Source organism: Impatiens glandulifera, chromosome 5 (genome assembly GCF_907164915.1).
Source record: "Impatiens glandulifera chromosome 5, dImpGla2.1, whole genome shotgun sequence".
In the NCBI taxonomy this organism is placed as follows: Eukaryota; Viridiplantae; Streptophyta; class Magnoliopsida; order Ericales; family Balsaminaceae; genus Impatiens; species Impatiens glandulifera.
Window position 1 is genome coordinate 41,449,068 of NC_061866.1, and position 71,458 is coordinate 41,520,525.

Sequence of the window (71,458 nt, forward strand, 5' to 3'; positions counted from 1 at the left end):
ACATGAACTCAAATCTGAATGATAAAAAGAAAAACAAGACACTCTCCGATGTTAAAAATGTCATCGAAAGGCGAAAATTTAATTTCTCAACTTCGCTAAAATTTATCTTTTAGAAAAAGAATGAGAGAAATGGTTCAATAATCAATTTATTGGATATATATGAATTGTGATCTTTCGGTTAGTTACATTTTATTTATATGATCATATCTAAAAAAAAAATTAGTTATTAGATTTTTCTCATATACATATAGTTAAGTGTAAATATCATCCTATCTAATTAGATCAATAAATCAAATATACAGGTCGTATGGAGGAGTTGTCTAATCTATGAATCTATTTAATTAGTAATCTTAATAATATTTTCTAAACACTAAATGTTTCCTTCATGAAAAAGTTTAGATGATCATTTTAATTCTTATTAAAAACGTTTTTTTATCTAAGTAAGGTTAAATTTTCGTGCTAAACTTTCACAATATATTCGATAGTGACGATGCTTTATACATTTTTGAGTCTAGAAAACTTTTAAAGGATTTGGGATAACTTATACTTAATTATCTTTTCACACATTTTTATTATATTTTAAAAAAACTTCTTAAAATATGGATCTATCAAATAGTAATATGTTTTCTAAAGTATATAATTAAAATTTGTTTCCATGTTTTATTGCATAATTGTACAAACAATTGACAACTAATTAACTCACAATAAAAAAAAGGATTATATGAATCTATAAAACTTGGGCAATAAAATACACATATGTATCAATACACCAAAACTAATTTGAAATTGAAATCAAGGACAATAGAACCCTATGATCATGTAATTATATATTCGATTCGTCATAGTTGATAAAGTGTTTTTTTTGAAGACTCAATTGTCTTAAAAAAATCATTTCAACAACTATTACGAGTTGCACACTAAATCGATTATCAATATTGATGACCAATTGTAAAGTGTTAGTTTATTTCAAAGGTGAAACTCAGGTTACAAGCATTTTGCTCTTATTGTAATGGGTAAAAATATGTGTTCATTTAAGAAATTAGGTTACACCTAATCAAGTTTAGAATTTGGATGAAGAAGACTCCATTCCAATGAGAAAATTATTATTATTTTAATTTAAAAAGTTAACAAACTCAACGTTTATAACTTTAACTTGTGAAAATCGAACATGTTCTCTTAACTATTATTATTATTTAATCGCGATCTTAAAAATGAAGAAATGGCCAAACATTTTATTTATTTACATTTAATAAATTGATCTTTACATGTTCATGTTTGCCCCCCATCTTTTAGTTCTCCAAGACTCACTAATTTTATTATTTACAGTCTTGTAAATACTTATAAACTAATTGTCTTTTTAAAATATAAGATTAAATGTGTTTATGAAAAGAACCAGAAAACAAAACATAGAAATTAGGCTTCAATAAGTTTTCAAATACCATTATTATTGTTCACTAATTCTTCCCCTTATAGACAAATAGACACATAAAGTTTAGCCCAATCTAAACTGCAATGTGTTTTCCATACACCAAAAGAAAAAGATGGAAAAGAGGTACAACAATCCAAGGAACCTAGCTTGATCATGAAGATCAATTATTTTTTTACAAACAAAAAAGGAGAGGAAATTAGAGTAATGTGATAATATTTCTTCTCCAGTCTAGGCCTTCTTGACAGTGATGGATCTTGCTCTCAAATTAAGAAAGATTGCCCTGAAATCAACCATATAACAAGGGTGTGTTTGATAAAACCGACAATTAAGTGTTGTACTAAGTTGGATTAAGATTGAATCAAATGTTATGGTATAAAAGTTTTAGAGCGTATAGGCTATAGAAATGTCTTTTTTAAGGTTGTGGAATTTGTCAAAACGCAATGAGGAATGAAATTTGCATACCAGCATGAACCAACAACACTCTGAAACAGCACTCGCAACTGTAAAGGCATGTATTGATAATTGATCCACCCAACAATCGGCCAAAACTGCGTACAAAAAACATCACTTCATAAAAATCTCATGGTTTCTCTGCATTTTGAAGCCCCTTGTGCAAAAAGAACAACAAAAGTAAGTACCTTCCAGGCAGTCAATTGAATTGATGGATAGTCATTGCGAACCTTGTTCTTCACCAGTCCCCAAGACCGTCCTATAAGAACAACAACACGATCAAAAACTCGTAATTGTACTATTTTTCTGTTTATATAAATCAATATCTGATTCACAGTTAGTTAGTTAGTTACCTTCAACAATCAGGCCAAAGTATGTCATGAACAGTATATTGTTCCAAGGAGAAGAAGTTAATTGTTCTAACAAAACCTGCAAATTACTTCAAAATGAGAATCTCATTGTTTGGTAATTTGAAATCTCATCAATCTGGAATAGAGAAGACATCAAAGAAAAGATGATCCCATATGTAGAAAAGAAAACATTACATTTCAGATCAAATTCAAATGGGATCAATACAATATCTCTGTTAGAAAATGAAAAACATGAGGAATATAAGATTAAAATGAGACACCTTCTTTACAACAGTTGAGTTACCCTTCTTCCCTTTGAAAATCAAATCCATCAACTTGTGATAGAAATGGCCAAAAGGTCCTGAATAGACCAAACCATAGAGCTGTCCCACAAATGACCAAAAAGGGTTTATTAATTAAAGATTCATAAGATAAACAAAAACCAATTGATTTGATTTTGGGTTATGAATGAAATCAATGATGATGAAGTGTACCATAAGAAGAATGAGTCTTTTTAGTTGGAGTCTTTTGATTCCAGAAATCTTCTGAGCAATTATATCGCTACATCCGATTAAACACCCAGCCGTAATTGCCTGATGAATTAATATATATATATATATAGATCCCATTAAGGTTGAAGAAGATCCGAATGAAATGGAAATGAAGCATTATTATGATTACCTTGGTCCTGAGTGGGTTGATTTGGAGTTGGATTAGATATTTCCTCCATCCTTCTTTCACTATATCAGACATGGCGGCACACCCAGATTAGATCTCTTTCTCAGGAAGACCTCCAGCAGCAAGTTTATGGTCCAACAGACATGGAAGTTGACTAACTCTTCAGAGGTTTCTTTTGTGAGATCTAAATTATTATCAGTTTTGGGCATTTCTCTCCATACCCATCATGTGTTTTTGGGCGTGCTTCAATTATTCTTATAAAATATTCACATGTAGGTTTTGAAGTTTTATATAGTTTGTTTGCTAATTACACTTTGAGTAAAATATACTTGAGAAGAATAGAAAATATGTCATATATTGAATATAAGATTTTGGATATAATAAAATCAAATAACATAATTCTCCCATTACCCCTTACAGGTAAATAGGAATAACATTTATTCTTCGCCCATTCTCCCTTTAGCGGTGAAAGCCTCACTTTAATTTTTACGGCTAAGATTTGAGTTGGTGTTGTTTTTGTTTGATTCGACATCTTGTTTAGACGGATCTGATTTTTCATCCCTAGTTTTTATAATCCGAATAATATTCACAGCGGTTGGTGGATCGTATGCAATTTATACTTTTCCTGATTGTCTTGGTGATTATTTCTCGAGTCTGTGTTCTCGTTCATTTCTTAGCAGCAAAGGAGATTAAGTTATCGGATCTATAATTGTTTATTATTTTTCCAATAAAATAATCATTGAAACGGCTTTCAGGTCCTCTTGCAAATATCTTATTGTTTTATTGAGTTTCTTACTCTTTTTTTTCTTTTTTATAATATATGTAGATGTTCATTGTCACTTGACAAAACCTTTTTCGATGTTGCTTAATAACCCTCGGTCAATAACAATTTTCACTACTTTTGATATTATTTGATTAGTTTGCTCAGTTTGCTCTACTTCATTACTAATTTTTACGGATTTTTAGAGTTTACAACATTGTTATTCGTTAAAATTTTAATTATTGCAAATATGTCATAGTTAATTTTATTTATTTGTTTTGATTTTGTTGACATTATTTTGTAATTTAATTTTTTATATATATAATTACTTATTTGAATTAATAAAAGTAATTTATTTAAAAGAAAAAAATTAACATGAAATTTGTTTTTTATTTATATATATATATATATATATATATATATATATATATATATAATTTTTACCTCTTTATCTAGTGAAAAATAGTTTTAAATTGTTATTATATTTATGATTTTATATTTAGTTTAATTAATTATTTTAAAATTAGTTTAAAAAACATGTAAATATCCGGGCTTTAGGTATACAAATATATATGTCAAATTTAAATTTATTTAAAAATTTGATCAAATCTCGTTGACGAAAAATAGGATAACAACTTAATTTCATAATGTAAAATATCTCAAATTCATTTTGCATAAGTAATCTATTAGTTTTCTTCTAGAATAAAGAGTAAATTTCAAATATATATATATTATATTATTTCACATATATATACAACTAAAACTGAATTTTAGGTTAAATTGAAAAGATATAGATTGGATGAAGTTCTAAATTTTGCAAAAAGACATTTTAATTTCTTTTTTTAATGCGAAATTGGTCATTGTTTAAGAATATGATTTCCATTATCAAATCACGTGTACATTATACTAAGAATCAAAATCATGTGGAATTTAAATAAACTTTAAGAAAGAGGTTTCCCAAAACAATAACTCATTTGGATCTTGTGTAATCATATAAATTTGGTTATTGATAAAAAAAAAAAAAATTGCTGAATTAAATATTCAAATAGGCTCTTAAGTGTTTTATGATTTTCTTCCCTTTGTAATTGATTTTATTTTATTTTTTGTTACACTGTATGTTTTTCATTTTGAAATACAGCCAACAAAATAATTTTGAAAGAAAAAAACAAATGTTAAAAGGTAAAAATACAACACTAATATAATTGTCAACTTTTAAAATCGGATTGCTTCGTGTTTTGAAATAACTGTGATAAATAAAATAATTTGAAAGAATCTTGTTAGATGAACATTCTCAAAACATTTTAACTTGATAATAAAAAATTATTTGTTTAAGAGAGAATTTAATTTTATCTGAGTAATATTTACAAATAAAGAGGACATCAATCGTTATTTTCAATTACCAAATAAAAATAATTTCTAATACAACTATTACATTTTATTTGTTATCGAGAAGAGAAGAATCGAACGGACACAATTCGATCCACTAATTGTTGTCTTTATTATTCTAATGGAAAAAGTCACAAATCTATTGTGCACCAAATAAAACAAGAGAGCCTCCCACATGGCCACATTAAAGAATTCTCAAGAGTAAAGACAAATATGACTTCTAAATTAGAATTTGATATTAAGAAAGTTGTTGCAATGGGACCTATGTTTTATTATTGAATATAACCCACACATTTATTTTAAATATTTAGGTCACGACTCACAAAAGCACGCCTCGACTAATACATGAAAATTAATAACAAAATTATGACAGCTGACCAGAAAGACTTTTATGCCAAAATAAAATAACTAATTAGTCGTAGATAATCGAAAGACATGGATGGGATTGAGATGGTTAAAAGAACAAACTTAATATATGATCGAAAAGAAATCGAATAATATTTAAAAATAATCAATCAAGCTTCATTCACAATGTCAGTTAAATCGAAAAACTCATATTCATTTAAAGCTCTTTTCAAGAATTTTTGAACTAATTAATTTGTATGTTTTTATTTTTTATTTTAAATTTGCATTTTCTATGAATTTGCATAGATTATTTAAAAAAAAAAACTTTATTCTTCTCTAAGCTTAAATGGAAAGATGAATTAAGCACCCATATAAGGCTTTTGATCTTTTAAATGTTAATATGATAGGCTTATAAAAGAAAAGCCCATTAAAATCCAACACCAAATTCAATTACTTTATTTTTTAAATAATTTATATAGGCTTCTTTGAGGGTTAATGGGCCTGAAGGTGATTAAGTTTTAAAGAGGCCATTAAGTGAAAGAAATCAAAGGACTTTCAGAAATAACATATTAACCATTTTCAGAAAGACCCATTACTAGTTAAAAAAGAAGTTTATGCTGCCAATATATTTGGGATTCTTTGACTAAATATTTGTATGTGTTTTTTTAGTATGTATGTTTGATTTAAAAGTATATAAGAATTGGATTAAATTAAAAATATATATTGTTTATAAGTCATTTCTAAAATTAATTGTAATATTTTTATTTTTATTTTATTTTTCCTCATTTAATACACAAGTCACATTAATGGTAGAAAAAACAAAACATTACAAAATAGTTTATTAAACCTGTGAAATAACTTGCTTAAATAAGCATAAATATAGAAAAGAGCATGATAGGGCAACGGAGTTAGAAATAAAAGTAAGACCATAAATCTGATCACATGATCTGTCATTTGTGTACGAGAAATAAAAATAAGTATGAACATTACTACCTAACATGTTTTTTTTAATTTATTATTATTATTTTTTAGACATTATTATTTTTTATTTCTCTCTCATACACATATGTCAGACCACATTGTATTTATCACATTACTTTCGTTATATTTTCGTTACCTAAATCATTTCTTGAACAATGCAACAAATCAAAATAAAATAAACACCCATTAAATTAAATATAAAAAATACAATCATAAAGGTTATCACCCCCATCAACTTTCTGGCAATATCATAAAATTATTTTTAATAATCTTAAATATCCCAAATAAACTAATATATATCCCAAACAAGTTCAAATTTTTTTTTCGCTTTTTTTTTAATTTGCTTGACTAAAGAAGTGGTCATACTGTTTTGGTGTTTAATGGGCTTCTTTTAATTTGTTTCACAACACAAATGATTATTCATCTTAAGAGACAAAGACTTGCAATTGAATAAAAACTATTCAAAATAACCCACCATATGACGCCATGAATCCCTATTTACCATGGATTATTGTTTGAATGATTCATTCATAAGTAGTCACATATATTTGGGGTTATTCATGTCCTCAGAAATATTAATAATATTCTAAATTAATATATATATATATATAGACCCACTAAAAAGGAGTTCCATTTTCCATTAACAATTTATATATATAATTAGATCCACCATTTTCTTTCTTTGGCTAGCTTCACTTAGTGTTGTGTCCTTATCTAATGAAAGCTTCCACCACTTTAAGATCGAATATATTTAGTGGCCACTGTTAACCCTATTATTTTATGCATTCCAACATTCCCCACTAATAAATTTAATGACCCATTTCATTTCCCTTATTTGTTACCCTAATGGTTTTCTTTATTGCCTATTATAGTAAAAAATAATTTATCCATATCAGATCGCAATATATATAGTCTAGTCAAGTAGCCATGCAAACACGTAATCTTTTCGGTGTATTCTCAACTTTTGTTTGTTTGAGTTTTAATGCTTTGACGAATTTGGTTTTTAATCTTTGGTGAATTTGATAATGATGAATATAAATCATCGACCTCAGTAGGATAAGATAAGACGACAATAAAGATAAGACATGTCTCAACGTGACAGAGGATTTCCTTCTTCTTTCTTTATAAAATTATTTGACAATTTGGTTTTAACCGTAATTTTATAGGTGTTTTTCACTTTGAATTGAAAATGTATTGATTTTGTAACTAATGAACTTTTTTTTATCGTTGGGCTTATAAGACGTTTTTTTTAGAAAATATGCTAGCTTATATACAAATTTGAAATAATTTGTATCTTTAAAAAAGAAAAAGAAAAAAAAATTGATTGACAATAACATTTTGTTATGCCCACAATGCAAGTACTATTTATCTCAATATTCTTTGTACTTGTCCCCAATCAATTTGGAAACAAATGAAAAAAAACAAGTATTTGTCCTTTTTTTCCCTATAATATTATTTTTCTTGTTTATAATACTAGACAAAAAAAATTAGATGTAAAATTGTGTTTAACTATAATTTATATTGTATCCATCCCACTATTCTCTTTGAAGCATGCTTGAGAAATTAGATCAAGGAAATGACATAACTAGAATAACAATGAATACATATAAATAACACGACGTAATTTCTCATCGAGTACAATTGATAGATAGGAGGAATTAGGTTTGGAGTTAAAGACAGATAAAAAAAAATAGTTATATGAGTCGAGGTTGAATATAGTGTGCAACACCCAACCAAATACCCAACTTCAAAAGTTACATTTTATCTACAAATAGTCTTAATAGTTTTACACTATAAATTAAAGTGTTGTTGTATAGATAAAATTAGTATTATGATGAATATATATAATCAAAATTGAATGATATCTCATGTTTTTAGCTTGAAAAACTTACATAATAATGATTAAGTATTTAATTTGCTCACCTATAACTAAAATTGATTTTTTTTCATTCAGAAATATCTCACTTTAACTACATTTAACCTAATAAAGCATCGTTATTCATTACAATCCACTTGTCACAAATTCTTTAATCGAGAAAACCTTATTTATCTCGTGTAAGAGTCAAACTAGAGGTGCTCTCTTTCTCTGATATTTGAATTCGACCTTTTTACAACCACTAGTCGAATCTAATTCATGGTTGCGCCAAAACAATTAATTATCACCAATAAGTGCTTATATCAATTATTGCATTATCTTTGTAATCAATCCAAGCATTGTGTGTGCTTGCTTATAATTGTTCTTCATTTAGGTAATTGACATGTTCATTATGCAAGATTACAAAGATTCAATTAAAACAAATATTGCTTCATTTTCCACTTTGAAAGCAACATATTGGTTACTTTCAATCCTTGATCTAACTCTATTATTTGTTAATATTTAAAGATAAAAACAAACAGACATTATAAAGGTAAGAGCTTTCCAAATTGATAATGGTGGTGGCAAATAATTTAATAATTATTATTATTATTATCAGCACTTAAATATGAATTCCATTTGTTTAACTTCGTGATCGTGTTGTAAATCTATATAACAGAACTATTAATTAGAATATCATTATCTCCTTTGACTCTTCATGACCTTCACAAGACATTTGATTTCTTTTTTTAACCTAGATATATATTATAATCATTTTAAATTTTCTATTTGTTTTTAAATAAAATTAATTCATTAAAAAACAGGAATAAGTACATATATTATTCCTAATGTTCTTCTAAGTTATTTGTTGGTAATTTTTTAATTTTCACTATAATTTAGTTACCTTTGCAAAAGTATATATGAAATAGTGAATTGGTTTTATTTGAAAATACATAAAAGAAAATAACTAATATAACATAAGTTTTAATTTTTTTATTATTTATTTTAAATTTCTTGTATTTAATAATTAATTAAGTAGTACTAATGCCCCTTATTAAAGGACAGAAAGGAAGAGAGGACAGTCTCTTTTGAAGGGGTGGAAAGTAACCTACCTCTCAGATATATGGCAATATATTCTTCAATAGGTTGTTTGAAATTGGGTTATTTGAGATTTTCATTGGATTTTTTTGAAAAGTATTTGTTCAAGAAAATAAATAGATTATTTGGATTTTTAATTTGTTAAATAAAATATGAATTATGTATTTGGATTGATTAATTGGTTGAAAATAAATAAGATATAATAGATGACTTTTTGGTAAAAATAATAAGGAGTTCTTAGAGTTCATGATTTGATATTAGGTTAGTTAAGGTTTTTATTGAGTTTTATAGAAAAAATATATATTATTAGTTGAAAAAATAGGTTAATTGAATTTTAGTTAATTGAATTATTATAATATTTTTCAAAGAATCGATAGTATAAACACTTATTTCAATCAATTCAAATCTCAAATAATACATTTTCTTTTATCAAATAATAATTTTTCAAAACCCATTCTAAAATAACATAAATTCAATAAGAATTCGTTTAATTTGGGATGTTTAATTCTATCTATATCATATAGCTATCAATATAATCATCAAATTACTCATTTTATAAACTAAAATATTTATACTTTATTTTTATTAAATTTGAAATAAAAACAACATTTTAATAATTCAACCAAATTAAAAACTTAACTAACATATATTTTTACCCAACATGGTTCATTCTTAACATAATATCCAAACAAATAACCCAGATCAAACAAGTTGTTAAATAGATCCCCAAATAGTTGGGGATGACCAATAATGTCTTTAACAGTCCTTAAAAAGGGTTATCTTTTTGTAGTGGAACAACATGTGTGTATATGTGGTTCTTATGTCATGCACACTTAAAACAAAAAGGGTTGGATGAATAAATAAAATAAAATAAAATAAATAAGTTTATTTGTTCTTCTTCTTCTTAATTCTTCATCTTCTCCGATGAGATGAAATCCCACTGAGAAAAAAAATTGAAGCATCTCCAGATGTGCATAGCACTGTGTTAGGCAACCAATTAACAGTTCTTAATTGCTCATTTTCTCCATTTTTTTAATTATCAATCTCTACACCAAACCCAATATTGAACCAAAACCCTAGCTAGGATATTCTATCTTTATTTCACTTTTCTTTTTATTAGGACTTTTTTCTTTTAAGATTAACACAAGTTTTCATTTATTGTTTAGTCAATGCATACAAGATACAAAAATAAAAATGAATTGTTTGACATATGTAAAATATTAAAATAACTAATTACATAGTTCAAATGTTTAGTGTATCGACTAAAAGATCTTTCAAATTCGATATGCACCTAGAATGGTAATTTTTTAAAATATAAAATAAATAAAGATTGAATATGTGGTTTTTGCTATTAAAAATAAAGTTGCATCTTATAAAATGAAAAGTGGTGTGTAACTATATATTATCAAAGGTACCAAAATCAAAATTTATTGGCTTATCATATTCTTAATTTCTCAATTGATCCAACATTTGCTTTGTAGATCAATTACACTTTATTTGTAATTATATGTAAATCCAAATTGTGTAATCTATATTATATTAACAATGTTTCATTAGTCAATTTATCTAATACATTATAAGAAAAATAAAGTGTAAGAATGAGAAAATCAAGAATAAGAAGGAGATCAAACTTGTCTGTATTTTTTATTTGTATTTATTTTTTTAGTTTTCATGAAAGATGCATAATTTATAAATATGAGTTATTACTATTTTTTGCAATACATTATTAACATAAAAATCTAATTTAATCATTCATTTTTTTTTTTTAGAAAACGGTTAAAACCATTTTATTAAAATTCCAAAAGTGGGAGGGTCAAGAATCAAAGTTAGACAACTCTTAGCTATGATTAAAAGATAACAATCAAACGACCTTAAAGAACCTAATTAGTAACGATCAAACATACGAGAAACATTCACTTTTAGAACATGGGTAAAGTAATTAACACTAACAAACATTTGGGACTTTGCTTTAGTTTGTTTTACTTAATTAAATTGTGAGTCATCTAGTTAAGTACTGTTTAATTAAACAATCCTCTTTTGTATGTTATCTTGTTTAAGACCAACTATGTGTCTTATCTAATTCAATTAACATGCAGTATAAAGGTTAAACGCATTAAATGATCAGGAGAGATATCCTTGAGGATCTCAGCCACATCTTCTTCTTCTTTAACATGCTTCCATTTGTGACAATTTTTCATTTAGGGGAGACATAAACTTCAAGCCCAAAAGAGCTTAATTAGTCACCCTTACACTTTCAAGGAAAATTCACTACTTTACTATTGAAAGAGATGTGGATCAATTTGGGTTCTCCAAAGCTAACTTTTTTTCACATAACATTGATGATGTTATGGAATGAATTGATTTTTTTTCTACTAGAGTTGAGAATAGGGATGGCAAGTAGTGAAGTATCCATTCTCGAACCCAATTTTCATTTGACTACCCGACCTGAACCCGACGGGTATTTATACTTTTACCATCATCCCCAATTCATCGGGTACCCGATCCCCGACAGGTACCCCATCACTCGATTAAAAAATGTATAAGATTATAATTAAAGATTAAAAAACACAACTTTAATAAATAATTTTAAAATTAGTAATATCAAAATGTTAAAAATACAAATAAAAACATTACTTACATGCATACCTATTTTGTAGATTTTAGTGAAAATAAACTAGAGTGGAGAAAAAAACTTGAAAAAAAAATAGAGATTAAATATGAAGAATGATGAGAAAAAAGTAATATTTTGTTATTAAAATAAAAGTTAAAGTTAAGATTTATGTAGAGAAGTATTGTTTTGTTTGAAATATAAAAAAATTTAAAGTTTCATTGTTGTGTATTTATGATAATATTTAGAGGGGTGTGTGAATAAAATTAAATTAATTGATGTATTTATGATATACTGTAATTATGAAGCATTTGAAAAGTCACACATTAAACTTTAATAAAAAAAAGTTAATATTAATATAGTTGGGTATCGGGTTTGGGTTTCGCACACTTCCCATCTCCGACCCCGTACCGACCAGAAACCTTCTCCCCCGACACCAACCCCGATTTAAAATATCCGAACCCGACTATTGTTGAGTTATGGAGCCTACACTTATAATAAACTCTACATTGTTAATTAAAGTTTATTGGATTTTCTTTTTTTGGTTTTGAGCTTGGGCCTGACCAAAGTTATTTAGGTTTATTACCTAAATGTTTACCCTATAAATATGTGATTATTAAGGGTTTACATGGTGAAGAAGACAGAATTCTAGAGAGATAAAGTGTGAGACAAAAACTCTGTATTTCTTCTTCTTCTTCTTCATAGTGAAATATGGTGGTGGCTGAAGTGGATGTAGCTCAATTTGAGTGAACTACTATAAATCTGTGTGTTCTTGTGTTCTTCTTTCTTGTGTTTTTTACATATTGTTTCAAGCTGGTCGGATTTGGGAGATACAAATCCTAACAACTGGTATCAGAGCAACTAGGCTAGATCTGAGCATTGGAAATGATGGAAAGTGAGAACAGTATAGGATATTGGATTGGAAGATTTGATGGGACAGATTATGCCTTCTGGAGAATGCAGATTGAAGATTATCTTTATGGAAAGAAGCTTCATGTTCCTTTGAGTGAGAAACCAGAGAAGATGGATGAAGCTGAATGGAAACTCCTTGATAGACAGGTTTTGGGAGTTGTCCGATTGACGCTAGCCAAGACAGTTGCTCACAATGTAGCAAAGGAGAAGACCACCATGGGTCTGATGAAAGCTCTTTCTGATATGTATGAGAAACCATCTGCTAACAACAAGGTACACTTAATGAAAAGACTCTTTTACTTAAGAATGGTTGATGGTACTTCTGTCACTACTCATTTGAATGAATTCAATACAATTGTGAATCAATTGCTATCTGTTGAGATTGATTTTGGGGATGAAGTTAGTGCCCTGATTTTGTTAGCATCTCTACCAAATAGCTGGGAACCTATGAGGGCAGCAATTAGTAATTCAGTTGGAAATGCTAAACTGAAATTTGTTGAAGTTAGAGATCGTATTCTTGCTGAAGAGGTTCGTAAAATTGATTCTGGTGAAACATTCAAAGGTTCTGCTCTGAATGTGGAAAATAGGGGAAGAGGTAATGATAGAAATTTCAACTAAGGTAAGAGCAGATCTATGTCAAGGAGCAGGAGGAGTCAGTCCAAGTCTGGGCAAACATTTGAGTGTTGGAATTGCGGTAAACAAGGTCATTTAAAGAGGAACTGCAAAGCACCGAAGAAAAATGGTGATGATAAAAATGATGCAGTCAACGTTGTTACAAAATCTGTCACTGATGCGTTACTTATGTCTGTTGATAGCCCGATAGATTCATGGATTTTGGACTCGGGAGCGTCTTTCCACACCACTGCCCACAAAGAATTAATGGAGAATTATGTGGCTGGAAACTGTGAGAAAGTTTATCTCGCAGATGGTGAGGCACTGGATATTGTTGCATGGGGGACATCAAATTAAAGATGGCAAATGGTTCTGTTTGGAAGATTAATAAGGTGAGACACATTCCATGTTTAATGCGCAATTTGATCTCTGTTACACAACTTGATGAAGAAGGTCACAATTTTAGTTGTGGAAATGGTGCATGGAAAGTGACTAAAGGAGCAATTGTTGTTGCTCGAGGTCACAAAACTGAAACGTTATACACGACTTCAACTTGCAGAGAATCAGTTGCTGCTGTAGTTGATGAGTCGAAGAATAGTGAGCTGTGGCATTGCAGGTTAGGCCATATGAGCGAAAAAGGGATGAAAATTCTTTTGAAGAATGGACAGATTCCAGAATTGAAGTCTGTTGAACATCAGTTATGTGAAAACTGCATTCTTGGAAAACAGAAACGGGTGAGTTTCTTAAAAACTGGGAAGGAGCTCAAGAAAGAAAGACTAGAGTTGGTATACACTGATGTGTGGGGACCTGCACATGTTTCTTCTATTGACGGATCATACTACTATGTGACTTTTATAGATGATTCAACAAGAAAAGTATGGGTTTACTTTATAAAACACAAGTCTGAAGTATTTTCTATTTTCAAGAAGTGGAAGGCTTTGGTTGAAAATGAAATAAATCAGAAAGTTAAGTGCTTGAGATCCGACAACGGAGGTGAATATATCAATTCAGATTTCAAAGAGTATTGTGCTGAGAATGGGATCAGTATGGTGAAGACTGTTCCCCGAACGCCTTAAAAGAATGGAGTAGCTGAACGAATGAATCAAACACTGAACGAGCGTGCTAGAAGCATGAGATTGCATGCAGGGATCAAACAGTATGGTGAAGACTGCATGAATGAATGAATCAAACAGTATGGTGAAGACTGTTCCCCGAACGCCTTAAAAGAATGGAGCAAGCTTGTATGAGATTAACAAGCTTAAGAAAGAGTTGTCTGAAAAGTTTGCAATGAAAGATTTGGGTGCTGCAAAACAAATCCTTGGGATGAGAATTTTCAGGGATGAAGAAGTTCTCAAGCTTTCACAAGAAGAATATGTGAAGAAAGTTCTTAGTAGGTTCAACTTGTATGATGCAAACCAGTTACTACCCCCTTAGCTAGTCACTTCAGGCTATCTAAAGATCAGTCGCCTTCAATAAAGGAGGAGAAAAATTACATGGCAACTGTTCTGTATGCCTCTGTCATTGGTTGTATTATGTATGCGATGGTTTGCACAAGACCAGACATAGCACATGCAGTGGGAGTTGTTAGCAGATTCATGAGCAATCCGGGTAGACAACATTGGGAAGCAGTAAAGTGGATACTTCGATACTTAAGAGGAAGTACATGTCTTGCTTTGTGTTTTCGAAAGTCTAATATGGGTTTGGAAGGATATGTTGATGCTGACAATGGTGGTGATGTTGATAATAGGAAGAGCACAACAGGGTACATTTATACTCTGGGAGGTACTGCAATCAGTTGGGTTTCAAAATTGCAGAAGATTGTTGCTCTTTCTAGTTGTGATGCAGAGTATGTTGCTGTGACAGAAGTTGCTAAGGAGATGATGTGGTTACAACCTTTTTGCGAGAATTAGGTCAAGACTACGAGGGAAGTGTGTTGCGATGCGACAGTCAGAGTGTCATTCATTTGGCAAAGAATCATGTTTATCATGGCAGGACGAAGCATATACAAGTTCGTTATCATTTCATCCGGTCAGCTTTAGAAGATGGAGTATTAGCTCTTGAGAAGATTCCCGGGAGTGAGAATCCAGCTGATATGTTGACGAATACTGTGACAAATGAGAAACTGAAGTTGTGTGCAACTTCAGTTGGTCTTCTTCGTTAAGACACCGAATGGAAAGTCACTACCGATCGAGAAATGATGAAGTGAGTCTCCAAGTGGGAGATTGTTGAGTTATGGAGCCTACACTTATAATAAACTCTACATTGTTAATTAGAGTTTATTGGGTTTTCTTTTTTTGGTTTTGGGCTTGGGCCTGACCAAAGTTATTTAGGTTTATTACCTGAATGTTTACCCTATTACCCTATAAATATGTGATTATTAAGGGTTTACATGGTGAAGAAGACGGAATTCTAGAGAGATAAAGTGTGAGGCAAAAACTCTGTATTCCTTCTTCTTCTTCATAGTGAAATCTGGTGGTGGCTGAAATGGATGTAGCTCAATTTGAGTGAACTACTATAAATCTGTGTGTTCTTGTGTTCTTCTTTCTTGTGTTTTTTACAAATTGTTTCAAGCTGGTCAAATTTGGGAGATATAAATCCTAACAACTATCGGAGACCCAAGAATATTAGAAACCCATTACCATTCCTAGTGGAGAATAATGAAAAATTATTTCAATTATCATTTATGTGAGAACGGCATTGAGAAATGTAAAATCAATGGGAGAAATGTAAAGCACCCAAAATTTCTTGTAAGGATCCGCCCATGTTTGGAATAATTGAACGAAAACAAATCACGATCTATTAGCTCTTCTAATATAGAGCATTGAAAGTTAATATCGTTTGTTCTTCTTTTTTTCCTATATGTCTTTTAATGGAGATGTCTTTGGCTTCATAATTGTCCTTTAAATTTTTGTTTGACTATTTTTACATAATTCTGCAACAATCTTTGTCTAAATGTAAAATTATAAAATAAAAATTACTTTCAAATTTTTATTTACACTATTTTCTAAAAAGTAAAAAAAATTGAACTTCTTAAGAAAAATTGAAAGGGAAGCAATTTTTACAATATAGAATTTACATAGGACAAATTATGTGATAACTCCCTTGGTTTTGATTCTTGTTTATGAGTACATGTACTTTGTATTTGTGGATTTTTTATCATATATATATCTAGGGGTTTCTTATATTCTTTTGGTCATTTCATTTATTTGTTTATTGTTCTTATATTTCCATGATATAAGAGTGTGTATAGAGCATATTGAATATTCAAAGTGTCATATGTCAACTTTAGTTATGATTTATTTAAGAGACTTGATCTAGTTAGTTTTAAATTGAAAATAATGTAATCTCTATGTTCTCTAACATTTTTTTATTTAGCTTGAACAAAATTTAGTCTATTTAAAAATGCATTCGCAACCTGAATTATAGACCTTCTTAATGAGATGAAAGAATATAACATGATTTTTGCTCGGTTTTAAACTTGTTTTATTCTTACGACTTATTTGTTCTCATATGTGATTTCCTTGGTATTTAGAACAATGACCTTATAAAATATATTAAGAAAATTTTCAATATGTAATGTACCACTAATTGAATAATTTGAATTCGAGAGAATGACAAATGGGAAATCTTAAAATTTTGATAAACAAATATGTTTTTTTAGGTAATTACTGGTATATTCTTCCATCTTTGCTTTTAAAGCTTTTACTTATGGGTTAAGTTAAAATTTGAAAATTCCTTTTTTTTTTAAAGGTGGAAATTTAAAATATAAATTGCAGTAGTTTATGACACTTAAATACTTAATTGGGGAACAATAATATATATTTTTAAGTTGTAAATTCTGAAATTGTCAGATCTTTTTGTTTCAAATATATATTGATTTGAAAATGTCAGATCTTACATGTTTATAATATATTTTATTTAATATATTACGTGGCAGATTGCATGCATTTCTTTCTTTAATTTTATTTTTTATGAGAATGTTCTGTTTTTCCTATTTTATTATATGATAAGTAATATTCGAGGATTGGATTTCTTATTTTTTATTTTCGCAATAAGAAAAAACATAGAAATAAATAAATTATTAATATTAATATACATTAGAGCCTAGAGATATTCTGAAAATAAAATTAAGAACCTTTTTGCCGAATTTATTCATTTTTAAAAATAGAAATTACAACTTTTGGTTTTTTATAAAGCGCATTTGATATATTATATATTGGGGCGGTGTGAAAGATGTTTGGATATTCAATCTTATATTCAATAATTTATATTCAACCTGTTTTAAACTAATGTTAAAACAACTCATTAAAAAAAGTAATTTTTTTTAATATAATAACAATTTCAAACAAATTTATTTATTAAATATATTCTTAAAATCAAGTTGGTATATTTGTAATTTTTCTTCGAAAATCAAACATTACGAGTTCAAACCAGTTTGATTCAGTTATTTGAATAACTATAATCGACCATATACTAAATAAAGAGTTAAGACCTTACTTTATCCTATAACCAGCTAAACAAATAAATTTCGGTTCGAATTGGGTCGGTACGGTTGGGCTTATTAGATCCATTTAAATGTTCATTACAACTACATAGTTTTTTATTTTTAATTTGACTTTAGACTTATATACTATCAATTTTTGTATGTACATTGATTAATTTTACAAATCATTTTCAAATTGAGATGTTCAAATGTTCTTGTATATCATGAATGAGAATTTAAATTTGAAATTTGTGGGTTTATTTGTACCACCTCTGAACCGGATTGGTTTGATTTATCTTACTATTAAATTTTCCGTTTTTAAATTCTATTTTCAATTAAGAGAAGTTAATTAGACATGTCTATATACATTATGCATTTGGGACACATACTCTGTATTTATTTTTGTTTTTAATTCCTAACAAATAATTATTAGCTTCATTTATCAGCTACAATTTATTGTCTTTTTAAAAATATGATTACTAGAATCAAATGGGTAAATTTTTGTTATCTTACACAAAAAAAAATATTAGGTAGTCAATTAAAGCTTTTTTTGAATCATTCTGTCAAAAAATAAATAAACAAATTGTCTGTCTAAAAAACAATAGTCTATTTCTAAAAATGTTAAAAAATCTTTTTCTTTTTTTGATCAAATCTCTATTAAAAAAATTGTATTTAATTCAATTAAAATTCATCTTTATCAATTTCACTTTTTTATTTTTATAATATAAAAAATAAATGAGTGTAATTATGACAAAATAAAAAATTTAATGAAAAACTACCCAAAATTAAAATTAATAAATGCTAAAATTGTCAAATTGGACTATTAGTTAGTTGATGGTCAATTAAAAATTATAACTTTTTCTTTGAAACTTGAGACTTCTTATTGTTAATGTTATATACAAAACGACGTTTTATCTTAACGATTTCAAACACCATTAACTTATTATTTACGTGAAATTTACAAATAAATAAACTAATTAATGCCACTATCGAATTGAGAGTCTTGACTAAAATCGGTAGTCAAAATCATCGATTAATTCGTTGAAATTCGATAGTTAAATTAGTAAAATAAATCTTTCGTTTATTTATAAATGACACAAAACCGTTAAGATATTTTTTTTTATAACTTTAACAATAAGGAGCTCCAAAATATGAGGTTGAAAAAAAATGGTTCAAAACCCGATTAACTATAATAAAAAAAAAAGCTCGAATTTGACCTTCCAATGAAAAATGAAGATATATTTGTTGTTTTTTTAAAGTACAAATTAAAATAAAGGTAAAAGACATGAATCTAAACTTATGCTGTAAATATGTAAAACATGAGTCCAACCAAATTCTTATTTTAATTACTTGTCCCTTCCGATCATCTCTTTCTCTCTCTTCTCCCTTATATAATATGATGATCATCTTAATTCATTTTTCATGCATCTAAGCCATTCTAGCTCCATAAAAATGGTGAAATTCTCAAAAGAATTAGAAGCTCAACTTATTCCAGAATGGAAAGATGCTTTCGTTAACTATTCTCAACTCAAAAAACATGTCAAGAAAATCAAGCTTTCTAGAATCCCTAAACATGTTCCAGATATTTCGACAATCCCCGATTTCGGTTTATCTGTTTTCGACCCTTTTCGATCCCTCTTCAGAAATATCTCCGACCGTCTCCGACGTACCGGAAACAAGCAGGAGATGATCATTCAGGTAAACTATAATTTATGGATTACGTGTTTTGTTTTTGTTTTTGTTTTTGTTTTTGTCATGCAAATACTTTTTGGAACGGTTTTATATCAATTATGTCACGTTACCATTGTGAATACTACAACAACCCACAAAAGAAAAATATAATCTTTTCTCCTTTTCTTTTTAATTTAATATAATTTTTTAGGTGAAGAGTAAGGTTCGATATGGAGAAGATGACGAAGAGAAGAACCAGGACGATGGCGATGACGACGACGAAGAAATTTACGAAACAGAACTTGTGCAGTTGTTTTCGGAACAAGACGAGGTAATTTAATTTCATTTATGTAATTTTATTAAAGTTTAATTAATAGTTTTATAATCGTGATTAATTAATTTGTAGGTGAGGATTTTCTTTGCTTGTTTAGATGAAGAACTTAACAAAGTAAACCGGTTTTATAAAACAAAAGAGGATGAATTTCTTGAAAGAGGAGAAATACTTCAAAAACAGCTTCAAATTCTTATTGATCTCAAACAAGTCCTTAACAATTGGCGTAAAAAGACCAATTTGTCCCCGGCTGGTAGTAGAACCGGTTTAACTGGATTCCTGTCTCATTCATCTTCCTTCTCTCCGACCCGGAATTCTGATGTTTCAGGTTAGTTAATTACTTTTTTTTACCATGTGAGGGTAATATTGTCTTTTTACTTATGACTTATTAGGGTCTGTTTGGTATATATGTTAAAATAATTTATTATATGTTACATCATATATTGCTAGCTACCATCGTCAGCAAAACTCACTTCTTTATAGATTTCGTTACTCTTGTAACAACCCAACTTTTTTTTATATATATATAAATTAATTAATTTGTAATTTAATTAATAAAATTGAAAATAATTATGTCATGCAGAAGTACATAGTGGATATACTAGTGAAACTATGGATCAAGAGGCATCGTCACAAGCTGATGAAGTTATTGCTACACTTGAAAAAAATGGAGTGAATTTTATTAATGCGGCATCGAGATCAAGAACAAGGACAAAGAATGGGAAACCTAAGGTTTCAATGAAGATCGATATCCCGGCTAATACGCCGACGAGAACCATATCGGCTCTTACCTCGATGTTATGGGAAGATTTGGTAAACAATCAGAAAAAGGATAATCCGGGAGAGTATATAAATCGAAAGAAGATTCAATGCGCGGAAAAGATGATTAGGGGAGCTTTTGTCGAGCTTTATAAAGGCATTAATCTACTCAAAACATATAGGTAAATTTGTACTTATTTTAATTAATAGTAGATGCACGAAAATATGTTATATTAGTTGTTTACAAAAATAGTTTTTTATTTTTCAGCTCTTTGAACATGATGGCGTTTACGAAGATACTTAAAAAGTTTGATAAGGTATGTAAAATAATTCTCACTCGAGTTTCAAATATATACACTAAAAAGAAAAACCAAGATTTCAAAATATTTTGTAATTTATTGATCCATTGTTAAATTTTCTTTGTAAATTATTAAAATCTTTATAAATAAGTGAGTAATTTATTCATATAATTTTTTTAAAAGAAAAAACAATTATTATGATAGTCATATAATTCATATCAACCAAACATTTATAATTTTTGTAGAGAATACTCCAAATCTATTAGAAGAAATACAAGACATGCTTGGAAATAAGTTTTTATTATTTTTCTTTAAAAGAAAATAATTCTTTTAACAAAAAAAAAAACTGATTTTATTGTGAATAAGAAAACATATTTATGGTGGTAAGTTATAGATATTAGAAATCAATAAAAACCAAAAATAATGTAATATGTCACATATAGACTCTTTTTGTACCATATTGCTTGTAATATTATAATTAAATTGAAGTAAAGTCCCATTTGTTTTTCGAATTCTCATAGTTTTCCATTTAGTTGTGATATAAATTATAATACCTTATATTTTTTATTGGTTTGATTTTTTAAATGATTTATGCATTATAAAAAATAAATTCTTGGCATAACATTTTTATTTATTTATACATGCCAATATCATTTATAATACTTTTAAATGTCCAATTACATTAAATGTTATTATTAATTACATAATTGAGATTATTTTGATGTGATGAATTATTAAATAGGTAGCAAATCAGCAAGCATCAGCAAGTTATCTCAGAGTAGTAAAGAGATCTCATTTCATAAGCTCAGATAAGGTAATTATATATATATATATTTGCCAATTTTTTTTCTAAAATTATGTTTTAAATTACAAAACTCTATATGAAAATTGACTTATTTCTTTCAAATAGTCTAATTCGATATTTTAACTTTCTTGACCAAAAAAATTAACATTCTTTACGTGTTATCAGTGGTTTTTAGTCTGATTTTTTAACTCGATTTAAAGAAATTTTTTTTTTTCACTATGAAAAGTTAAAACCAATGGTTCATAATGCAATTTAGTAAAGTTATGTTAAACAAATCTATAAATCATTTATTTTCTAATATTGTATACTTTGTTTAATTAACCCATTACCCAATTATGCAATTTTTCCAAAAAACACAATTTCATAATTTCACACCATTAAAATCCCATCTCTTACAACTGTCAATGAAATGTCATCCCTATGAGCATTAATTTCTTTTTCTAGGTAATAGAACAATACATATCATATAATAAAAACCCATAAAAAATGAGTCTTTTACATAAAAAGATGCATAAAATCCTGTGGAATACAACTCATTCCAAAAGAAGGATGAGCATTATACTTAATTAACCATTTTTTATATGAAGTCAAACTTGCACTCAATTAATATCATATTTAGGTACAAAATAAAAGCTTATTGGTTACCATGAGTTCTTCTAAGCAACAAAATTATTTATTTATATCATATTAAATAGTGTTGTAGGGTTTAGATTAATTTAATATAGTGAAAGAGTCGTACACATAATTAATAAATTATTTTAATGATATTAATTGTGGTGGAAACTAGGTGGTTAGGCTAATGGATGAAGTGGAGTCTTTGTTCACAAAGCACTTTGCCAACAATGACAGGAAAAAGGCAATGAAATTCTTGAGACCTCAACAACACAAAGAATCTCACATGGTCACCTTTTTTGTTGGTAATTATTTTTTTAATTAATTACGCATTATAGATATTCATCGTAACCACACACCATGTTACTTACGTAAGTTCTTACTTAAAAAATCGAATCAACGAAATAAATATTCAACTAGTTGATCTCTCGCTAATGCTGATTCTTACTAGTTGACTAATGCTGTCTAACTATACATCCACTACTATATGTAATCTTTTACATGGATGGTGATTAGGCAACCATTAACTATTTGAAAATTAATTTATTAATACATTCTTAAGATTAATTGTTTTTAATCTTAAGAAAAAAACAGTAAATGTTGTTGATATATATGTTAAAAATATAACTAAGAATGTTGTATTGGACTAAAGAGTATAAAATGTTATTTTATCTTTAAAAAGAAAAAACTTAAAAATTAATGGGAAAATTTTGAAATCTCATTTTGTTTTATTTGAATCCCCAAACTTTGATTTCTTTTTTGAAAGAATTAAAATTTAAAGATGAAAATTATTTAATAAAGTTTTTTTTGTGTATTATTGGCAGGATTATTTACTGGTTCATTTGTAACACTTTTTAGTGTATATGCAATTTTGGCACATTTTTGTGGTATGTTCTCTGCTAAGGCGGAGTCGGGTTATATGGAGACTATTTATCCTGTTTTCAGGTTAATTTTTTGATTAATTTATTTATCATTATTGGTTTAAGATAACTTAGTAATAATGTTAAAATTATTTTTCGGTTATTCAGTATGTTCGCGTTGCTTAGCTTGCACTTATTCATGTATGGATGCAACCTACTCACATGGAAAAACACGCGAATTAATTACAACTTCATATTCGAGTTTCAACCGAGCACAGCTCTAAAGTATCGCGATGCTTTTCTTCTATGCACGTGTTTGATGACTTCTGTCGTCTCAGCCATGGTTATTCATCTTGTCTTGCTCTCCAATGGATTTACAGCAGAACAAGTCGATGGCATTCCAGGGATTTTACTGTTGGTAAGTACATTTCATTAAAAAATATAATTTTTTTTCTTTAGGATATACGATTATTTAACTCTATTTGTTTTTTTTCTAATCAGATATTTGTTACGTTACTGATATGCCCGTTCAATATCATTTATCGTCCAACACGATATTGTTTTTTGCGTGTCTTACGCAACATAATATGTTCTCCATTTTACAAGGTGAATTAATTGTTTCCCTAATTTGTGCCTTAATTTCATCTATTTTTGATGTATTTATTAAATTTCTTGTATTGGAAACAATGGTATTTCCAGGTCATATTGGTAGACTTCTTCATGGCTGACCAATTGACTAGCCAGGTAGCCTTTTTTTCTATATTTTATTTATTGTTTCTAATATGAAAATAACTCACACAATCATCCACTCATCAAATTCAAAACCATGAATTCTTTCTTTCAAATATTCCCATGTATTATTATGTTGTTTTATTTAATTAACAATTAATCTAACCAATAATTTTGCCAATGTCAAACAAATACAGATTCCTTTGTTTAGACACATGGAGTCAACCGCGTGTTATTTTATAGCCGGGAGTTTCAAGACACATCGATACGAAACATGTAAATCCGGGAGAAAATTCCGAGAGATCGCTTACTTCATCTCCTTTGCTCCATACTATTGGCGAGCGATGCAAGTAAGACAATGTTTCACTACTTATAATAATTTGGCCTTTTTAGCAAGATTTTGTAGTTAATTATGATTAAAAACAAAAATGACATTTAGTGTGGAAGGAGATGGCTTGAAGAGAAGGACATTAGCCAATTGGCTAACCTAGGGAAATATGTGTCGGCCATGGTTGCGGCTGGGGCCCGGTTAACCTATGCAAGTCAACCGGATCATTTGTGGATGGCCATTGTAATAATCACGTCTGCTTTAGCCACGGTTTATCAACTTTATTGGGACTTTGTCAAAGATTGGGGATTCTTTAACCCTAAATCCAAGAACCCATGGCTAAGAGATGAACTCATTCTTAAGAACAAGAGCATATATTACTTCTCCATTGTAAGTTCTTTCTACTACATCTTGTTATATTAATTTAATCAATTTTTTTGTTTATTTAACATTGTATGAAACATTTATAGGCTTTGAATCTTGTCTTGAGAGTTGCTTGGGTGGAAACGGTTATGCGATTCAACCTCGGAGTGGTTGAGTCAAGATTGCTCGAGTTCTTACTCGCTTCTCTAGAGGTCATTCGGCGTGGCCATTGGAATTTCTATAGGTAATATTTTGTTACACACTTTATTGTTTTTGGTTAATTAAGTTTTTATAGTTAATTAATTAATTTTTAATGTGATTAACGGTATTGTCGGAGTAGGTTGGAAAATGAACACCTCACCAATGCGGGCAAGTTTAGGGCTGTCAAGAATGTTCCATTACCATTTCGTGAAACAGATTCAGACGATTAAAAGGCGAGAAATGAGGAATAAAAGTAAATGGGTACACCGAAAATATCGACATTATGCATCACATGATCAAGTGAAGGCGTCAAATTTATATCGCCACGGATCAAATCACGAAGATCAAGGTGATGTTTAGAATCGAGTGAACAGTTGGTAAAGCTTTGGGTGAAGATTTGGAAACCATTTGACTTATATTGACCCTTGTTCATGTTTATTTGTATGTAAATTGATTAGTGTTCTTATTAACTGTCATTAATTAATGTTGTGGTGTTTTTGTTATGTGTTGAGCTGTATCATGATTTGGAATTCCATTAATAATAATAACATGGCATGACAGCTTTATTTGTTTATCTTTTTTGGTTTCATTTGCTTTCTTATGATAAAAAGTGAATTCATACATTTAAAAATTATTCTTTTATTTCATTTTCTAATCACAATTTATTCTCAAACTAAAAAATCAAATATAATTCAACTTAGACCATTTCTAACTCAAAAATACATTCTTAACTCAAAATACAGTAATTATCACATCAAACAATCATTTAAAGACAAAAAAATCTACCATGTCTTCTTATTTTATTCCTTTCTTTTGGACGGTGACAAAATTAAGATTAGTTAAAGAGTTTTGAGAAACAAGAGCTAAATTGATATTATTTTTTATCAAAAATTCATCATTCATATGATCATATCCTTAACTAAAATTTCAAATTATTCTTATTTTATTTTTATATAATTTAAATATAGAAAAAATATTATAATAATTCAATCAAATAACTTATTTTGTTTTTATCAAATATTAACCCAACATCAAACAAACTCGAAGGGCTGAAAAAGAGTTTGTCAAAAGCTATTAAAATTATTGTTGTACTGGAAAGTTGTTTTTATTTTTGTTGTTGTTGTCAAGAAGAAATTATTTTCATCAAAGTAACTCAACAAAGGTTCTATGGTGTAGTGGTTAGCACTCTGGACTTTGAATCCAGCGACCTGGGTTCGACTCCCGGTAGGACCTTCATTTTTTTATAACTTTTTTCATTTTTTTAGTGATCTGAATTTGGATATATGGATGATGCTGCTATTGAAATGACAGAAATGTTCAGTGGTTTGAATCTTCATGGAGATAATAAATGTTTGGAAATGCATAATCTGTAAGAATACAAAGCTATGCGGATTGTTTTCTTGCCGTGTGCCCATCAAGTAATGTGCGTGTATTGCAATGGTGAATACGCGATTAAAGGGAATACACGATGCACTTGCTGCCATCACTTGATCGAAATCGAAGAAATAATTAATCCTTTCGGCCAAACCCCTAGTTAGCTTGCATGCATTAAAAGACTGCATGTAGAATTCTGACTATGACTTTCTATATACAAATACTACAATAATAATGGTTTTGCATTTCAAGTTACATAATGTTGTGGATTGAAAGTTAACTATGACTTTCTATATACAAATACTATAATAATAATGGTTTTGCATTTCAAGTTACATAATGTTGTGGATTGAAAGTTAACCTGCAATTCAATCCATTGCTGAAATCAAATCAAAAGAATTTCTCGACATCTAACGAGAGTTATGAGATAACAATCGAATTCATGACATTTGTTCTCTGAGTAACTACTCTTATTATTTGAGTGAAAATAATGGGTTTGTTTCTTATATTTGATACATGTAAAATTGTTGTATATTGTGTGGAGGACTATTGAAATATATTTATAACAATTACTAATATAATTATGTCACAATTTTTGGGTTAAAAGTTTGATTATTACATGTTTTATTTTCAGGACTTCATTATTATAAATAGGGATGACAACTATAATCTGTCGAATTATTTTTTATTTGAATTGTCATGTTAAGAACGATTTATGCTAAATTGATATTGATTTTATGTTGGTTGATGAACATAATATTGATTTGTATGGTTGGTTGAACTAAATGAAGTATCATTCATATGTATATAAAAGACTTGAATATCAAACATTTTGCAATGACTAAGACCTGAATAAGAGAAATATTAGTCTTGCTGTAATATATCCACAAAAGTAAGTAAGGGCGGAGATAAGATTTAAAATTTTTTCAAGCTAAAAACTTTAAATAAAATCTATCCAAACTAAAACCATAATAATATAAAGCAAACAAACAAAAACAAAATGTATCTAATTCTCTTTAACGACGAAAAAACTATCAATAACACTATTTTTCCATTATTATTGTGATTTACATACAAAATAATTTAGGTTTTTCGGGCTACATCCCAAATAAGTTACATAGATCCACCTTGTAAAAAAAAAACATAATAAAATGTCATATAATTTGAATTATGAGATAACATAATAAGATGCTATGTATATAAAATTTATAATGAAATTTGCATTTCCAAAAAAAAAATATAAAAATATATCTATAATCCAATATTATATTATATATATTATATATATATATATTTATTTGTAGTTCTACTCTCTATGATTCTATCCACGTAACTAGGAATGGCAATGGGGTGGTTTGGGGCGAGAATGCAATTACCATCCCGTCCCGTTTTAATTTCGGGGATTTTTTTAATATTATTTCCGTCCCGTTCGGTTTTTTTCAGTTTCGAAGAATCCGGCGGGACACCATTAATAATTTTTGTTTTAAAAAAATAAATAAAAATTATACAATAAAATTATATAAACGTATTTTTAATATAATATATATTATAATATATTAAAATTTTATATTATTATAAAGAAATAACCTTACTACTCTTATAAAATATAGCTCTTATAAAATATAGTGAGTAAATAAATATATTGGTGATTTAATAGATTTAATTATGTTTATGGTATTCGGTGCAGAATCGGGGTGAAATCGGGGTGGGTCGGGGCGGGGAACGCAAATACCATCCACGCTCCATCTCCGTTCAGTTTCGGGGAAAAACCGTCTCAAACAGAATAATTCGGTTCAATTTTCATAGTTTCAAATTGTCATCCTTAGACCTAACATTTCTGTCATTTTTTATATAATTTTATTTATATTATTAAAAATATATTTTAGTAATCTATTTCGGCACATCCATAATCATGAATTAGGGAGAAATATATTTTTATTTATTAATTCCATGTATATATTTTTTTTGTTTTTATATATATATATATGGGCTTATAATTAGTTGTATTTATTTATATACAGGCTTATTATATATTTGGACTATAAAAGAAAGGCCCATTTTGTGATGACCCAATTTTCATTAGACACTATAAAAAAAGAGTAAACCTAATTCATCATTCTAATTCGGCCGTCTCTCTCATCTTCTCATCGAGCAAAAATGGTGATCCTCTCTTAACCCTAATCCCTGCTATTTCTTCTTTCTTACTTCTGTATTCATTCACTTATTATTTGCTTCTTTTTTCAATTTCTTCAGCCGTTCAAGCGTTTCGTTGAGATCGGAAGGGTTGCCCTTGTCAACTATGGACCTGAATACGGTCGTCTTGTTGTCATTGTCGATGTTATCGACCAGAATCGGGTATAATCTACTTTCTCTTTCACAAAGTTGTAGATTTAAGATCCACGATTATTTCGTTATGTTTTTGGATCATGGGTTTTAATTGGGATATTTGAATGATATATTTGTATAGGCACTTGTTGATGCACCTGATATGGTAAGATCTCAAATCAATTTCAAGAGACTTTCTCTTACAGATATTAAGATTGATATCAAGAGGGTTCCAAGGAAGAAGACCTTGATTGAAGCAATGGAGGCTGCAGGTAAACACAATAATTATAGAAATTGAAATTTGAATGTGTTTATAATATGTGATTTTGATAAGTTTGGTTATCTCATAGATGTTAAGAACAAATGGGAGAGTAGTTCATGGGGAAGAAAGTTGATTGTGCAAAAGAAAAGAGCTTCTTTGAATGATTTTGATAGATTCAAGATTATGTTGGCCAAAATCAAGGTTTGTTTTTTTGAATTTGTGCAAATGGGTTAGGGTTTTTTAGGGTAAATATGGTTTTTGAGATGTTTATAAAATATGCAGAGAGCTGGAGTTGTTCGACAGGAGCTTGCTAAGTTGAAGAAACAGGCTGCATAGATTGTTACATGGTTCATGGCTGTGGCTTTTGTTTAAGTTTTAAGGTTGATTGTTTTTCTTTGTTAAGATGTTTCAAGAGAAGACTTTTCCTTTGTAAGATGACAATTTTGTTGTTATGGATGCTGGATTATATTTATGATTTTATTTTGGTCATTGAGACATAGCTTCAATTTATTTTAAGATTTTGAAATACTAATATAAACCCTTTTTTTGCATGTTTTCTTTTAATTTGATGATTAATATTATGATTTGAAAGTTTTTAATTCATGAGGTCTATTTGCTATTTGGGTGATTTTTGGATTGTCTTGGTGATCACATGTCTAGTTAGAGATCCTACAATTGAAAGGATAATGTAACAACAATTCAAATAAAGTGATTGAATACCAACTATGTCTATCCACCAGGAGTTGCAATATCATGGTTGTTCTCTTATCAAACTTTGTCTACTTCCTCTCTAATTTTCAATAACACACTAATTCTTTTTCTTTAGATCTCATAAACCATAGTACCAGGAAAACATAAGCATCTTATTTATAGTTGGTTACTAAAGTTTAGAATATAATGTATTATCTTTATCATGGGTTTTTCTTGATGAAGCAACTAGTGCACTTGACCAGCTTTTGACTACCATCATGAATGATTGTTGTCATTCATAAGAAAGGGTTGATGAACAATGTAAAAAAAAATGAAAATTGTGCAACTTATTTGACACAACTCATCCTAGTTGTATGTTGTTGTTGTTTATTAGGTTAACATTCTGAATTATTAAGAGATCTTGAGGGAGCAAATTCTCAACTAATAAAACTTGAAGAACTAAACAAGGTTTTGGATAGTGAAATCGATTATGAAAGAACAGAACTTATGAGGGCTTCTAGTAGAGGTCCTAGAGGATCAAGTAAACCCTTGTCTCATTTGGTTTTCCATGTTGAAATTAATAAAACCCCATCTACAGACTACGAGTTTCATGAGCCTGAAATCGAACTTGCGAAAAATCCTCCACTGCCCGTTCCTCTTAGCCGTCTCATTCGCCTCAACAAGCCTGAAATCCGCACAGCGAAAAAACTCTAGCTGGCCAATTTGAAATTTTCGTGGAACGTCATGTCGGACCGAATTTTGGCTGGTAAGATAGGTAAAGGTATTGATGAAACGACCATTTTTATTATAAACAAAATGGAGCTTCAACTTTGAATTGTGTCCGACAAAGGTTTGATGTTTTTTTCATAAAATAAAAAAAATGTCTTTTATCCTATCATATATTTTTGTTTTTAAAATTAATTTGTCACATTCATAAATGACATATTATTTTTAAATTGAGAATTTGTCTTTTTTTTAAGATTTATACATTTTAATTTGTTGAAAATATTTTTTTATTGACTAAAAAATATATGAATTAAGAAAAGATTTAAGAAAATCCAAATAGATTTATTTTTTTACAGAATTTTGAAGACAATAAATGCATTTTAAAATTTTTGAATAATATTTAATGTTTTTTTCTTCTTATAATTAAGAGTTATACTTAGATATTTTTCAATTGAATATTTTAAAATACAAATATTAATAACAATAAATATTTTGTTTTTTATTTAAATGATTTTTTGATATATTTATTATTATTGTTATTGTTAATTTGTTATTATATATATAATAATAATAAGTTTAGGTATAACTATCAACCAGTTTATACCTTATATGAAAGTGTAGTATATGCTTTCCTAATGATTTTTTATAAAATTTATTATATGTCAATTGCTGAATAATTTTCCAAAATAAATATCGTTTCAAATTATTGCATGGAAGCTTCAAAACCATTTGTCAAGAGACAAGAATGAGGATTAATAGCTATTCAGGTGGGTGACGCCCCGGTTCATCACAAATAGATGTACACATATTTTATTTTGTTTATATATATCAAAATGAAGTCGTTCTAGAGCTGTTCTGGTCTGATTCAGCTCGATTCTTTCGGGTCGATCGTTCATGTAAAGAAGGCATAACTAACATCATGTAAGAAAGTAATTATTCATGAAACCAAACCAAACCAAACACATTTTCTTTTTTAAATGGTAGGAGTAGTCAAACCTACACCATCTTTTTTATTTAAACAACCAACATCATATCCTTATATAGATGATAAATAAACTAACATATTTTCATGTTTGGAATGAAATAGAAAAACTTCCATTTCGTTTTAGGCTCAGAAAAAATCAAAATCTAAGGAAAGGAGACCATATTCTCATAGAAGAACAGAAAAAATCAACAAAATTAAGTAAAAAGATTTATGGTTTATGCCATTCTAGTAAGCAAGGCTTCAATTCTACATGTGTGCGAGAGAGAAGTACCTCGAAAAATCGCCTGGATTTTACACTCGACACACATTCTGTTCTCTTCCCTTTCTTGCTAAATACATCTGGAGTAGTAGTAATCTCTCTACGCCTTTGTTGTTATATCGTGCATGCATGCAAAAAGATAATATAACCTAACGGGGCAAAAGACATTCTGGTTCTCCAATTTTACCTAGACTCTAAATGGCGAACGTGACCCTGAAAACCTGAAATTTCAGCAGGTCTTGCTACGGAAGGGAGAAGTCAACAGCGAGAAGTGGCGCGAAGCTGAAACAATAAAAAAATATCCAGATATATCAAATACCTTAATGGACAATTTTAAAAGCTATCATCACTTACGCTTCTGTGATTTAGAGCCAGAAGTTGGAGGAGATTCATCCAGCGATATCAGATTCTTCAACGTGCGAACTGCAGGGAGAGGAGAGTAATCAAATATCAGGCACATCCATATGATTTATATATAGATTAACTCAGATAACATTAAAATTTCTATTATAAAAACTTATAAATTGTTCTAAACCTTTATCTTTTAGTATACACATCAAAATTTTGAACCAAATTAATCAGAATTTAATCCATTACACATTAGATTTCAACTCCTATTCAATAAATACTAACTTATTAAATCTGTCTTCATTCGATTATCTTATTATTTTTTATCAACCAATTTATATTCATTTGATAGTATCACAACCCTATATTTCTCATCTTCATATTGATTTAATGCTTTTACAGTTAGCACTATTTTGTATGTGTTTTCCTTTGTGGGGAGAGCATGTAGAATGAAAGGCATGCAACAATTAAAGGACTTTTATATTACCTTCTGAATAAACTGCATTCGTGGTGGCGGTTTCACCTGCTTCAGAACCATAACTTGCATTATCTGACACCAATTTTTTTTTACTTGATGATGAACTACGATTCTTCTTTCCAAATTGTAAAAGCCGCTTAAACCCTTTGGGTGATTCTTTCAACTGAGGTAACATCTCCGGCATTTCAGGAATCCTTTCCAATTTCAGGCCATTAGATCCAGAAACATGAATCTTGGAAGTTTCTGCAACTGTCATATCTAACATCACTGAAGGTGCTTTTGCATATTCTGAGTTTCCATCACATTTGTCATCAAAGGAAGATGGTCTAGCATAAGGGGCTTGATAAGGTTTCTCCACAGCCGAGTTCCCATCAAACTTTTGCTGCTTTTCCTCAGAAAGTCGAGTCATTTCCTGGAAATCAAAAACAATACACAACAGTTATTCATCGATAAATTAAATTACTGTGCATAATGCCCAACTGAAAACCTAAAAATGTAATTGGACTACTTGTATCTTTTCCTTCTTATTTTTTGTTCAGTTTCATTAATAAGCTCTCAGTTCAAGTCCCTTACCCACTTGATCTACCCTGGGTGGGTTGGACTGTTTGTTTCTTACATGCAATGATAGTGATTTTTTAGCTTATCAGTATATCTAATGTTCGCGATTCAACTTAATATTTAACAGATAAATCCACATAAGCCTTACCTCATGTGCGACAATCCGATCCTGTTTTCCACCTCCCGCGAGTTTACTGACTCCATGCATATGTAAGCCATTTTCAGATTCTTTTTTACCCTTTTTCATATCTATGCTCTCTTCTTTGTTGTCGAACTGTCCTGTTTGTTGACCGACATGTTCAGATGATGCATGGGGAACAACTACAGATGGCTTCCCACACTCGAGCATCACAAGAGTTTTCTCAATTACAGGGTTTTCATGTGTGTCAATATCATTATCACATACTGTTTGTTTAATACTTAGTTTAAATATCTTGGCCGTTTCTACTTTCTCTGTCATCTCTTTGGCGGCTGGTTTGATTCTACCATCTATAGTCCTTTTTACTTTGCTTTTTGTTGGGTTTATAATAGGAGATACTTTCTTGCTATCATTCTCACTTAATACCTTTGGCTTTGATACTGATTCAAGACTTCTCTTCACAGGAGGAACAACATTGGGATTGTTCATTGTTCTAGGCTCTGACAACCTTCTTATTCTTGCCATAGAAGCCTTTGTATCAGAAGCAACACCATTGTCTTCTTTATTTGGATCTGGCAATGAGGAAACTGATCTAACCAACCTATTCCGTGCTAACTGGCTACTGTTGCTTGTTTTGCTAGTTTTGGAGGCACTATTAGAGGTACTGGATATATTTGAAGAAATTCTTATCTTTGATCTCTGCAGTGGAGATGTTGGTCCTGGCTGTGAATCACTGAACTTTGACCCAGGATGAGAGCTGGGAGAAAGCTTAGTAGTAGGCAATTGCTTTTTGCTTTGTGGTGAGTGCAACAAGGACCGAGTAGGGGTAGAACTTCCTTTAGTTGCAATTCTCTTCAGTCTTTCGATCTTCAAAGCTTCCAATCTTTTCAGTTCTTTCTCCTCCTGTAAATAATAATATGTTAAGCATTAATAAAAAGTATAACTCTGATTAATAACCATATCTCATTTTGTTTCATTAGTTTTTTAAGCAACAGTACATTCTCTTTCTTCATTTTTTGGAGGTCAGCTTTGTAACTTCTGAGCTTCTCAGCACGTGCTCGCGCATCATCCAGTGGGCTCATCTTTGACGGTTTCGCCTTCCTTATTGGTCCCACAGACTTCTTTTTATCTGAAGTGTCTGGAAGAGCTTTTGACTTCCTATCTTCATCTAAGTTCTTAGCCACAGTTCCACGGACCTGCAATTTGTACTCCAGATCTGGATCATATCCGGCTGTCTCATTTTCAACTCTTCTTTCAGGCATCAAGTTCAAGTCATACGGCTCATAACTAGATTTATTGTCTTTGAAAGAATTGTATTCTGATTTCTGAAGTTTTGATGGAAGCTCAGAATTCACATCAATGGTAGTCCTATCATCAATACCAATTTGGTCGAGTGTCATTGACCTGAAAGGGACAATGAAGGATTCATCATTTATAGCACCTGGTGAACTCTGACTTAGGTTATTGGAAGTGTATTCAAATCCATCTACTACAAGCGGATCAGAAGAATTCCTGAATTGCTGATGTTCTCGTCCATCAACCATGAATCTGTCATCAGTTGTACTCCTATAGATGCCTTTTCCTCTCATTTCCATATATTTTGTAGCGTTGTGGCCATGACCATCTGGATTTTGGTTTCCAAGAGTTAAAGGGTCCTCACTGTCTAAGTTTGGTTTCCTTTTCATTTGGATATTTTTCTCTGATGCAAACATACCATTATCTGTAATACACTTCTTGTCCTCGTCAGCATCTCTCAATAAAATATTCTGAAATGCTTGCCAGGGCCCACTATCTGTCTCGTTTCCATAGCTCGTTTCATGATGATCATTTTTAAACAATTCTGCCTTTGCACGTTCCCCTTTCCTTTTGAAGGATGCAGGATTCTTATCAATTGCTGTGGAAGTACCATCCCTTGTATCCTGAGATTCTTGGCCAATTTCAGATTCTGAGGACGACTCTGATTCACTATCTGAAGAGTTTTTCCTCTTTGATATGTAATTAATATTCTTGATTACAACACCACCTGATTTCTTTTTACCCAATCTGCTAGTTTTCTTCCTTAATTCCTGATTTATGGATTCATCTTTAATCAGCTCCAAATCATTATTGGGTTGGTAACCATCCATCCTATAAGGTGGTTGGTAAAGTGCACCATTTCCCGGGAAACCTTGGTAGTAAGGCACACCTTGCACAGGATATGTTGGATAGATGGGCAAAGTTCCAGGAGGTGAATGCATTGGCCAGGAAGGGAAGCCAGGATGTGGGAACTGGCCTTGGTAGTATTCTTGTTGTGTTCCTGGACTTTTTTGATCCATGGGATGCCTTTCCTCTGCACAAATTTTGGCATCGTAAATTCAGAATAAGAAATCAATAATATTTGTAATTATCATGTTCAATAAAATGCACTCTTCATCAATGATACCAGAAAAAAATGCTCAAAGTAGGTAATATATATATATATATATGTATATATACATCTATATATGTATATACATTTATAAATGTATATACATGTATATATATTGGGTTCATTTGGACCATTTGTCAGATTTCGGATCCAGATTCGAAACCAAAGTGTTTCCTAATGAAGCCATTGTATAATGGAAGTTATGACTGAGTCCACCACGGTGATGTAAGAAATATGAAACAATGGAAACAGATTGTTAAGCAATGAGGTAAACATGTATTACTTTATTTGGTTTAAGAGATAAGAAGTATGAGTAAAAGCCATGCAACCCAGGGATAGAATCAATACCAGCACCTCCACCTATGATCTCGTTTCCCTTGTTATCTGAAGCTAACTCACTATGGGGTTTATTATTTGAAAGCATAGTTCCTGATGTATTCATGATGTTAGACATTGCTTCAGCTTCTTTTTGAATTTCAAGCAATTGCCCACTTTCATGCTTTCTCTTCCAGAGATCCATAAACAGTGAACAAGCACTCCTGTGACATGAGATGATCTCAAAAGTGAACATTAAATAAATGAATAAAATTACTAAAAGATGGTAGACAACTAGACATCACAGTTGCAGCTGAAGGAAAATAGTTAACAGAATAAACAGGGATGGAAAAGTTGTCTGGAGGTCAACATACATTAAACGTGTAGCTCCAAAGCATTCAGCAAATGACAACAATGGAGTCACGCGATCAATGTCGAACCCAGCAGCCACAGCACGTGCAAAAGCCATTCCCTGTTCTTTCTGCAGATTTGCTTTGCGACTCTCCAGGACTTTTAAAAGCTGAACCCTAAACCAAATATAAAAAGAACACATTTAACCGGAAGCCCAGCACATGGTATATGATATATGAACGGGCATTTTACCAGAGGTTTCTAATATAACCTTGAGTAAGGTTTGAACGCATCTTATGCGCTTTTTAATAAAAGTTGACATTTTTTTTAAAAAAAAACCTTGACTGATTCCAACTGTATAAAAAGATATGACAGGAGGCCAAACCTCAAATATCACAATTCTCTCATGCTTTCAAATCTATCATCTCCCAAGTAATCTAGTTTCTCTTTAAAGAAAGACAGTCATGATAGTTGTAACCTAGTGGCAACAAGTCAAAAAATTGGAAACATCGTTTTTTGGCCAAAAAGGCCCTAGACAACTTAGATCACAGCCTAGCGTCCCCATAAACATCAAGTAGGAGGGAGCCTCATCCATGTAACACATTTTTCTTCTTTTTTTTATACATGTCATTAATCAGCCATGACCTGCATAGTTGACAAATATGGAGCATGACTAGGTCTTTCCTATTTAAAGCAACTAAGATCAACCCAACCCTTGCACTAATGCACATCAGAGAGTAGAGAGATGGGAAAGAAGAAAACTAAAATTTCTTACTAAAATATTTAGTAAGAAATTCTTATTTTCTGCAGTAATATATTATGTATTTATTTTGGACAAATGATTTATTGAGTTACATCAATTTTATTCGAAAAATTTATTACAAAAAGATGATGCTTTATAAATTGTTTTCTGAAATATGGGTCACGAAAACATGTATAACTGATAAAGTGGTTTCATAGTGAATTTATGATAAATGATTTGAAATGGTTGGAAACGACTATTTGGTATATTGACTCTGAAAATGGATTCAAAGTACTAAGATGATTCAACTGCTTTTTTTTGCTCTGCACTTGATTTTGTAATTGCATGTTTGGTAATGGAATATTTGTTCCTCAAGTGCCGCCTATATGGGTCATGCGTCAACGCAAGACTTAGTCTTGGTTGATGGTTCATGCGTGAATAGATAACTTATTATTTATTGATGCTTATGCATCAATAGAGTATTTATTCTTTGTTGATGGCTTAAGCGTCAAATATTTATTCTTTGTTGATGGCTTCTACTAATTATCAAAGTTGATAATGAGGGATTGCAGGACTAGCCTAGATTGTTATTCCATACACTCTCTCTACATACCTGTCAATGCTATAAATGCAAGGTAAGTTTAACAGTAGTCAAGTACTTGTACATACTTTGAACTTTCTTCATGCCTATCAGAACCATTTGCTTCATGTTGAGCATCAGGCTGCAAAAAGGACAAGTCTAATGAGAATGTATGAAGAAGTATACAACAAAGAAGGCACTTCTTTCCAGGAAGCTCGTACCTTGTAAAGGATAATAGCCTTCTCCTCATTGGCATCTGGCATTGTTATGCTGGCTGTTCAAATATTTAAGATAAAAAAGATATAAAATTACTTAAAGGATGAAGATAACATCCTTTTGTTATCATATACAACAATAGTGAATTGAGTGGAGAAATTAGTACTTATTGTACCTACTGCATGAGAAAGACTCCCTAAGTTGTGAATAAAAAAATAATGATCTTAAGTAGTTGACCCAAGATTTCTCCATCACAAACATTTTTAATAGTTCAGAAAATAAATGTAAACAAGTGGAGAGGATAGGAAAGGATATCCAAAAATTTAGGATGGAAACTATAAAAAAACCGCCAAAGTTGAAACCCTTATTTAGGTTAATCCTTATAGTATAATTTTTACCTTCATGGTTTGTCACAGGTTTGGGTTGGCGGTGTTCTACCTGAAAAAATAAAGGAGGAATGGAGACATGAGGATGCCATTTTATCAATAACCTTCAGCTAAATGGCAAAATAAGGCTTACATTGTTCAGTCCCAAATCATTCTTTCCCTGAATAACAATTGCTTCTTCAATTTGTAAGATCTCTGATTCAATTGTATAAACTCGTTCAAGGATATCAGGGGTGCTAACGAATCGCACAAACCTACCACACAAAGAAGACATCTGATAAGAAGGAAAAAATGCAAAGCACCTTTCTCTCAGCATCGTCAACAATAATTTAGAGAAGAATATGTGAGATTTGCAATCAGCCTAAACTTAAAATATAAGAGAACTACCACAATGTACAGGATTGGTTTCTATAGACTACCTAAATTTGCAGTTAACTGATTTCTTCTGTACTTTACTTTTATTCAGTATATTGAGACGTGTAGCCTTCCATTGCAAATTGATGCATGCTATGGTATTTAATACAAACCATAATGAATTTTCTATTTGTGTTTGTTACATATCACAAACTAGATATTGTCAGTATGACATTCTTACTACATATACATGCCAATTCAATATGTATAAAAAAAGAATCAGATGTATATGGAGATTATCCTATAATAATACCATATTAGCTAATAAGGAAAATCAAGTCTCATTAAAAGCATAAAACATGAAATGTATCTTCTTTTTATCCTATGATTGTTAGATGGATCTTAAGGAGCTTGAATATACATTTTTAATATTTCACTTTCTTAGTTACAACATAAATTTCAGGTATAACACATTGAACTCCTGAAATATACAACTACCAGATCAAGAATAAATTTGATATATGCATCTCCTCTGATTTATCTACCAATTCCCAACCACTAAAATCAGAGATGCACATTTTTAAGAAATAGTAATCTGCACCTTCTCAAGTTGCTTTGGCAACTTGAAGAAGCTGAGCTCCAAAGCAAGAAAAAAAATCATGAATCAGCTCATACCATAAACTATATTAAATTGAAGAGAAAAATAAAATCACGAGTTCTAGACAATCAAGGAGTCGCACAAACCTTTCCAGAGTTCCCTTTGTAAACCAGGAAGCATCACGTCCACTTTCAGGCTCAAGTAAAATTGAATAACCACCTTTGGCAATCTGATCCTGAGCAGTCTTCAGGTGCGCGAGAAACGGATTCAACAAACCCGTAGTAATTTTTTCAGTCTTACCATTTGCAGTAATAATTAAATCACACCTGAAACAGGCAGTGATTATTCATTATCAATTCATAACATGAGAAACAAAACATCATGATAAAATTTACAGCCATGTTGCTATTACTATTATTCTTTTGCTAGCAATGTGCCAATGACATATATTTGTCCAAATGAGTGAGTTTAATAGCCCCCATAGATACAAGATGAAGTAGATGAAAACCCACATTATCCAAGTTTACATTAAGTTATTTCTTGTTTCCTAAATCACATGCAAAGTATCCAGCTTTGCAAGATATCTCACTCATATAATTTCATATTCCAAACATGTAGACCCCACTTGAAGACAATTTTTTTATATTCTTGATCCAGATATAGATATGTTTAAGAGCTAATGATTGTGGGTTCATCCTACCTTCCTAATTTATTTATGTTTCTGTATCAGGATCACAGAAACAAAAACATGACCAGATTCAAAAAGTATTTCTAAATGGTTCTAATCTTCAACATAAACAAGTTCATCACTTGTAGATGTAGCCATATGCAATTGCAAATAGAATATAAACCGCAGAGGAACGGTAATCAACATAGGAAGCTTCAATCTTGGTACTCAAAACAACAACACTCATAGAAAAAAAGTAGAAACAAACAAAAAGCTCTATTATTAACAAACCCAATGATGGAAAACCAGACAAGAGAACGTACCTGGTTCGAGTGGGAGTGAGCTGGAAGATAGCTGAGTCTAGCAGTGTACTGGACCTCATTATAGAAGTTTGGATCAATATCTCAAAATCCAATACAATAAAGCTTCCGAATTTGCAAAGAATATTAGATCAACTCTTGATAATGACAACCCAGAATAGACATTATCACCTGGATCTATCAAACACCTCTCTTCTGCATACAAAATAGACGGCGGAACAGCGTCACTTCATAGAAATGAACGAACAAGACAGAGATAGAGAGATGGCTTACTGACCGGAGATGGGTTACTGGCCGGCGATGGGTTACTGGCCGGCGATGGGTTACTGACCGGCGATGGTCGGCCGGCGGTGGCTTCCACTTCTTACAAAAAAGCTGCCGTCTTTCAATTCTTGGTAATTTGGAGATGGTGAATATTTAATGTATGAAAATTGATAAAACTGAGATTGAGATTTCAGTATGCGAAATTACCGGACTGTCCTAATTTCCTAAACGTTACACATGTCTTTTATAGTACTTTCCTTTTCTTTCTACTTTTTACTTTTACTTGGAGAGGATAAAGCCATAAATAAAATATTCAGAAAAATTAATTAAACGGTATCTTTTTAAAAGGGAAAGTTAATAAAAAAAATAGTTATTTTCGTTCAAACATTGCTAATTAGATTATTCCATTTTTCTAGGTAATTTAAAATAAAAAAATAAATATATATGGTTAATGATGATTCTCTAATATAATGTTTTTATTATTAATATTGAGACATGACTCAAGCAAATTCACATATTTTATGTGTTTTAATTTTTTAAACAATAAGATAATTGATATTTTAATTATGGATAAATGAGTATAAAAGGAAAGGTCTAAAATTGTTTTATATTATTACTACATTTAATTTAAGTTAATTGAATGGATTTGGAATTTAGTAGTGTTAATTTTGAAAATATTATTTCATGTTATTTATAAGAAAAAAATCAGTAAAATTTTATATATATATATAAAACTTCACTTGAGAAAGAAATCTAAAAAAAATCAATGTAGATTTATTCATAAATAATATAAATATATATCCATAAATAAATATTTTATTTTATTTATTTTTTTGTCAAAATCACTTTGTTTATATTTATATATTTATTTTTTATTTTAAATTACTTAATTAATATAATTGTATTGTTTAAATCAATATAATATAATATATTAACATTTGTAATGAAAACTAATGAAACGAAATATAATAATTTTTTATTTTTTAACGAAATTTTAGAAATTTTTATTATAGATTATATATATATAATTTTTTGTTTGTAGGTTGCATAATATATAGCCAATTAGTGTGAATATTATGATGATTTATAAGATAAATGGTGATTTTATGATAAAAAGATAAACTAAGATATATATATCTACTTGAATATTGTTTTAAAGTGTTTTATTCAAGATTTGGAGAATAATTTAATTACTTTTTTACAAGTTATATTTATTGATTTTTTTATAAAGTTTTAAGTTAAAATACGATATTATAGTTGTAATCATATTTCAGACTTGTAAAAAAATCAGTATATTTGTATATAAAAAACTTCACTTGAGAAAGAAATCTAAAAAAAAAAAATCTCTGTAGATTTATTCATAAATATATATCCATAAATAAATATCTTATTTTATTTATTTTTATCAAAATCACTTTGTTTATATTTTTATATTTATTTTTTATTTTAAATTACTTAATTAATACAATTGTATTGTTTAGATATATATAATATAATATATTAATATTTGTAATGAAAAATAATGAAATGAAATATAATAATTTTTATTTTTTAACAAAATTTTAGAAGTTTTTATTATAGATTATATATAAATTTTTGTTTGTAGGTTACAGAATATATAGCCAATTAGTGTGAATATTATGATCATATCTTATAAATGGTGATTTTATGATAAAAATATAATCGAAATATAATCGAAATATAATCAAAATATATCTACTTGAATATTGTTTTAAAGTGTTTTATTCAAGATTTGGAGAATCATTTAATTACTTTTCTAAAAAAATTATTTTTTTATTTTTTATAAGGTTTTAAGTTCAAATATATGATATTATAGTTGTAATTATATATCAGATTTGTAAAAACAAATTGAGATTTTTTTTTTCAAATGTTAGAATTATTTGATTATTTGATGTTAAATTATTTGGAAAAAAAAATAATTTTTAATTGGTTAAATTATTACAATGTCTTTTATATTAAAATTTAAATTTTGTAAGAATAAAGTAAGAAAATTTTAATATTTTTATTAATAAAATGAATATTGGAAAATAAATAAAATATAATATAAGAAGTGTCTTTAAAACTTGAGTTTGTCTATAATGTAAGCACAGGTTGGGTGACACACCATTAATGAAATTATTTATTTTAACCTACTAACAACACATTTAAAACAGTTGTTTTCTAATAACTTTCTATTTTCGTAATAATATTTTGAAATATTATATTTTTATAAAAAAAAAATGACAAGAATAATTTATAATAGAGTCAATCAAGGTATGACGTTTAATTCTCATTTAGAACGCTTTTAGTTAAAGCGAAGAAAAAGATCGTATAAGTCTTAAAAGATATAAAAAAACGTGAATTAAAGCATAAAATTAATTGATTGGATATGACTAATTATTGTCATAACTACTTACTTAATTATTGTGGTAAGTACTTACTTTTGTATTATTTTCTTTTAAGAGTAGACTGTTCATTAGAGTTCAAAGTTCATTACATGTAACAAATTAAAACTTAGTGAAAAGAGTTCAAATAATATATCAAAGTCATAAATATTTGAGATATTTATTAAACAACTCAATAACAAAAAAAATATCAAACACATATATATATATATATATAAATATATAACTTGTCTTGGCACAGGACATGCATGAAGATGCATGTCCTATACCAAATTAATACTTCATAATGAAGATCTAGCTACAATATACATCCACATTTAAATACATATGAACCAAATTCAATATGCAATTAATTAAGCTAAAACAAAAACAAATCATTTCAAATAGAGATCCCTCAATACTTGATGTGTTTATTAGTAGGGCTCATACTAGCAAGTTTAGAGCAAATCCCATTGAGCAAACCATAAGGTTTTCCTCCTGATCCAGACCCTGATCCTGATCCTCCTGACCCTGCAGACCCTGGTCTTGATCCTGATCCTAGTCCACTTCCTTCATCTCCATGATCAATCAAGCTAGAACCAGCTTCTTCCACATAAGGTGGGCAATCCCAAAGGTGTGATTGTTTTCTTTCTTTCAATCCTTCACCCATTTCGCTCCATGCAGGACTCGAGGTAGCGCTTGAGCTGAAACTCGAGGCTCTCGATGCGTCGGAGAAAGGCGAAAATGTGCAAGGTGAGTCATTACCAAAACCATGGATTTCCCTAGTGATCTTTAGAGCCTTCAACCTTGCTTGTTTTAAGGCATCTCCCCCTTGAAGAAGTTCTAATATTCTATCTGATTTATTTCTCATGTTCATTCCCCAATCAAACCTATATATATAATTCATGTAACAAGAATGTTATATAATTATTAACTCTTTTAAAGAATATTGGATTAAGGAGAGGGAATAAAAACCCTTTTTCATCTTTGTATTGAAATGCACCAAGGTCATGGATGACATCATAATCAGATCTGAATTCATCAGCAAATTGTTCAGGACCATGAGTCAGCAAGAAATCCAATAACACTAGGGTTTTGTAAGATTGCCTCCAATGTTTCCAGTCGATATTATACAATCTGCATTCAATTAATCTTCAAATTATTGTCACCACTAATAGAAAATAATTATTAATTACTAATTAACTCGATTTTTTTTTTTAATTTAGAAAATTAACCTCAACTCAGAGTCATTATTTCCACTCCAACCTAAGACATTCTTATTAGTATAAATCAAATTGGTGACTTTTGGTATTAAAAGTTTCAAACTTGAGTCTTATGTACTTTTAGTTTCTTTTTTACGATGTTATTTGGATAATTCAAGGTAAATTATTTTTTAAATTCTAAAACTTGGATTTGGGTTGGTTCGCGTTTACCGTTAATCAATTCAAAATTTAGAAAGAAATAATCCAAAACTATAAGTGACATTTTTTTTACCTTTGATGATGTATATTCTTTAGCTTTTGATTTTGATAGAACCTTGACCTCTCTTTTTTTCTATAGGTTTAGTTTTATTTGGTTGTTGTTAATTCCCCACGAATTCATCGTGACTTTCTTGTTTTCTTCGTTAGACGGTCAAAAATCTATTTTTTAAGAAAAAAAACTTTAGAATTAATTAATGAATATATATACCTCTTATGAATCATATCAGCAATTCTCCAATAATCATCAAAGTGAAAAGATGCATCAGCAATTCTAGTCATTGTACTAGCATTGGGACTGCTTGGATCATCATTTGTAGCTTCCTCAGCCAAACTACAATTAAAAAAAATAACATATAACAAAAGTATTAACCCTAGGCCAATGAAAGTATGAAACTCGGATGATCGATATAACAAAAATTTGAGACATATTGGCTTACAGTTCGGCTCGAGTGACATCGGTAAAGACCAGCCTTGCATCTTTGTACTTCTCATTGAGAAAACAAGATGCTTGTTTTTTAATATTGTCCAGAAGTAAGTTCTCCATAGTTTTTGACTTATGATTAATTTATCTCAGAATTTTTTTCATATGAAAATAAGCAATTAGAGGAAAACCATACAAGATTAATCCTCAATCTCTATTTGTCAACCAAACAGCCATTTTCCAAGGAAATATATATATTTCATTCTCATCATCATAAGATCAATCTCTAGATACAATATTAAGTTAGTGGTTGTCCTTGATTGTAGAACATTAGTGGTGAGAAATTATATATAGGATTTCATGGTTATAATAGTGCGGACCTAAATAAAACGTGTGTACGATGTGTCATGTCTTAAATGGATTCCTCGTAATGTTGGTTGTTTGTTATTACATTCAACGACTTTTAATCTTCTAAATCTATTGAATCCATGTTTTTATTGACCGAGTCTACATAGAGAGTGATTGTTGAAATTAATACATATATATGTATTTCTAATCTTATATTTTTTTAAGTCAAGATTTTAATTCGGAAATGTTGCATGATGAGATCCAGAGGAAGAGAAGCACTCAATAATAGGGAAAGACATATGAAAAGAGAATGATAGATCATCTTAATTGAGATATATTTATGAAATTTTATTGAGAAATTAAATAACACCAATAAAGTCATCGAGATAGTTGAAAAGAGAACGTAATAAGAATTAGATGAAATCAAGGAATAATATGAATAAGTTGAAATCAAGAAAAACAGAATATGAATAAGATGAAATCAAATAGAATAAGATTCAAGCTCAACAAAGAAAACAATTTAAAGTTTATGATGGAGTAAATTATGAGGGAAGTAGATCAAATTTGAGAAAATTTGGACATGGAAATAGATATTCAAGTCTATTTATTTATGCTTTTGCAAATTTAGAAATTGTGTGCTTTGATTTGGATGACTTGACTTTGTTTATTGTTTTGCATTTATTTTCATATTTTTGTGATCTTTTATGTTGTACTAATTGAGTCTTGTTAATTTATTTATTTTTATTTCGTTGTTATATTTTTTTTCCTAATTCTATTATCAATTTATTTTTAAAATTATTACCACTGATTTATTAATAAAAATGGTTATTGAATATAAATAATAGAATATTAATGTATTGAATGATATATATAATTAAATAAGTTAAGTTTATAAAAAAAAACTAATATAATAATAATAATATCACAATATTATAATAATATAATAATATTTTACAAATATATTATTCTATATTATGACATTTCTCCTCAAACTTAAAATGAAAAGATTATGATAATTTGAGGTTGAAAACGAGATTGTAAAATGTTGATGATATATTTTCAAACTTGATAAATTCGCAAGTGTTAAATCAATTCAATGATGTGATGACAATGTGTTGATTAATAAATCTACGATGAAAGTAGAAGCTCAAACATAAATTATCGGGATAAAATTACAACCGAAAAAGAACTCTGAGGTTACTTGCACGTGAATGTTGTAATTCATTCAATGACAAAATGACAATGTGTTAACTAAAATATCAACGAAAAATGTAGAATTCCATAAAAAATGAATACTAAGATGAAACAATAACTAAAAATAAAACTCGGAGTAACTCACTCTGTTTGAGTTTGGGTTAAGTTGGACTTCTAACATTCCAATATTAACTCACTATGAAAGGATGAATGAGAAAGAAGGTTTGAATTTGAAGGGAACATAATAGTAAATAGAGGTAGATCAAATGGTACAACCTGAAAAACGTGAGCATATGAGTCATTTATAACCAACCTCAATGATTTAAAAACTCAATATTGATTTTTACACCAAATGTATTATACTCTTCCGATTATTGGGACAGGTCTATGTAGGGTTACTATGCTTAAACTTAGTCTCAAAAAAACAATATTTATCATTTACTAAACTTTTATTTATTCAAATCTTATCAAACTTATAATAGACTAGTAGTCTAGTTTTTTTTAATAAACGGTGTATATTTTTTCCTTTGTTCGATTCATAAAAAGAGTTTTTTTTTTAATAAGAGAATGTCCTACGACTAACCTAACATTTTATCTACCCTAATTATTGTGTTTCAGATGCCAAAAAGGAGGGACTACTATGAAATGAATGTAGGAGTAACAATGTTTGCTCAATTACAAAATAGTTTTAAGTGTGATTCTTGTGTATAGTTTTTTAATGAATGAAATGTTACTTATTTTGCTTTATGGATCCTTAATTCATTGAGAAAACGACTTTATTGTAAGTAAGTTTTTTAATATATTTTTGTTTGAGATTATATAATACTATGTTTAAGAATACATTGGTTTGCCAAAAAAAATAATAAGCAAGAAGAGTGAAAATGCAAAACAAAACAAAGTTTTGAATTAAATTTTGACCTTGACGATTGTAACAAAAGAAATTACACAAGAGTTTCAAGATCTTACAAATCTAAAAAAGACATTAAACAAAGGCAATACGATAAATAAGAAAATTTGAAAGGACAAAATAAATTTTGTTTTTTTTCTAGATCCTCAACGACAAGTCCAAGTCCTCACTTCCTTCCTCTTCATTGGCCCGACCGAGTCCAATCGCCACGATTGGTTTTTCCAATTTCCCTAAGTACGGTTTGGTGTAAGCATTGGAAGGCTCTCCCATCTTTGCACTAGATGAAGGCATGTGAAGATGCGCCAAGGGATTGATACCGTTCTCTTTACTCTTGATCGATTTCCCTTGCACCAAATCAAGACCATAACTTTCATGCAATGGTTTCATTCGATCATGTGATGAAAATCGTGACAGCGAACGGTGAGATGAGTTTCCACACCAAGGATTTTGGTTAAAATCATAAAATGGGCTCATATGAGAACCAACATGGTGTATTAGTTCCCAGTTGCTTGAGAACAATTCATTGCAAATTTTACATGCAATAATGTGTGTTTCCTCATTGGCCATAGAACTATGGGCAGGGGAATTATGCAATGAATGAGAGAACTAAGAAGAGAGGAGATTGAATAGTCAAATGTCTTTAAGTTAATTGTATATATAGAAAGAAAAAAATCCCCTAACCTAAGACGAGCACCACTTTTATTAAAAGAGTTATTATCGAGACGACTTCTAATCATACAAACATCATCTTTACCAAAAATCTTGCTAAATTACATAGTTATATCGATTAATAAATAATTCAAATGCTTGTAATTAACATAAAAGATTTGAGCTTATCTATATATAAAATGATGTGATATCATAGTTATTAGTGAAGAATAAAAAGTAAAAGGTATGTTTCATTGTATTACTCTTATTGAAAAAATAGAAAGTTATGATAAATTTAAAAATGATTTTTGTTAAATAGTAAGTAAATTAATTCATGAGATCTTATTTTAAGCTTATTTTTTTAATAATTAGATATCTTAATTATCAAATAAGATAAATATAGTACTGATTTATTATTCATCTATATTGGAAATTATGAAAGTTAATATAATTTGAATGTAACTTAATTTTATAAATTAAGAATTTGAGACATTATTGTCAAATTTAAAATCTAACAAAAGGAGAATATTAGGTCATTTTTATTGAAATAAGTTAATAAGTTACTCACAACTAACTCGGCAATGTATTTTAAATAATAAGAGTCTTATTTATAAGATCAAAAATCTCGATATTTTGATTTCAACACCTTTAAATTGTGGTGGAGTTCGTAACTTTAAAGTTTCGTACTAATTTTTTAAAATAAATTAATGTTTTCAACTAACTTTAAGAAAAGACTAGTACAATTTTTAATGTTGTTGTAACCTTTCATTTTCTAAGATATTTTCAATTGACAATTATATTTTAAATGAGATCAAATAATATATATATATATATATATATATATATATATATATATATATATATATATATATATATATATATATATATATATATATATATAAAATAATGTTTATTACAAGATATCGGATTCTCGCACCACAACACACTACCCGTTTAGTAAGAATAAAATGAGTCGGTTTGTTAATTCGCTATTTGACCCGACCACAAAACTTCAAAAGGTTAAATTCAAATATTATAAATTGTGTGACTTATTCATTATAAATTTAACATAAATCAACTAATTAAGTTAATATAAATTTATATTTATATTTTTAATTCAACCAAAAAACTATAAAATATATCATTGTTAATATTTTTTTTATAAAATTTTCCTTTGTAATTATAGAAGGTGAAGTTTTTTAATATCTAAACTATCTTTTAAAGTATATAACACAATAGAAGACAATGTTTTTGTAAACTTAAACTTTTTTTTTAAGTATATAACAAGTCTATTCTAATTAATGTGTTTTTAGTTATGTAAATTAAATAATTCAAATTTTGAATAGTTTGATTGGTGGTTAGTTTTTAGGTAAAAAAGAGTGATATTTTAAATTCAATTTTAGACTTAAGAAAATAGTGTTGATATTGGGGAAGACGACAAGTAATTTTTTTTACAAATTATTTTTTAGAATAAATAGATTAAAGTAAAATTCAGATTCATTCAATCATATATATTTAAATTTACCCACAGTCATCACCCTATTTATAAAATAATTACATTATTATCAACCTAATAAAAATACATAAAATTAATATAATCTAAACTAAAAACAGATTAAACTAATTAGAGTTTTCAATTAAAAAAATGATAATAGATATTATAAATATCATAGGCAGCATAAAATGTGATTTATATATATATTAATTTTTATAAATTACTCATACAATTTAAAATCTAGATTATAAATTGATTTCTCATTTGTAACTTCTTTTTTAATTAAAAAGATAATTAAACTTCTTATCAAAAAAATAAAATCAGATATGATTCAACTTTGGTCTTCACATCAAAATTTGAATACCTAATTATTTAGACCTACCATGTATTTTTCATATTTCAATTCTAGTATGGTTAAAATTATATTTGTTAAATTGTTTTTTCCTTCTTAATTTAAAAGACAATAATACATAATGTAATTGTGCATCATATAAAATTTTAAAAAACATGAGTAAATAATACTTTAAAAAGAAATTATGCAAAATTTATTTTGAATTGTAATGAGTGATTGATAAATTAAATAATCAAACTCTTCTCAAAACAAGATTTTGCATATAAAAACTATCTCATCTTCATCAAAAGCAATACTTGAAACAGTAGTACCATATTACAATAAACTTTCATAACATAAAATAATAAATCTAGGATAGTTGTTTGATGTTTTTGTGGCTTTGCTCCTCCTTGAAAACCAAAATCCACCAAGAAAGTTATTTGATGGTTTGATGATTGCATCTTGACTAAAGGACCTAATAAAAATAGCATTATTTCTTCTAAGCACTCTTGAAAACCAAATCCACAAAGGGAAATATGAAAAGGTCCACCATATTCATAACAACAAATGTAGATCTCAGAATTAAAATATGAACAAATCCCTAATCAAGAAGATTAGATTTTTTTTCGGTTTGTCATCCATTACTTTTCCTGCAGATCAGGATGGGGAGTTCATCTAGTTTTTTTTTTTCTTTTTTCCTTACCAAAATACAGGAAGAAGACATTGATGAAACCAATGAAGACGTCGTGATTGAAGAACCTTCTATGATCTTTCTTTCTACTTCCTCTTTCCAGTTCCGATAGTAAGCAGCTCAAAGCTCCGGAGGGCATCATCACGACTACTAGTACCCCCCCTTGTTGCAGCAGGGGCACGAGTGAAAGATGAAGATTTTGATTCAAAACCGGGTTGAACTCTCTGGGTGGATGGACGGGTCATGCCTAGAGCTAACCGACTTGTTCGGTTTTCGCTGGGTTCACCAGACGAGCTTGGCCGGCTACTTGACAACCCCCCTACTCTTCTAGTACTGCTGCAGTTTCTTGAAGATCTTCCCAATCTCTCAGAATCAGCATGCTTGGATTAGATTAGCAAAATAACCGCAGATCGTCAACATGAATTCGAATTAAAAGCATATATATATATATATAAATATTCTTACCGCATCCTTTGATAAGGGTGCTTCATCAGAAGATCGATGATATCGAGAATGGTCAGGCTGTCTGGATTGTTCACCACGTAAGCCTGCACCAGATGCATTCCTTCTAGCAAATGACTCTACTGCCCCAGCAAACCTATCTTGAACTTCTTGTTTCACTATTACAGAGGAAAAAACTAAAAGTTCAGAGTTCAAAATAACCCAAGGAAAACATAAAGGGAGGAATAAAAAGATGCAAAAACAAATTGTTTGTTTTGAGAAAGCCTAAAACTACTGCAATGTTATGAACACAGTTTGTCATAGGCCATCATAGTTAAGATTCTTTGCTTTTTGAAAATGTAAAATGTGGGTTACACTAATAGTCCTCAATAGAAAGATTGTAATGATAAAAAAGGAAAATATAGTAAGATCCTAACAAACTTGGCCCACACTAGCCTATTTGCTAATAACCAATTATAAGAGGCGAAACTTGGATTCCATATATACGAGAATATGACAACCTGCAGTTTAATGACCCAATCTCAAAACTAAGATAATAATGTTCACCCGGGTCGGGTCAACAGAACTTTTGCACATAGCCACCATGCGTTCACGACAAGCCACATAATGGTATCAACTCTTTTCATCGTGTATTTTTTTTCGAGAAAAGATGAATCCTTTATTTAATTTAATGTTATAATTGTAGTCCTCCTCCAAAGGCAAATGATTCAAAGCACTGAGGAGCAGAATTTTTTTCTTATTGAAAAGTGGAATTTGCTGTCTAATTTGCAAGATGCCACCTCAGACAAGAAAAATACCAGGTGTCTTTTCAGCCATTTCTGCAGAAGGACCAGGGTTCAAGGATATTTTTCCAACCGGCTGCTGTAGTAGAAGAAACCGAAATGAGCTATATAGGTAGTAAAGAATTAACAGAACTGATTTGACAAATGTTTATAGAGAAACGAACCCGAGAGGATCTAGAACTGGAGCCAATTTGTGGATATTTCAAAATTGTCCAGTCAAATACATAGTCGAACTGATAACCTGCACAAAATTAAAAGATCTGAATGACGCTGCTTATCACTTTTTTACCATCACTTTCACGACAGCGCCTGATAATAGAATCTCTCACAAAGAAGCTCAACTATAAGAAAATTATTTTTGCATTGAATGAAATTATGTACAATGCTTGGGACACGGAACTATCAGGGTAACATGAATAGAGAATGTTGAGAGTCAAATGCAAAGAAGCTGATGTTCATGTTTTAGGAGTCAAACATCGAGGGCATAAGGTAAATGGCATCCACCTCATGCTCTTGGTAGCGAGACTTACGAAAGTGCAAATTAAATTATGATGCTTACCTTCTCGAATAAATAGGTCTCGGAAAATTCTCTTCAGGTACGAATAATCGGGTTTGTCCTCAAATCGCAATGATCTACAGTAGTGGAAGTATGATATGAACTCTGAAGGATGAGATTTGCAAAGAACCTAAATGAACAAATGAAACAATTAATATATAATTTCATGAATTATCTAAGAACTTTTAGAGAAGCAAAGATAGGGAAGTAAGATACAATGCATGTACATGTTGACTAATCAAGTAAAAAATCTTTCTATTCAGTATAAGTTTAAAGAAGGAAATAAGCAAACCTCAATAGCTGTTTGCATTTTCTTTTCACTTATTTTATCATACTTCTGCTTTTTGGTCCCCCCTTTTAGACCCTGCCAAGGAAGGCTAAAGAAAATATAGTCAGAATGGGTTTGAAGATAACAAGCAGAATATGTTTAGATACAGTAATGTTTTCCACCTTCCCCGTAGGAAATACATAAGCACATAGCCAAGAGATTCCAAATCATCCCTCCTGCTTTGCTCTAAAAAGAACACAAGCAAAGAAGCAACAAATTAGTTGATTCTAGAAAATACACTAATGTGATTGACAAAAATGTTATGCACAAGCTTAATTGTAGCATCGCCATAGTTGTCAATAGCGTATAGCGCTAAATAGCGTCAAAGCTGCTAATGGCTATAGCGTAAAGCGAATAGCGTAGCGAGGGCTATTTGAAAATAAAACGTAAAAAACATGTAATTGTCAAAAATAAAAAACATCACAAAAATAAAAGTTCAAAACATAAAACCATCAATTCTTAAACTAGAAAAAGTTCAAAACATAATCTAAAATTCATTGTCATCATTTTCTTCATCAAGATCGAGATCATCTTCTTCATTTGAAATTGCATAATGTTTGGCATCATTCTTTTCTTCACTTTTTTCATCGAAATCAAATTCATCTAAAAGATCAAATGTGTTAGATGTTCCTAGTGGTCTTTCCCCCCTTGACTTAGATGTGATTGCCTTCGAGCTTCTTAAATGTGTAGATGAAGAGAAAATAAGAGAATGAATGATAAGAAAAGGCTAGAGAAAAGAAGAGAAAGAGGGATAAGAAAAGGCTAGAGAAAAAAATGTAGAAAGAATATTAGAGGAAAGAAGAGAAAATAATTGGAAAAGACTAGAGAGGAAAAAATATAAAGAGAATAAAAGAAGAGTGCAAAGAAGAGGAAGAGTCAAAAAAAAAATTTGAAATTTAAAAATTTTTGGGAGTTGAAAAATCATAATTAATATTAATTTTGTAAAAGCGTCGCTACAAGGGGCAATAGCTTTTGGCGCTATAGGAGCTATAGCTACAAAAGCGGGGCTATTTGAAAGTGCGTAGCCTATAGCCCCTTATAGCTACAAGTGGGCGCTACGCTACGCTATTCGCTATAGCTAGCGCTACGGGCGCTATTGACAACTATGAGCATCGCTGCTCACCAATTCCAAGATGGGTGTTAACACTTGCATAACGCGCTGTTCCAGTGAGGTTCTTATTTTCCCTGTGTAGAAAATTGTTAATGAGAAACAAGCACAAAATAAAATGTAAATGCTCTGTAAATAAGAAAACCATGTCATTAACTGATTCTGTCTGCACCCAAAACCATTCAACTCATAAAGACAACTTGGCAATAGTTCTAAGTATAACATCATCTACTCAAATTCTAACAACAGAAACCTCTTTCGGTTCTAAACATGCGAAATAACAACCTAATCATTGATATATATATATATATATATATATATATATATATATATATAATATAGGCAATGAAACATAGGAGCAGGAGCTGAAATATACAGTTGAATGACAAAGACTACAGTTCTAGTCTCTAATCTATATCTAGCTTCTAAACTCTATCCAATCTCCTTGAATAACAACAGTTACGTTACATCTTAGTTGGCTTTATATGGCCAAATCAAGGATGGAGATCCATTGGATCAAATGGCCAGAAAAAAAATATAGGAGATCCGGAAGGATAAGATATCCATGTACTACTTTTTTTTGCTAAAAATGGTTTAGATTTGATCCAAAATTTCTAAACTATACCTTAAATATATTAGTAGACAAATAATTCGGAAGGATAAGATATTCATTAACTAATTTTTCAATCAAATGACCCACTAGTAAGATATCATGCAAACAAGCATTGCCGTGGAATATTATTTGAGGTGAAGAATAAAAGGAATGGGATACCAAACTGAAACAGCAATCAGTGAGACTCATCCCAAACCCAAACATAACCAACAAATATTGACAAAACTATCATATTATTCTAAGTACATGCAAAGACTTTCCTCCGTATATGCAACAATGCCTACAAAGTGTAGAAACTTCAAGTAAACAAACCTTCGAAATGACAAACTATACGAATTTCAATACCTGTATGGTATATGCCTGTGTGTTTGGAGGTCCCTATACTTTTTTGCAAGGCCATAATCAATAATGTAGACCTTCAAAATAAATACATAAAATTATCAATGAAATGGACAAGGTGAGTGTTGGTGAATGATGCAACAATATTGGACAGCAAGTATTGATGCTGTAAACAAAGTTCAAGGGGACAATGACACATGCAGCACAAGACCATGGTTAATATTTGACCCTAAGACAACCAAGATTCAACAGTCAGAAAGAAATGCAGATGGGCAGATGAGATGGAAGAAGGCCAACATACACATGGGCACATGATGGGACCCAGTAAGGAATATAATATTAAGTTGTTAAAGGAATATGCTCATCTTGTTATTTTCAGTATCTTAGATAAGATTTAACATTAGCTAGAGGTGAGGTAGTGTGTATGTATGAATTGATGCAATCTATCTCTCCTAGCCATTGACTTTCCCCTTCTCATCTCAACTGATCATCTCCCTCTATATTTCTGTCCTAATTAATATCTCACTTATCAACTTCATTCTCAAATGGGAGCTTCACGGCTCAAACGTCACATTCCTCATATAAATCTACATTTTTATTATTTTTTAAAGGGAAAACTTCATTAAATCTACATTAAACACAAAGATGTGGATCTTAATTAGGATAGGAAAATCATAAATGAGTATCTTTCAAGACAAGCATAACTAGCCAAATGATATGTTGTCAGTAGTAATAAGACTTATAGTCACATTTGACTGTAATTCCATAAAGAACATCAAACTTATTCAGCTACCACCACAATCAATTTAAGCATAAGAGATATTGAATCCTTCTGTTTTGTTAACCTTCTAACAGGATAATCTAATACACTAAGAAACTGAACTACAAAAGTTTACACTCAATAAACCGTAGTATACCTGATTTGCTCTGCGTCCCAACCCCATTAAGAAGTTGTCGGGTTTGATATCACGGTGAAGGAAGCCTCTTGAGTGCATAAACTCAACTCTGTTTAACTGGATGAAGCAAAAAAACCATGAGCAGAGCCCAATATTGAGCATACAAAAGATAATCTCACAATAATACTTACTAACTGATCTGCGAGCATCAAAACTGTTTTCAGTGAGAACTTTCGAGTACAATAGTTGAACAAGTCCTCTAGGCTTGGCCCAAGGAGGTCGATAACCATTGCACTATATTCTCCTTCAACTCCATACCATTTGAGGTGTGGAATTCCAGCTTCACACAGAAAGAGGATATAAATAAGAAATGTTACTCATTTCATATCATAATCATGGGAATTAAAAATGAGAACGGGAATTACTTCCTCCTTGAAGAATCATGTACAACTTAGATTCTAAGTGAAGTTGTGGGTGTTTCGTCTTAGTTGGTTCCTGGAGAAATAAGAAGTTTATTTAGATTACATGAAACAAAGGAATGGGATGCAAATAAAAAATAAATAAACAGGCCTGGACTGCAATTAGGAGCTTCTTGCTATTCTGATATCGTAAAGAGATCAAGAGATACAACAATGATATCAATATGTGCAATATTCTATATGAATGCATCCCAATAGACATGTCATTTCAGTCTAATACATTAACTAAAAACAGTTCAACTTGTCCTTCACTAAAACTGTAGAGGACCAAAATCAGTACATATAAACCAAGGGCACCAAAGATGAAGTATGAATAACATAAACATTTTCATCTAAACACCTTAGGCATGTACACGCATTGAAAAGGCTCTAAGTGACTTGTGTCCATGAACTTCAAGGCCAAGGAACAGCCGCTACTCATTGTGAAAGGATACAAGTCGTGTATAGATTCTACAAAGTTACCTCGTTTGAGGAAATTTGACCAAAGTTACAAGTAATGAGGTAACTTTGTGTGCTCCTTCTTTTAGAGAAAACTCACATAGCTCATCAAGCTTGTAATAAAGTCTTAGGGTGACCCACTAAATTTTAAGTTATCTTATTTGCCTATCAAACATGTTAAGACTGTTCAAATAGTCGCTCCATCCAAATTAGTGCAAAATCGGAGGAAGAAACAAGCAACTCTCTCTACATAGCAATTTCCATCATCCGCCACAAACGAACAGTATATTATTTTTCTCATCTCACTGGATTTGATCTACTTCAAGCCATGTACATTTTTAAGCTACAACTGTTATGCATAATTTTCAGCTTTCTGGTAAAGGGAAGCTGTCTCAGCAATCTGCATAATCAACACTCATTATGGGAAAGAGAGAGGAACACTTAGCGATTGGGTAGGGGCAAGTTCTGGGAAGAACCCACAAGAGTCTTCAGGGAGCACTTATATAAACTCATTGATTTCATTATCCACATCCAAGAAACTATGTGCGTAATTTGGTGAAACAATTGCAGGATATGGCTACCTCTCTCCTACTTTCTAAGAGTATCTCCACTCTATGTAAATGACCAAAATACTGGTTGGAGAAGAATGAAAGCATTGATCCAATTAACAGAGTGTACTGTTTAATCCAATTGAACAAGTATGCTGGGGAAATAATATAATTAAAATTCAGTAGATTATTTGACAATTGCTCTGCATGTTTAACATGCTGTTTGATAATTTGACAAATCCAGTCATTTGCAATCCTGAAGGCATACATTTGGCTTATCATGGACATAAATCTTATCACTTTTCTAGTGATTTAGAAGATTGTTTTTCACATAACCAAAACATTGTTAGCCTCTATCATTTATTCACTGTTTAATAGCACATTCCAGCGACTTATAAACCTTCCTAGATGTACTTGTTCTAAAGTTGGAACATGTCATCCATGTTTGTATAAACAATCTGTCATTTTTATCTTACTTCTCACATAAACAGTTCAAGGACAAGAAGAAATGATGAAGTGAAGGACTCATGGTAGGTTTTGGTTCTATAAACTTCAAAAAATAAATAGGAAAAACTGTCACATTTCCTAGTATATAGAATCACACTAAATCCTTGACTTTGGCAGTTGAGCAAGTACCGATAATCAATTAGACTGCTTTTTACCATTTCATTTGAAAGCTATGGTTGAAAGAGCTCAAACAAAATGTGAAGCCTTGCCTAACTTATCTAAGCATATATGGATTTGAATGCCTATCCTCTCCTTTATTTACCAATCCAACATGAGGAATGAACCTCAAAAAATCAAAGATTCAGCTAAACAAATAATGAAACACATAACACTGCCAAATGGTCATAATGCATAAAGAAACTTGGATACCATAAAAGGGTATACATTCCTCCATGTATATAATTAGATTCACTAAACTTGGGTGACCAGAAAAGTGAAAGATTCCATGTATATGGTTAAATCCATTACCTTTTTCATTAAACCAAATATTAGACAATAATCCAAGTCCATGTATACAGTTAATTTATCCTGAACTCATTAAACATTCTTTTGGACTATGAAGCACATGATCTCTAACAACATGATAATCAATTAATTGCATTTAACTCTAATTATAGGTTCACATGTTTTTTTAAGTAAACAAAAACCACATCTTATTTTATTACTTCCATCAGTTGAAAAACACTAATGAGTAAACTTCTCCTCCCTTAAGATGTACTCACAGAAGAAGGGAGGGAAATTAAACCGCCTCAGATGTAAACAGCAACTGATGAGAGTAGAATTCTTACAATTGAGTTTATTTGGAATAAATAATTGAAACTATGCTGACATTTATATACCTATATCTAAGCAGAATTAAACAGAATGCAAAACCCATATTCCAAGTAAGTCAAGATCTCTAGGTTCACAAAACCTAAGCGCACATGGCATAACTAAGCAATGAAGCTAGATACAACAGGCAACAAAAGAGCAGTTTTTAGATAGACATTGATCAATTCAGATATAACCTTCATAGAATACTATACATACCAACTTCACAGCAACTTCCTCCCAAGTTTGTGTATTTACGGCTGTAAAAATACACAGAAACGATTGTCAAAAAAACAGTTGATCCCCACAAAAGATAAGATAAAAAACAGTTGAAACAGAAGATTGAGGACTTGTAAAATATACATATAGCATGTACCAAGATAAAGCTCCCCAAATGAACCACTGCCAATCTTACGCCCAAGTCTGTACTTTCCACCAATTACAAGATCCATGATTTCAAAACCCAGTTAGAAAAAAAGCTGATTGACCTCTCTTTCTTCTCAAATTCTATTCAGATTCGCCAGTTCAAATTTCAGCAGCAAAATACTCGACACACTAACGGATCAAAACAAACTCTACCCAATACGTCTCTGTCTCGAGATCTTCTTCCCAAGTAAATATATTTATTAATCACCGCCGCAAAACTGAGTCTCTCAAGTGTACATAAGAAGAAAGGTTGACCGACCCAAAAGTAAAATGGAATAAATCAATGAATTGAACTCTAGAATCTACATAGTCATGATCGGAAAGCAAATGAAACCCAGTAGCTAGTATGAGTAATGAAAACCCTAAGTTGATATAAATCTCTGAAAAGGGGAGGAAGAAAGAAGTACAGTGGTAAATAGATGAGAGAAAAACAATCAAGAAAATGAAAAAATGGAAGAAAGATTAGAAAGACCCGTGTGAGAGGAGAGAACACGGATGATTTCTCATGGAAGAAAACGTCGATAAGAGAGAGAAGTAGAGAAGACGACAATGATCCCCATTTTATTATTACAAGACTTCACCTTTTTCTTTTGCCACATTTCATTCATGGGAAATAATTTTATATAGCCTCTATACTTTTTGATGAACATCAATTAAGCCCCTAATTTATTTGTTATATGTTTTTATATTTTTATCCATATTTTAATCAACATCTCAAATTTTAAAAATAGTCAACTAAATATTCTAACTTTCTAGAGCTACAAATAAGTTAAGTTACTTGTCTAAGTCAAAACTCAACTTTAACCAAGTTCGAGTCGAATTCGATGTCTCTTTTAATATTCGAACTGAGTTTGAGTTTATATTAGTCAAAACTCGATTTTGACCAAGTTCAAGTCGAGTTCACGCTCGAACTTATATAATATTTCAAACTTTTTCGAATCTAATAATATATAATTTATTTATTTTAATATTAAAACATAAAATCTAAAATAATTTTTCTTCCTCTCTTTTCAAAGTCCAAAGGTAAGACTTCATATTATTATATTATATTGCCTTAGAAGAGAAAAACAAAAGCTCTAATTCCTTAATCTATAGTCAATATTATAATATAATATATTATAATATAAAAAATATTATATTATATTCATACATCTTTAAATATTCTTAAATCTTTCTTATTTCTTACTTATTCACAAATATTTTTCATTATTTCTCTCATTTATTCATATTAATTTATCAATCTTCTCTTATTCATAAGTATTCCGTCGCTTCTCTTCATAATATTTTTTAAAAAATCAGTAAACTTAAGTTATTCAACCATCTATTTTGTTAAATAAGTATGACAGTTTAATATTTTAATTTTAAAAATAAATTTTAATTTGAGTTCGAGTTTTTCAAGTCGAACCGTAAATAATTGAGCTCAAACAGTTTGGCTTAAATCATTTGCAGATCTATCTTCAATTAGGCATGTTAGGTAAAAATAATATAAAGTTCTTTATCCTATAGTTAGTATAATCATTTTTATATTTTTTTGAGATGCAGTAGCTAAGAAAGATAATATATTTTTAAAGTAAAAATTATTTTTATACATTAATTTTAAATAATATTTAATTAAAACATAAGATTTTCTAATTATACATTATATTCATTAAATTTATTGATATAATAATTAGGAGATAATTGGTAAACTAGTTCAATCAAAAGAAATTTTATATTTTATAAATAAAATAAAAAAAACTTTGCATATTATCAATAATGTAAATTTATTTTCTAAAAAAGTTAACACAACACCAACACTAATTTATTTAAAACACTTTTTAGTGATAAACTTAAAGTTAGTTAACATGAATGTGACACATAATCCTACATGGTTTAAAGTCTTGTTTTTCTATTAGGAATCAAATAGAGTTGCTCATTTTATTGCATATATGAGGTAAGAGTAGCCTTATTTTATAAGTGTTGGTCAATGTAATGATTTGAGTGACAACCTCCTCATTTCTTTTAATCATATGTAAGGGATTTGTTAGAAATTAATGTACATATTTTTCGAAGCTTGTTTGAAAACCACTTATTTTTCTATAAAGAAAATTGAAAACTCACTCTAACTTGTACTTACAAAATTAATTGTTTCACCTCACCAAGGTATAGTAGTAAGAGTCGATTTAAGAGATCAAAAAGTCCCGGATTCGATTAAATCTAAAAACACTTTGAGTTTAAGCGTGAATCATGCATTTGGGGTGTCATGCTAATTCTCCTAAAACTCTAATTGTTTCTTAAATCCATACCAAACAGACCTTCTCACATATTGATATAAAAGAAATTTTAATAGGATAAAAGAAGAGCAATCACATAGTGCTATATCAATTATCAAGTTACATTTTAATTTCATAAGATCTTTACAAAAGTTTAACTTTGGGAACTAACAAATATTGTAAATCATTGAATTTTAGTAATACCAATTAACTAGTAAAATATCAATGGAATTTCCACATCACACAGAAAAATCAATGCTATCATTAGCCAATCCCAACAATGCAATTACAAGGAAAACCAGTTTAGAACACGAATACACATTGGCAGGCCGCGACTAAAAAGAAAAAAGAATTTAAATTACTTGAAAAGAAATACTTACACCAAGCGAAAAAACAAATGTTAATTCCATCCTAAAAAACACCATCTTTGTAATATATATGATTACTTCCCCTAATCATCATCTAACAAAGCACAACACCAAATAGTTAAAAAAAAACACTAAATTCTGGCATCATTTTATGCCATTGCAAGGGGGGAAGATAATTGGCTGTACTAAATGTCACAAGGCTCCTGCTCGATCACTCACTTTGCTTTGGAATCTCGAGCTGTGGAGGTAACAGCTTGAGGAAGCTTCCTTGAGTGGGCTGCTGTTTGACAGCGCCTGTTTGAGACTCGTCATCTGTCATTAAACATTATGCATAAAAACGTGGACCAAATTGAGCCTATGCATAACAAATGTAGTTCTTTTTAATCATGATTCGGTTTTGTTGCTTCAAAATGCTTCTTTTCTTTTTGTCGGGAAGAGCCTAAAAATGGTGTATATATTCTTTTAGGGAGAGGCATCATACCAAAAAGGGACTTCACTGTGGGTCTTTTTGGTTTAGTGTTCTTCTTCTTCAATTCAGCTGGAAAATATATAAAACCAATAATCATAAATGAGAACTATGGGTTCAATTGTTCAAATATTATGTATGTAGAGCAATAAAGCATAGGTTTGAATCTTGTATACACCAGAAGAGGATTATTAATAAAATAAATCATAATCTACCACTTCTTTATGATTGCTTCCTCGTGAGCGAATAAAAGTCAGAATATGCTTGCTTAGCATAAATAACTGAATTTCAGAACTTATAGTTCTATACCTCAGGCAGTTACACAGAAGGATCTCTAAAGCCGAAGGAAAGCATTTACATGGACCTTTTCTATTGTAGTCCTAGAGATTACATGCAAGCTAAGACTAACATTTGTGTCACAATTAGAAACACTTTTTGAATCTGTTTTTAAATTTTTAACAAGGAAAAAAGGATGTGTGTTAAAACTGAAAACACTTAACTAAGTGTTAATACTAAATTTTAAGTGTTGATTGAGTTTAAGTATTTAGCATATAAACATTAAAAATACCAAATGAAAATATCTGAATTTTAACTTGTAAATAGTCAGAATGTAAAGTTGATTTAATAAAATGTGGAACTAATATTTAGAAAATACTTAAAGACTAGTTTACCCTTATAACGTTGAAAGTTGATTAAAATTGTATTTTAGATGCTCTTACTAAATTACCTAGTTAAGTCATTCATATCTTACTAAATTAAACCATATTTTATAGCTTAATTTTTTTAGTTTAGTTTGAACTGAATCTAAATAATTAAGTGTTTTGAAATAACATAAGTCATGAAACTTAATAAAAATAAGCAATTAATCTAAAAATCATTTAGATGAAGTGATAAGTTTTGTTAATTAAAAACTGTCTTGAGTTTAGTTTCCAAACATTTCCTATATCCAAATGCATAAACAAAAAATACAAAGTGTTTACAAATAGGGTAATGTTTTCAAATTACATTTTTTTTTGTACAAATGTGAGAGAGCAAGGCATCTTCTAGTAGCTTGTTTTCCAAAATAAAATTTTTTTTGGGAATTTAAAATGAGACAACGTATTAAGTATGTAGCCCGCAAATACACTTAACCATTTAAATAGGCGCAGAACTTGTCACCTGACAGGCTTGAACCCAGGACCTTAGGGTGAGTATTCACCTCTTATTGCCGCTAGGCTAGAAGAGGGGATAAAAATGAAATGTTTAATTGTAACTAAATTAGCAACACATATTGCATTTAGATTAAACTAATGGAAATACTTTAATTGTTCAAGAAACTTATTTAGCTACATTCAAGCATTTCATAAGAAAGATGAAACTATAAACAAGAAAAGATGGACAAAGAAAAATCAAATAACACAAAAGTATGACTGAATGAGAAAATACCAATTCCAGACACTTCATGGTCATTGACAATTTCAAAATTCTTGTATGTGTAACCCGCAAAGTTGATATCCTTGGATGAAAGCATCTGCAGCCACGGACGGGGAGGAATTAAAGCCAAAATGAATTATTTACATAGGTAAGAGACTAGATAGAGGAAAGAAAAAGAACCATGATTTCATTAACAAGGAACTTTGTTAAACTTACCTTTCTCCATGGCCCTGATTTTGGTGCAGTTTGAACATTGTTGTCTGTCTGTAATATCAAAATGGTAGCCCAAGAGACTGGTTGATGAATTACTCCACTTACAGCTATCATTAAAAAAAATATGAATTTCATTCCTAACCTCTTCAAATTTCTCAAAGTTCTGTGTATCCAGTTCTCCATTGACTTCAGGGGTAAATGCAGCTTTCATTTGATATATCGTGTCCCACTCAACACCTTCAAACCATTTGTGAGCCTGGAAAAAGGCAAAACAATGGTCAGTGGATCCTCCACTTCAGTTATCACATGTTGACTGAAAATACTCAGAATGAAGCACACAGAACAACACCTTTATTTCATCTGCACCTTTTGTTCCAAGTCTATGCTCTACATTGCATAAAAGCTTGCATATAAGATCCTTTGCTTCTGGGGACAATTTGGCCTCTTCTGGGAACTTTAAGTGAACTCTCCAGTTTACTATCTGCAAAGTTAAGTTTAAGACTAGAAAATCAGAGACACGATCCAGGGAAAAGAGATTTTGAGTAAATGTAGTAAATACATGACATATGACATAACATATCAGAAGCTGCCCTTTAACAAGAATATCTTTCTGAGTTTCAATAATTAATGTGCATGATGTACCCAAAAGAATGAATACTGAACTCAAAGTGATGGTGATAAAATATACTTCAACGTATAAAGGTTTAAATAGTTAAGGGGACAAGATTCAAGATTAATGGAAGCCGCGATAAGACTAGGACAATACTGATTGGGTATCATGAAATCAAGGAACAAAAAGATAGGAAGCATGAGAGCTAGCATGAGCTATTTCAGAAGGATATAACTCAGATCATGCTTAGTTAAAGTTCGTAGAGTTATTTAATAACAATGGCCTCATTTGAGAACACCTGGATACAAAAATTCTAGATCTTTGGAAACTAAACTTAGTAAATTTTATTGTTTGTTTTTCATAGATCCGGATACATATACATAAAATATAAGTGTTTCCAAACGGGGACTGCTTAAAATTTTGAAAGGAAAAAGTAAACACACTTTGTTTTCTTTCTAATAATTATTTGAATGGTGTACCCATCACATTATTGACGTTGGATAACTTTCAACATTTGAAGGTGAACCCTATCCGTATGGCCCTACTAAAATTTTCTTGATGAATTACCTTCCTACAAGTGGACATGGGTTCATCTGAATAAAAAGGAGGATATCCTACAAGCATCTCATACATGATAGCACCGAGAGACCACCTGAAGAAAAAGAAAGAAACTGAGTTTGAAGGGAAACACCAGATAGGCATAATGTAGCTTACTAATGTAAATTCCCTGATAAAATACACACCAATCACATTCCATTCCATATCCTTTCTTCAGCAACACTTCTGGAGCAATGTAGTCAGGTGTACCAACAGTGGAGTAGGCCTGCCATCAAGTGACAATATTTAGTCAATAAATGCATCATTCAATGAAAAGTTGGTAAAACAAACTTGATTAGGATACACATGAAATCGGGTCAGTCCTGTAATGTAGGATAGCAGCCAAAAGCTTTTTCTTTTTTTGAAACCAAAGTTTTTTCCCTGGAAGAGGCTAGTGTAACATCCCATCTCTATACCTCCACTTTAATCGAAGTACTTTTAGTGGGAATCAAACCTAAGATCTCAGTCACTTAGTTCAACACTCTTACCACTTGAGCTACCCTGAGTGGGTAATAACACAGGATTGCAGCTGTTTCAAATGGTATATAAGATCTAAATACCAAAAGTAGGTGGAGAACAAAGAATAACTTATTTTAACAGTAATGTGAATGCATTAAGTTTTATGTTGTTTCCCCATAATGAACTTACATGTTTATGATACAAGCCCTCTAACCAATTTTATATAATGCAGATGTCATTTTCTAAAGTATAATGTTATTGGCATAGATGTCATATTTGATGATTGTTTTCCAATCAGCTGAAAAGAAGTAACTGAATGAATTTTCACTAAATATGTTTTAAGGGTTCTAAGGGAAACATAAAGATATATAAATGGGATGTGAAGTAAATGGAAAAGGCTCAATAATGTTATGGTAGACTTACAAGCATTCTCCTATTCCTTTGCCAATGTTGAAGCTGCTCTTGCTGAGTGCGTTTGGGAGGAACAGGCCGTCCATCACTCTGAAGAGCACCACTAGGATTATTACTGGCAGAGAAATCCTTCTCATGAAGATTACTGCAGTCCAGAGGTTTACATAACCCAAAATCTGACAATTTCATATGACCATGTTTATCGAGCAGCAAGTTGTCAGGCTTTATATCTCTGTAAGCATAAATACCGTAAAGCACTTCAATATTTTATGTAATAGCAAAAAATTAAGATAATGCAGGTACTAGCCATTTTTTATGAATCTTTACAAGAATTGACAACAGACCTATGGATATAATTGTGCTTATGAATAGACTCAATAGATAAAACAGTTTCTGCAACATAAAATCTTGCTTCCTCTTCTGTTAATGTATCCTTCCGCATCAGCAATGTCATCATATCTCCACCAGGTAGATACTCCATGATGAGATAAAGGTACTCATCATCTTGGAAGGAACAATAGAGTTTGACAATACAATTGCTATCAACCTCAGCCAAGAGATTCCTTTCAGCTTTTACATGCTCCACCTGCAGAGAAATTAAATGTAAGAGCAGCAAGAAGCAAAAGAGAATAAAAAGCTTTAATTGATAATTTGAAAGAATAGCACCAGATTTACCTGTCCTCTTCGAAGCATTTCAGACTTCTTGAGTTTTTTCATAGCATATACATGGCTTGTTTTCTTTTCTCTACATATTCTAACCTATAGGAAGAAAATATAAGTAGTTAGTTGCAATAATGGTGTAAGAAGTGTTTTACTTGCCAAAGTTTAGCAGCCTAGGAAAATAATAAAAAGATCATCTGTAAAAAGCAAAAATAATTCTTTGTTATTTGGTGTTGACTAAATCTCTCCAATTATTGAAACAACTAAATAAGACATTCCTAGCAAGTGTGATATTTGTTTCCAGCAACAATATAACAGTTAAAATTAGAAATCTTGACTCATTTATTATGCAATAAATTCCCGATGTAAAATCAGCCACCTGGCAATATATGAGACCATAACCAAAATAATGTATCTTGTCAAGTAGAATAGTAGAAACACATATATTAAAATTCATATTTTCTTATGTAGTAATCTGCAATAAAAGAGAAACCAAACTACCAATCTTGTGGTATCACAATCTAGGAAAGGTGTAATAACTGTTTATGCGATTTGGAAATGAAATAAGTACAGAAAGTGCGATGTCTAATAAAAAACAATTTGCAACAGTTCTTGACCCACAAAAATTGCAAAGCTATCAAAGAGGGAAGAGAGAAATATATAGATAACCAGTTACTAGAAATGCAGATAAACAACACACAGCCAAGAAAATAAGACTAAGCAAGAAGAGAGTAGTAATAACCTCTCCAAAGGCACCCTTTTCCTATCATTGTCAATGGTTCGAAATCGTCAGCACACATTTTATGCCTCTGAAGGTGCATATATTCTGTTTCCTTTTCTCCAGATACTTCAAAATGTTACTTTTCTCTTCCTCAGAGACCTCAGCATCAGCCAATTTCCTCTCAAGCATGTTACGTCTGTGTAAAACATCACGACTAAGTACTAGATGAGGATATGCTTATTAAAATTTGCCGCTTTACAGTCTTCATGAAAAGGAAAAAATATTACTCATATGAGAAGGCAGTGGAGTAAACAGACTAAAGTAAATTAACTGCCAGAAAGGTTTGAAGACATGCATCTACTTTCACCACCCATGACCCCAATCAAATGTGGCATCAATTTAGTTAAAATGTTTCCACATAATCACCAGTGTAGTCATTAATTGGAGTACATTAGTTATTAAATCACCAACCATATAAATTAACAAGCAAACTTACATCCAAAACCAGCACTCAATATCCCATTCCTAGCAATCTTTTATTATAAGAGCAGGCATTTACCATTCTCTGCCCAACACCAAGACTTGTTAGGCAGCATCCAATGTTTGGGCCTACTAGGGATTCATTTTCATTATTGCCATAGATCGAGCAAGCTTCCAAATAACGGGTTATACCTTGCGTTCAGACTTGAAGTTTCCAGATAAACCCAAACCTAAGCATCTACAACTAGTTTTGATCAATCGTATTTCTTGATCAACAAATAGATTCTATTTTCTTCTTATTTAACAAAAGTTGTTTGCGCGACACGACAACAGGCATGATATACAAAAACAAAAATAGAGACGAAAGTTAAAAAAAACACGGTAAACTATTTGAGCCACATGAGTACACGTTACAAACAAGTCACGGTCTCACTGGAACAAAGACCTACCCCAGTCTCGATTAGGTTTCCTATTCAAAATAGCTAACATAATGAACCCACATTAGATCTTATCATAACGTGGTAAATGATCTTTCTTTCCTTTTAGAACTTCTTAATTTCTAATGTAAAAATATATAAAGAACTAAGACTAACCAAATTTGGCATTTTATGGGGAGAAATTTTCAAAAACCCACATGGACATCTTATTCCAGGAATGAGCTGCAGAATGAAGCTAGAATTTAGATATTTAGCCCAGGAAGGGCTTAAAGCTTCAAGAACTATGGCTCAATAATTTTCAATGTGTACAAACTCACTTAGAGTAGAAAAAAACTTATGTCGGGGAGATATGTATTCTTAGATGCAGTCAACATGAGATTAAATACCTCATGAAAAGCAGAAAAAATAGTCATCTTGCCTCATTAATCATACTTTCCTTGTTATTATTAAAATATAAGAAGTTAAGAGGATGTAAGTGATCTGTCAGTTAATGATATACCCATTGGTAATATTTCGATCTCATATATGTCCCAAGAACTCTTCGTGACTATAATTCATAATCTGCATATCAATCAGTACACAAAAGTGAACTTTCAGTTATACAGACAGTTTAAGCACCATCCATATTTCCAACTACTCCACCCACATGCTAGCTTTTGTCCAGCAAATAGTGAGCAGAATTTGACGTGCGTGCACATTCGCTAAATTCAATGACACTTGTGACAGTATTTTGTTTTACTGGGATCATGCATGAAATGATCTATGGCACCTTGATTAGCAGCTTACAGGAACCCTCATCTGAATGAAGTCATACATTGTATGAACAAAATCTAAGCAAGAATGTGATGGATCTAAATTACGAGTTTCCAGCAGACGAATAAAAAAAATCAATCTTGAGATTGGTTAAAGTAAGGTGGCTTGCTTTTGTAAGCAACCTTTTAATATAGACCATCTTCGAACAGCAGACACATTATGGATGCTTCCTAGAAAGCTATTTATAGAAATGGTGCCAAGAGTTATAAATTCACATTGCGACACCAATTCAAATAACACAGCAATAAAAGCATGAAAAATGATTTCTACTTCGATGCTTATACGCAAAAACAACCCCAAAAGGCATAAGATAAAATAAAGGGTCATACCATGATTCATATATTGGATCTATTATGAGAATTTAAATACCATATATGATACATTGCTAATTGTTTTGATAAGAAAATAAATACAAAAACAATAAGTAACCATATAGTTTAAAACAAAGAAAAAAGAAACTTAGTAAATAAGAATGTATAATCAAGTCCTCCAATTTAGCTAATACTTATCTTTTTCTCACTTGTTTACACTATTCCTAATTTATTGTATTAACAAACAATACAAGAAAGATAAGGTTGGATTAACAATTTTCTAAAACTGGATTGTTGTCAAGGAGTTCTCTGCCTACAAAACATCTTGAGACAAAGTACTTGGCATTGGATAACCACACCATAGGATTTGCATCATGATTTGTGTGTGTCATCCTTGGGCAGAGGCCATGCTAATCTTCTCTGTATCGTTCCAATTTTATTGGACGTCCCCGAAGGGACAAGATTTGCATCATGATTATGTGACTGAATCAAGTAAATTTAGGGTATTTATATTCTAAATCCTACAGTTGCGATTAAAGCAAAGGGCGTCCCGTTATACGAGAATACGATTAAAGATACGGAAACCCTGAAGATTATACGACATTTCAAATGAAGACAAATCTTATAAATATGCAATTTTACTTAATTCTATAAGATAGCCGTTAGAACCATTTTCCAACACATAGTATCACCTATTTTTGTAATATCTATTATGAAATAAAGTTAATTGATCACTTATTGTGTGCAAAGTCCAAACCCTTCATCTCCCTCCTTCTTGGAAACCCTAGTTCTCATTGATCGAACATCACAAATTGACCCACAACTTTTGCAACATATTCACAAGGAAAGATTGACACACTTTTGTTACCAAGAAATGCATCTATCAAGTAGTAGAAGCAAATCACTATGCAGCATAAGCACATTAACAAGCAACTTAGAAGAGAATAACCAAGCAACAACATAGAATGCACTTAATCAATACTCATCATGAATAATACATACCGCTCCCTCCTTTCATGCAGGTTCTTCATTTGTTCCTTGTAATGATTTTCAATCGTATTGTTTAGCGCAGCTACCTTCTGTTTAGTAGCATTAGAAGGAGCTTCCTCAATAATAGGGACATTTAGAAGCATCTTTACCATTTGTCACACTTTCCTTCTTCTTTGATGAATTTGCTTTGTCTTGTGAACGAAACTTACTTAGCCAGCGTCTTACTGACTCATTTTATCCCTTGTAAATTATGGACACAATTTATCAAGAGCTCATCCAGTCAAGCTCCTTGCCGTTATGTCCCACGAATTTCGCTGTACAAAAGAACAAATTAGACAAAATTAAAACTTGCACCATTTAGATGAAGCAAAAAACATGATCCATGAAATTACATCGAATCGAGAAGGAATTGATAAAACATTAAAACCCCAAATTTCATGCAAAAGATAGTATTTTTGTAGTGGAGAAGTTAAAGGGTGAAATTAAAACGGAAGAAACTCGAAATTCGATTGCTGGGTAGCCTTAGCGAGAGAGGAAGAGAGAACAGAGCAGAGCATACCATACCAGAAAAAGGCGATTTTGAAGAGAACCCTAGAGAGAGAGAGAGAGAAAGGGTCCGCCAATTAGGGAAGAAGATACTATTGGTGGTAGTGTGTTGCCGCGTGAATGTAATTGAGATCCACCTCGTCCACGCCCCTTCCTTTCTTTCTCTCTCAAATTCACAGACAGTTTTCAAACTGATATCTTTTTGGCTGTTTCTCTACTCTCTTTCTCTCTCTATATCTCTACTACTTTCTCTCTCTACTTTAGCTCACTCCCCACCCCTATTCATTATTTATTTCTATTCCCCTGTCATTTGATTGTAAGAGAGATTTTTTATTTTTGGAAATTAGAATTTAGGGTTTGTTTGATTTCACTTCACTTTATAGTTTTGGTTTTTTTTTTATTTATTTATTATTATTAAGTAAAGAGAACTAACATGACATCTTATGGTCATTGCTCTCCGATTGATTGCCGTATCCGCCTCTCGAAAGTGACATATTGATCTTTTAAGTTTTTCACTAAGCACGATGGGTATTCAGTTTCTCGTGTTTTAATGTAACATGTTAATAAAATTATTTTACATATGATATATAGAGAATCATAAAATTATTCCTATAAAAATGTGTTTAAAGATTACTAATTTTAAATTTGTGACCTATTTAAATTTTACTCTTTTAATGACAAATTTCACTATTATTAATATGTATATGAATTTTTTGTTTTAGTGAAATCGATTTTCAAGTCGATAAAAACTCTTTACACTTTAACTTGCAAGGAAAAAAAGAAACATTATCAATAACTAGGTTCGGTTGTGAGATAAAGTTATTTAGCTTATGATTTAAAGAGATTTTTCTTTTAAGTAAATAAAACCTAAATTATAACGACTGCATTTTTAAACACATCTTATGTATAAAATTTTACAAAGAAATAAATAAATAATAATAATAATAGTAGTCATGAGTCTTTCATTAAAGTCAATGAAGATTAGTCATGAATCTTGTATTAATTAGAGATGATTCCAATAATCTATTAGACTAGTGTGTATGAAAAACATTAGAATCTTGACCAAGAAAAGAAAAACATTATAAGACAATCCATTATTATCTCTAACTTACTTTCTTTAAAAACAATTATAAATTTATGGGCTTGTTTGGAATGAGTTTAAAAATTAATCATAAATTATTTTTAAAAAAAATTAATTATTGGTGATTTTATAATAGCCATTAATATATAATGATAAAAAATTAAAATAAAATATTTTTTTTATTATTGT

The 71,458-nt window shown here is 30.2% G+C and overlaps 7 protein-coding genes and 2 non-coding genes across 13 annotated transcripts; 3 read left to right on the forward strand and 6 right to left on the reverse strand.

Moving 5' to 3' along the window:
• Positions 1-1,410: 1,410 nt before the first annotated feature.
• LOC124940092 (peroxisomal membrane protein PMP22) lies at positions 1,411-3,125 on the reverse strand. Its single transcript, XM_047480573.1, has 7 exons — positions 2,911-3,125; positions 2,724-2,822; positions 2,511-2,612; positions 2,233-2,308; positions 2,068-2,138; positions 1,892-1,977; positions 1,411-1,709 (listed from the first exon to the last, which is right to left on the reverse strand). The coding sequence occupies exons 1-7, from the start codon at positions 2,980-2,982 to the stop codon at positions 1,658-1,660; spliced, it is 558 nt and encodes a 185-aa protein (XP_047336529.1). The 5' UTR covers positions 2,983-3,125; the 3' UTR covers positions 1,411-1,657.
• A 16,258-nt stretch (positions 3,126-19,383) lies between these two features.
• On the forward strand, positions 19,384-25,474 carry LOC124940441 (phosphate transporter PHO1). Its single transcript, XM_047480960.1, has 15 exons — positions 19,384-19,645; positions 19,830-19,949; positions 20,025-20,277; positions 20,533-20,890; positions 20,977-21,025; positions 21,750-21,821; positions 22,600-22,729; positions 23,249-23,369; positions 23,453-23,702; positions 23,786-23,890; positions 23,984-24,028; positions 24,211-24,363; positions 24,453-24,731; positions 24,812-24,948; positions 25,045-25,474. Exons 1-15 carry the CDS (start codon positions 19,400-19,402, stop codon positions 25,133-25,135), a joined length of 2,409 nt encoding a protein of 802 aa, XP_047336916.1. The 5' UTR covers positions 19,384-19,399; the 3' UTR covers positions 25,136-25,474.
• A 592-nt stretch (positions 25,475-26,066) lies between these two features.
• On the forward strand, positions 26,067-26,138 carry TRNAQ-UUG. Its single transcript has one exon. It is a non-coding gene; the product is annotated as a tRNA-Gln (tRNA).
• A 2,242-nt stretch (positions 26,139-28,380) lies between these two features.
• Positions 28,381-29,359, forward strand: LOC124939149 (probable 60S ribosomal protein L14). Its single transcript, XM_047479657.1, has 5 exons — positions 28,381-28,439; positions 28,533-28,634; positions 28,747-28,876; positions 28,955-29,067; positions 29,149-29,359. The coding sequence occupies exons 1-5, from the start codon at positions 28,437-28,439 to the stop codon at positions 29,200-29,202; spliced, it is 402 nt and encodes a 133-aa protein (XP_047335613.1). The 5' UTR covers positions 28,381-28,436; the 3' UTR covers positions 29,203-29,359.
• A 1,911-nt stretch (positions 29,360-31,270) lies between these two features.
• On the reverse strand, positions 31,271-40,380 carry LOC124937681 (COP1-interacting protein 7-like). 2 transcript variants are annotated; one of them, XM_047477983.1, is made up of 14 exons: positions 40,263-40,380; positions 39,989-40,180; positions 39,145-39,324; positions 38,180-38,300; positions 38,059-38,098; positions 37,666-37,718; positions 37,534-37,586; positions 36,146-36,298; positions 35,811-35,995; positions 34,048-35,378; positions 33,059-33,952; positions 32,362-32,764; positions 31,881-31,949; positions 31,271-31,808 (listed from the first exon to the last, which is right to left on the reverse strand). In XM_047477983.1, the coding sequence occupies exons 2-14, from the start codon at positions 40,045-40,047 to the stop codon at positions 31,756-31,758; spliced, it is 3,594 nt and encodes a 1,197-aa protein (XP_047333939.1). In that variant the 5' UTR covers positions 40,048-40,180; positions 40,263-40,380; the 3' UTR covers positions 31,271-31,755. The 2 variants fall into 2 exon arrangements, with proteins under 2 accessions (XP_047333939.1, XP_047333938.1); XM_047477982.1 differs by having other exon boundaries at positions 35,805-35,995.
• A 2,621-nt stretch (positions 40,381-43,001) lies between these two features.
• On the reverse strand, positions 43,002-44,666 carry LOC124940694 (epsin-3-like). The gene is made up of 4 exons (XM_047481226.1): positions 44,552-44,666; positions 44,323-44,445; positions 43,609-43,770; positions 43,002-43,523 (listed from the first exon to the last, which is right to left on the reverse strand). Exons 1-4 carry the CDS (start codon positions 44,656-44,658, stop codon positions 43,049-43,051), a joined length of 867 nt encoding a protein of 288 aa, XP_047337182.1. The 5' UTR covers positions 44,659-44,666; the 3' UTR covers positions 43,002-43,048.
• A 5,301-nt stretch (positions 44,667-49,967) lies between these two features.
• On the reverse strand, positions 49,968-58,961 carry LOC124937713 (casein kinase 1-like protein 10). 4 transcript variants are annotated; one of them, XM_047478027.1, is made up of 14 exons: positions 58,392-58,961; positions 58,235-58,275; positions 55,659-55,728; positions 55,425-55,573; positions 55,255-55,350; positions 54,344-54,414; positions 53,401-53,462; positions 52,400-52,463; positions 52,242-52,326; positions 51,953-52,079; positions 51,558-51,634; positions 51,409-51,472; positions 50,615-50,769; positions 49,968-50,526 (listed from the first exon to the last, which is right to left on the reverse strand). In XM_047478027.1, exons 1-14 carry the CDS (start codon positions 58,465-58,467, stop codon positions 50,236-50,238), a joined length of 1,428 nt encoding a protein of 475 aa, XP_047333983.1. In that variant the 5' UTR covers positions 58,468-58,961; the 3' UTR covers positions 49,968-50,235. The 4 variants fall into 4 exon arrangements, with proteins under 4 accessions (XP_047333983.1, XP_047333982.1, XP_047333980.1 ...); XM_047478026.1 differs by having other exon boundaries at positions 49,968-50,529; positions 51,409-51,469; positions 58,392-58,959; XM_047478024.1 differs by having other exon boundaries at positions 49,968-50,529; positions 58,392-58,958.
• A 1,972-nt stretch (positions 58,962-60,933) lies between these two features.
• Positions 60,934-69,956, reverse strand: LOC124937920 (serine/threonine-protein kinase tricornered-like). The gene is given in 15 exon segments (XM_047478254.1): positions 60,934-61,373; positions 61,543-61,599; positions 62,953-63,037; positions 63,157-63,204; positions 63,296-63,409; positions 63,503-63,634; positions 64,331-64,415; positions 64,507-64,586; positions 65,243-65,462; positions 65,575-65,816; positions 65,906-65,989; positions 66,633-66,650; positions 66,652-66,728; positions 66,731-66,807; positions 69,655-69,956. Coding segments are annotated over 15 exon segments (1,560 nt in total). The 5' UTR covers positions 69,795-69,956; the 3' UTR covers positions 60,934-61,272.
• Positions 69,009-69,111, reverse strand: LOC124940778. Its single transcript, XR_007099516.1, has one exon. It is a non-coding gene; the product is annotated as a U6 spliceosomal RNA (small nuclear RNA).
• Positions 69,957-71,458: the final 1,502 nt, after the last annotated feature.

What these genes read in the sequence shown, in the direction of transcription:
- LOC124940092 (XM_047480573.1), bottom strand. Translation starts at nt 2,982, where the DNA reads ATGTCTGATATAGTGAAAGAAGGATGGAGGAAATATCTAATCCAACTC. An exon ending in CTTTGGCCTGATTGTTGAAG is followed by an intron (nt 2,139 to 2,232) that starts GTAACTAACTAA and finishes TTGTTCTTATAG; the next exon opens with GACGGTCTTGGGGACTGGTG. An exon ending in TTCAATTGACTGCCTGGAAG is followed by an intron (nt 1,978 to 2,067) that starts GTACTTACTTTT and finishes TTTTGTACGCAG; the next exon opens with TTTTGGCCGATTGTTGGGTG.
- LOC124940441 (XM_047480960.1), top strand. Translation starts at nt 19,400, where the DNA reads ATGGTGAAATTCTCAAAAGAATTAGAAGCTCAACTTATTCCAGAATGG. An exon ending in TATGTTCTCCATTTTACAAG is followed by an intron (nt 23,891 to 23,983) that starts GTGAATTAATTG and finishes TGGTATTTCCAG; the next exon opens with GTCATATTGGTAGACTTCTT. An exon ending in GGCCATTGGAATTTCTATAG is followed by an intron (nt 24,949 to 25,044) that starts GTAATATTTTGT and finishes TTGTCGGAGTAG; the next exon opens with GTTGGAAAATGAACACCTCA.
- LOC124939149 (XM_047479657.1), top strand. An exon ending in ATGTTATCGACCAGAATCGG is followed by an intron (nt 28,635 to 28,746) that starts GTATAATCTACT and finishes ATATTTGTATAG; the next exon opens with GCACTTGTTGATGCACCTGA. An exon ending in TGAAGCAATGGAGGCTGCAG is followed by an intron (nt 28,877 to 28,954) that starts GTAAACACAATA and finishes GTTATCTCATAG; the next exon opens with ATGTTAAGAACAAATGGGAG.
- LOC124937681 (XM_047477982.1), bottom strand. Translation starts at nt 40,047, where the DNA reads ATGAGGTCCAGTACACTGCTAGACTCAGCTATCTTCCAGCTCACTCCC. An exon ending in ATCGGATTGTCGCACATGAG is followed by an intron (nt 32,765 to 33,058) that starts GTAAGGCTTATG and finishes TTTGATTTCCAG; the next exon opens with GAAATGACTCGACTTTCTGA. An exon ending in GAATGCAGTTTATTCAGAAG is followed by an intron (nt 31,950 to 32,361) that starts GTAATATAAAAG and finishes CTCTCCCTGCAG; the next exon opens with TTCGCACGTTGAAGAATCTG.
- LOC124940694 (XM_047481226.1), bottom strand. Translation starts at nt 44,658, where the DNA reads ATGGAGAACTTACTTCTGGACAATATTAAAAAACAAGCATCTTGTTTT. An exon ending in GATGTCACTCGAGCCGAACT is followed by an intron (nt 44,446 to 44,551) that starts GTAAGCCAATAT and finishes TTTTAATTGTAG; the next exon opens with TTTGGCTGAGGAAGCTACAA. An exon ending in CAATACAAAGATGAAAAAGG is followed by an intron (nt 43,524 to 43,608) that starts GTTTTTATTCCC and finishes TTATATATATAG; the next exon opens with GTTTGATTGGGGAATGAACA.
- LOC124937713 (XM_047478024.1), bottom strand. Translation starts at nt 58,467, where the DNA reads ATGGATCTTGTAATTGGTGGAAAGTACAGACTTGGGCGTAAGATTGGC. An exon ending in TGGGACGCAGAGCAAATCAG is followed by an intron (nt 54,415 to 55,254) that starts GTATACTACGGT and finishes TTTATTTTGAAG; the next exon opens with GTCTACATTATTGATTATGG. An exon ending in CACCCTTATCAAAGGATGCG is followed by an intron (nt 50,530 to 50,614) that starts GTAAGAATATTT and finishes ATCTAATCCAAG; the next exon opens with CATGCTGATTCTGAGAGATT.